Here is a 72,089-nt window from a genome sequence, read left to right as displayed (position 1 = left end):
ATTCCTATGTGTTTCTCTTACTGTATTTGTTCTACTGTAACTCCTATGTGTTTCTACTGTGATTCCTATGTGTTTTCTTCGACTATGTTTCCTCCTAACGTTTCCTTGTAATTTCTTTTACTGTGTTTTCTCCCATTATGTTTTCATGAAACGCTTAAGTTCCTTTGGGTTTGCTGAATTTACTCTTGTCTGATTTGTTTGCTTTCGTCTTTACACTGGATTAATGGTGAAAACCCTAGAATTTGGGGGGTTTTCAGACCACTTGTATGTGACTTGCTTGTTCTCATCTCTGAACTAGTTTGATTTCAAAGCCCTAATTTCTGAATTCATCTCTGTTTTTCATATGGTTCTTTTTGCCAAAACTCTTCTACACTGGATTTTCCTACTGATTTTTTACAATAACACTACAGTCTTCTTTCATACTTAACACGTTCGTATGCTCCTTATATACTATGAATTTCCCTCTAAATGGTTTTTCAAATTTGCAATCAGTTCAAACTTTTTTCCGAATATAGCCTAATTAATTTCTTTCCATTGTCTATTGATTTTGTCCATGACTCGACCTAAGTAAAACCCTTCTCCATCTTTTCGGACTTGGTTCATTCATGCAAAATCTCAGACCCTTTTGATTTACTGGTTGTTAATTGATCTTCTTTCCTTATTTGCGCAATCCGTGTATTTCAAAACCTTGTCCTTAAATAACTTTTATGTATTTTCCCTTAATTGCATGTTTTGCACATAGTGTTTATTCAATTTCTTTCCTTAAATAGTTTTACCCTTTTCAAATCTGAATCCCTTAATTAAGGGAAGCCTTGTGTAATTGATTGACAATCAGCTCTTTAACTATTTTCTTACCTTATTTCTGCCTGATTTCTACACTATAAAAGGCACGACCTTTTGACACATTCGACACACACAGACACCTCTATCTTAAAAAAAAGTATACTACTTTCTCTACTCCTGCTTTTCTCTACCACTGCTTTCTCTACTGAGCACCCTGCTCCTCTTCTCATTACTGCAAAAATATTCTGGGGTTCCTCTGAACTCTTAAGTGCTTACTGAAGTTTTTGAGTAGCTCATGTTAACTTTCTGGTTGTTTACTTGCTGTTGTTTGTCTTGTTGTACTAAGATTGCAACTGGTATGTCCTTCTGGTTTAAATAATACCCTCCAACTATGTGTTTACTTCTCCTCTTCTACACATCCTTCACTATGTGTTTATGTTCTGTAACTGTATCATAGCATGTTCTACTCTTTCTTTTATGTCCTTGCATCTTCGGTCTGTTATGCTCTCTTGTCTTTCCCTAATGGTTCTGTATATGCTTTTCTATGTAAGTCCCTTTCCCTCTAGCCCCCTCTTATGTGTGAGTAATTCTGAGTCATGTTGGTATTCTATTATTGTCACTCATGACTTAGAATCAGATTCTCTTGAACCTCTACTCAAGTCAGTTCCCCATTCCCTTTACCCCTTATATGTTGAGCCTTAACTTAGGTCTGGTGGTGTCCTAATCACCATCCAGACCCAAGTTTGACTTCTAAAGTCTGCTCTTTATTTGCTTGGACCAAGCAGAGGGTCAGGGGTGTGCCAGTCTATACCCATGGCTGGGTATGACCACCCTCTGCTATGGCTCATTAATCCCTCTCTCACTTTGCACTTATTCCTAGTTTCTAAGTTCTGCCCCCATTTGGTAAGCCATGCTTTGGGACCCTCGAGCTCCCTCTGAACTTGGATGCCTGAGGGCTCGCTATTCCACACTGCACCATTCTGTTACAATAATTGTTATCCAGAGTGTAAGCACTACCTGGAGTTCTCGAGGCTCCTTGGAACTTTGAAACACTTTGGGTAAGAGAAGGCCTTGGAAATCTGGAATCCGGGTTGGTGAAACACATGTTATTGGATATTAAGATTGAATTAGGCTGCTCGGATCTGGCTGTAGGTTGTGATGTATTTTTAATTATTTTCCTTTCTTTCTTCTGGTTCTGTAATATTTTTGTAAAAAGAACTTGGGGAGTATTAGTAAAGGGTATGGGAGGGGTTTACTTTATCACACAAAAGGGTAGATACCATGCCTATAGGCTTAATGTTGTTATTCAGTCACTTAGAAATCATGCTTATTGGTTTAATGCTTTAATCACTTAGAGATCATGTCTATAGGTTTACGTCTTAACTCAATCATCTCGACACCATGCCTATAAGATTTCATGTTCAGTCATATTGCAAATCATTAGAAATCCTGCCTATAGGCCCTAATATTCATGTAACCAATTGCATATAGAAATCATGACTATAGGAAATGCATAAACGCTAGGCAAACTGTAGGGTGATCAAATACTCATTCCTTTACCGGTTTAATAACAATAAAAAGCCTTAAAAAATCAAGACGTAGATACCATGCCTATAGGAGCTCAAACCCGCCTAATGTGTTTAAGTAAGAATAATCTGTCAATTGGCTTCAAACTTTGTCAACAAAAACTCTTCCAAATCTGTTTGCTTTTGAAACTCTTACAAATCTGCAATGCTCTTAAATTTTCTAAACTTGCATTTTTCTTTTTTCTGAAACGGTTCCTTTAACCCTCTGCCTGAATTTATTCATCTCATGAAGCTACTATTTCAAAACAGCCTTTAACTCACTATTCCTTTAAGGTCTTTTCACTTTCCAAAACTTTTCTTCATAACTCTACTGTAGTTTCACTTAAACAATTTTGCTGATTTTCAAGTCATCTCTGAACCTCTGCAAATTTTCAACCTTCTGTCCTAAACTATTTTGCGTTAGGTCCTTTTTGAAAAACAGTGCTTTTTCTAAATGACTTGCTTAAAATACTTCAATTTCTGACAATTGGATCCGGGTTGCCTAATGAAGACTTTTTATCCGACTCTATGTGTTAAACTAGTCCGCTCGCCGCCTAACTTTTAACTTAAGACCAAATCAGTATATGCTAAGACATGCTAGACTAAGTGTTGTCTGATTTAAGGGGTTTATTTGAGCCTTGTTTGCTTGTTTACTCATCCCTTTATTTGATATTTGTTTTGAATGTCGAAACTAGAATTTTATCCTTTAAACTTCATAAAGGCCCCATCCCTTTCTTCCCTCTTAGGATTAGAAGTCCTAATACCTCGGGACTGATAGGTCGGGACGGGTATTAGCATGCAATAAGTAAACTAGACTAAACGCGCTTTAATGCCTTAACGGGGTGGGAAGGGTAGATATGGATATGATGACCGATGCGCTAATATCACGTGCGACCCCTCTTCTGAGAAGTGATCGCTGGGTATTGCATTGAAGTGATCCATATTAATTATAAACTTAGGACTCCTCTCCCTTTACTTGCTTTCATATCTTCTTGTAAAACTGTTCAAATCTCTTTTTCATAAATTTCTGCCTTCTCTACTTATCTTTGAAAATTTTCAACTTGGTCGCAATCTTATGCGCGAATCCTTATTTGAGCCTTGATTGTTTACTTGTAAAGTCACAATTTCAACATGGCCGGGAACTACACTAGTGGATCTTGAGGGGTGCCTAACACCTTCCCCTCGGGATAATTTCTAGCCCTTATCCTAATCTCTGGTCTCTTCATCCCAAACCCTTCTTAAAGTGTCCTAATACACTATAATCATTAGGTGGCGACTCTTCAACTTCCAAACCCAATTCCCGAAACGGAATAGAGTTGTCCTCCCAATGCCGTATACCTGATTTCTGACCCCACGGTTAGAGGAAAAGGGGGCATCGACAGTATGGCGACTCTGCTAGGGAATGTCTTTAGGCTTTTACCATTGCATGTTGCTTGTGACTTTATTATCTCATTAATTGCTTTATTTACTGTCTTTTATTCTTTCACTACGAAACTGACTTGGCTCTTCATGTCTTTTCTTTCCTTTAGCTGCTTTCCTTTACTACTTTATTTCAATGTTGTTGTAATTACTACAATTATTGTAGTTATTTATCTTATGAACGTGAAAATACATGTCAATTTGTTTCATTCTTGTAAACTACATCTTCAACATCATATCCCACTCGTGCCAAACAAGCACCATAGCAACACTTATAATGAGTGGTTGCGCTCTTCCAATATTATCACCCTTTAAATTCGGCAAAGGCGTATTTGCGGTAAAACCAGTCGATCAGCGGTGCAGTCGACGGTTTCGTGCCTTTTCCTCTTGAGTTGTCCGCTCAAGGGTATCTGTCTAATACCCCAATAGAAACCTTACTCTGTCTAACTGTGCATGCATCATGGTCAAACATAGCCGAGTCAGTCATGTTGTCCACATAATGACTCATTAAGATAGCCTTGTCCAAAGTCCATCGGGTTTCCCTGAAACCCAAACGGACACCTACATGTTCTGTGCATTTATTTGGAGAACTAAATGCTTTTTATGCTGATTATTGGTATTAAATAGTCGAGTCCGGTGGGGGTGAGGTCTTAACCCTTTTGTTTTGCAGAAAATGAATGACAAAGTTCCTGACTTCGGTATGGTAAACATGCCTTCACTCTTGCAGACTTGGTGGAGAAACCTCCCATCGAGCAACCAAATCAACGAGTGGAAAAAGATAGTCACCAAGGCTAGTGAGAAGATAGAATACCTGGAGTACAACTTGCTGGAATTGGAAGGGAAAGTGAGGAAAAGAGTCATCGACTGTCAAAATGTTGAGGAAGGCAAAGGAGAACGTCTGGCGATAGCATTTTTACTGGAAAATCTGCGCGAGCTGGAGGACTTGATCAACAAGAACATTCAACCTGAAGAAGGTCCTTCTGGGACCAAGTAGTTAGGAGTCTTTCTTTTCGCGTTTAATGTAATAAGTCCAATAGCCATTAGTGGCATTTTTACTTTCCGCTATTTTAGTGTCGTTTTGGGATTCGTCTTATTTTTTATCAATAAAATGAGGCATTTAGCATTATAAGTTCTCCAAGTTAATTTGTCGCTAGGCCTACCTCAGGCACAACGAGGCACCCAGATTAGGACGCGATTTATATTCTTGCACAACGTGTTTAAATATTGCAACATTTTCTTCTCATAACCCGCACTAACTTGTTACCTTTTTTGTCTTTCTTTATTTTTATTCCCCTCCCTAAAGGTTAGTTCGTGCATTCTGGCACCATCATCATACAGTAAGAGATCCAATGCTCAGTCAGCAATTGGTCAATCAGAACCACCAGGGCCCGGAAAGCTTCGGGGTAGCAAGGCTAAACAAAAGCACCATGCATCACATTTTTACTTTTACTAGCTGATTTTATTTCTGCACTGTCTTTAATTCTGAAAAGAGCTCTGATATTCAAAACAATTATGAATCTAATCGAAGCATTTCAGTTTATTATATATCTCGCTCTTATTATTTTCCTATCATTCACTTTATTTTACATAGCATTACTATTACTTGCCCTGATGATGAACCAACGATTGTGACTTGCAACGAGACAACGCAACAAACGGATACGGACTCCGAAGAGGATGATATACCAGAAGAGGTCATTAGAGGAGTTGAGAATTTTGAAAATAGGCCTAAGTCTAATTTGGATAAAACTGAGGTCGTTAATCTGGGAGATGCAGAGAATGTCAAAGAAACGCGCATCAGTGTTCACTTGTCACCATCAGAAAAGAAAGAGTACACGGAGTTCCTAAAGGAATATGAAGACATATTCGCGTGGTCATATGATGATATGACTGGTTTCAGCACATCCATTGTAGCTCACAAACTGCCAACAGATCCAACATGTCTGCCGGTAAAGCAGAAGCTTGGGAAATTCAAACCCGGCATGAGTTTGAAAATCAAAGAAGAGGTTACCAAGCAAGTCAAAGCCAAGGTTCTCAGGGTAGTAGAGTATCCGACATGGTTAGCCAACATCGTGCCAGTGCCAAAAAAGGATGGGAAAGTTAGAGTTTGTGTTGACTACCGGGATCTTAATCGGGCCAGCCCCAAAGACGACTTCCCCTTGCCTAACATACACATTCTTATCGACAACTGCGCCAAGCATGAGTTGCAGTCTTTTGTTGATTGTTTCACTGGGTATCATCAGATATGGATGGATGAGGAAGATGCAGAGAAAATAGCTTTCATCACGCCGTGGGGAATGTACTGTTACAAAATGATGCCATTCGGTTTGAAGAACGCTAGTGCCACCTACATGAGAGCCATGACTACCATCTTTCATGACATGATACACAAGGAGATCGAGGTATATGTGGATGATGTCATCATCAAATCCAAGAAAGCCAGGGATCACATGGCAGATCTAAGAAAGTTCTTCAACAAACTGAGGAGGTACAATCTGAAACTGAATCCTGCCAAGTGTGCATTCGGGGTTCCTGTTGGAAAATTATTGGGTTTCATCGTGAGCCATCGAGGAATAGAATTGGATCCATCGAAGGTCAAAGCTATCCAAGAATTGCCACCGCCAAAGAACAAGAAGGACGTGATGAGTTTCTTGGGAAGACTCAACTATATCAGCCGGTTCATAGCTCAATCCACGGTCATTTGTGAACCTATCTTCAAAATGTTGAAAAAGGACGCTGCTACCAAATGGACTGATGATTGTCAAAAAGCTTTTGATAGAATCAAGGAATACCTATCAACGCCGCCGGTCTTGGTTCCACCTGAGCTAGGAAGACCCCGATTGCTTTACCTTGCGGTATCGGATAGAGCATTCGGTTGTGTTTTAGGACAACATGATGAAACAGGGAGAAAGGAGCAAGCCATCTACTATCTTAGTAAGAAGTTCACACCGTACGAGGCCCGGTATTCTCTTTTAGAACTCACTTGTTGTGCTCTGACTTGGGTCGCGCAGAAGTTGAGGAATTACTTATATGCTTACACTACTTATCTCATATCCAGAATGGACCCTCTGAAGTATATCTTCCAGAAGCCCATGCCCACTGGCAAGCTCGCCAAGTGGAAGATCCTGCTAAGTGAATTCGACATTGTTTACGTAACCTAGAAAGCAATCAAAGGGCAAGCCTTGGCGGACCATCTCGCCGAGAATCCCATAGACGGAGAATACGAGCCCTTAAAAACGTATTTTCCCGATGAAGAGGTATCTTTCATAGGAGAAGATATTGTAGAATCCTATGATGGTTGGAGGTTGTTTTTTGACGGAGCTGCAAATTTCAAAGGAGTTGGCATAGGAGCAGTCCTGGTATCAGAAACCGGTCAGCATTACCCGGTATCCGCCAAGCTCAGGTTCCCATGCACCAATAACATGGCCGAATATGAAGCCTGCATTTTAGGGATTAAACTGGCCATTGATATGAACATTTAGGAGTTACTAGTAATCGGAGACTCGAACCTACTCATACATCAGGTTCGAGAAGAATGGGCAACCAAGAATCCCAAGATACTCCCTTATCTGCATCACATACAGGAATTGAGAAAGAGGTTCAGAAAGACAGAATTCCAGCATGTTCCCAGGGTACAGAATGAGTTCGTCGATGCACTTGCCACTTTGTCATCTATGATTCAGCATCCAGATACAAATTTCATTGACCCCATCCAGGTCAAAATTCATGACCAACCAGCTTATTGTGCTCATGTTGAGGAAGAAGCCGACGGGATACCATGGTTCCACGACATCAAAGAGTATTTGACCACATGAGAATATCCAGAGCTTGCCAATGCTACCCAGAAATGCACGCTTCGGAGACTATCCAATAATTTCTTTCACAGCGGAGGAATCCTGTACAGGAGGACTCCTGATTTGGGTTTACTAAGGTGTGTCGATGCAAGGGAAGCAACCAAGTTATTGGAGGAAGTACATTCAGGGACCTGCGGACCGCACATGAATGGTTTTGTTTTAGCAAAGAAGATACTCCGAGCAGGATATTTCTGGATGACTATGGAAACAGACTGCATCCAGTATGTCCGAAAGTGCCATCGCTGTCAGATACATGCAGATATGATAAAAGTGCCTCCAAATGAGCTTAATGCAACAAGCTCACCATGGCCGTTCGCCGCTTGGGGAATGGATGTTATCGGTCCAATCGAGCCTACCGCGTCAAACGGGCACAGGTTCATCTTGGTAGCAATTGATTATTTTACTAAATGGGTTGAAGCAACATCATACAAAGCAGTTACCAAGAAGGTGGTAGCAAATTTCGTCCGCGACCGTATTGTTTGTCGGTTCGGAATTCCAGAGTCAATCATCACCGACAACGGTTCCAATCTTAACAGTGACCTGATGAAAACAATGTGTGAGACTTTCAAGATCATACACAAGAACTCTATGGCTTATAGACCGCAGATGAATGGAGTCGTAGAAGCGGTTAACAAAAACATCAAGAAGATACTAAGGAAGATGATCGAGAGGCACAAACAATGGCATGAGAAGTTGTCATTCGCCTTATTGGGTTATCGTACCATAGTCCGCACATCAACCGGGGCAACTCCCTACATGCTGGTTTATGGTACAGAGGCGGTCATTCCCGCTGAGGTAGAACTTCCATCATTAAGGATCATACAAGAAGCCGAGTTAGATGACGCAGAATGGGTAAAAGGTCGCTACGAGCAGTTAGCCCTCATAGATGGAAAGAGGATGAATGCAGTCTGTCATGGTCTGTTATACCAGAACAGAATGTCCAGAGCCTTCAACAAGAGAGTTAAACCAAGGATGTTTACACCAGGACAGCTGGTGTTGAAGAAGATATTTCCACATCAAGACGAAGCCAAAGGGAAATTCTCTCCCAATTGGCAGGGTCCATACATGGTTCACCGAGTTCTAACCGGAGGAGCCCTTATTCTTGAAGAAATGGACGGAGAAGTCTGGCCGAAGCCGATCAACTCAGACGTAGTAAAGAGATACTACATTTGATCATATGCTTTTCTTTATGATGTAATTTGAACTACGCCTGACCTGATTCCCGTTTAAGAGGGATACATAGGCAGCCCTATGGGTTCAGTCACATTTTAATAAAAATTCCATTTTCCCCGCTATTGGAACTGGGGTAGAATTTTGAGGAGGATCCTCAAAATTCCGAAGTCAGTTTGTCGGCTTTCACATCAACATCAACCCAGTAAACTGGGGCAGAATTTTGAGGAGGACCCTCAAAATTCTGGAATCGATCCGCTTTCAGTTATTCAGCACAGCCATCAGCAGCGCCAGCCCAGTGAACTAGGGCAGAATTTTGAGGAGGACCCTCAAAATTCTAGAATCGATCCGCTTTCAGTTATTCAGCACAGCCGTCAGCAGCGCCAGCCCAGTGAACTGGGGCAGAATTTTGAGGAGGACCCTCAAAATTTCGGAGCAAGCAAGGTTGTCGTGTCTTGAACCACGTTGCAGTTGTTGGTTCATCCAAAATAAAATCATCCACGTTGCAGTTGTTGGTTCATCCAAAATAAAATCATTTTTTTTCAAAATATATATACTTACATTACATTTACTGAATCATGCATAAACATCATTTGCATCACCGTCGTTTAGCAATGCTACCCCAATGATACGTAACGTCAGGAGCCAAGGGATACGAACTAACCTTCCCCCTCTACAGAACTCACGATTTTTCTTTGGATGCAGGAACTCAGATCGCAATGCAAAACGCATTCACTCTTCAAAGTCGAAACCCTTGAAACAATCACTCAACTCACAAAGGTCTACTATCTACACCCAACATTCCCCAGTAGTCATGATATCGCAACCGCCTATCAGCTAAGAAAATTACTACTATTTGCTCATTTACATTCCTGCACTACATAAGGCTACTTTCTGGCTTTCGAGACTAAGCTCTGTCTCCATTTGCATTCTTGCATAAGGCTACTTATCTGCCTTTCGAGGTTAAGCTCTACCTCCATCCTGCATAAGGCTACTTATCTGCCTTTCGAGACTAAGCTCTGTCTCCATCTGCATTCTTGCATAAGGCTACTTATCTGCCTTTCGAGGTTAAGCTCTACCTCCATCCTGCATAAGGCTACTTATCTGCCTTTCGAGACTAAGCTCTACCTCCATCTGCATTTTGCATAAGGCTACTTTTCTGCCTTTCGAGGTTAAGCTCTACTTCCATTTGCATTTTGCATAAGGCTACTTTTATGCCTTCCGAGGTTAAGCTCTACCTCCATCATCACCTGCATAAGGCTACTTATCTGCCTTTCGAGACTAAGCTCTGTCTCTATTTGCATTTCCTGCATTGCATAAGGCTATCTTCTGCCTTCCGAGGTTAAGCTCTACCGCCATCCTACATAAGGCTACCTTTCTGCCTTTCGAGACTAAGCTCTGTCTCCATCTGCATTCTTGCATAAGGCTACTTATCTGCCTTTCGAGGTTAAGCTCTACCTCTATCCTGCATAAGGCTACTTATCTGCCTTTCGAGACTAAGCTCTGTCTCCATCTGCATTCTTGCATAAGGCTACTTATCTGCCTTTCGAGGTTAAGCTCTACCTCTATCCTACATGAGGCTACTTATCTGCCTTTCGAGACTAAGCTCTGTCTCCATCTGCATTCTTGCATAAGGCTACTTATCTGCCTTTCGAGACTAAGCTCTGTCTCCATATGCATTCTTGCATAAGGCTACTTTTCTGCCTTCCGAGGTTAAGCTCTACCTCCATCATCACCTGCATAAGGCTACCTTATCTGCCTTTCGAGACTAAGCATTGTCTCCATCCGCACTTCCCTGCATTGCATAAGGCTACCTTTCTGCCTTTCGAGGTTAAGCTCTACCTCCATCTGCATTTTGCATAAGGCTACTTTTCTGCCTTTCGAGGTTAAGCTCTACCTCCATCTGCATTTTGCATAAGGCTACTTTTCTGCCTTCCGAGGTTAAGCTCTACCTCCATCATCACCTGCATAAGGCTACTTATCTGCCTTCTGAGACTAAGCTCTATCTCCATTTGCATTTCCTGCATTGCATAAGGCTATCTTCTGCCTTCCGAGGTTAAGCTCTACCTCCATCCTGCATAAGGCTACCTATCTGCCTTCCGAGACTAAGCATTATCTCCATCGCGCTTGGGATGAAATATCGCCACTTTATTCGTTCGAACGGCTGAAATATCGCCACCTACATTCAATCTCTCACTTCGGCTGAAATATCGCCACCTGCATTTAAATTCTCGCTTTGGCTGAAAGGTCGCCACCCTTTGCATTCATTTGGCTGAAAGATGGCCACCTTTTCATGGGCTGAAAGATCGCCAACTTATTCAAAGGCGTCATAATTCGGAGGCACCACTTGCATAGCCCGAGAACACCATTTCATGGCCTGCGAATCTTTATTTTTATGCTCTTCATGACCCAGGACGTCATAGTCTGAGGACGTCATCCTAACCGTCCGAAGAAAACATTCATGGTCCAATGGGAACTTGCATCATGTTTTAATTATGCACAATATACGCCGCATTGCTCATTTGCAGGTACACCGGCTGGCCCACGACCGCCTTAACAGGAGCGATCCCGCTGCGGTTCTCCGTAATTTATTCGACTCCAAACACTTTTTTCAAACCTAATCATTTCATCCATCTTTTCAAGTCACCATCAACACGCTCCGTCAATGGTTCCTGAACTACATATGGCCTGATTCCTGTAAAACCAGGGATATGTAGGCAGCTCAGAAGCCAGGGCTCGGTCAAAACTCTCTTCAATCACCGATCCGGTCAAAATTGGCCATCTTGTCTTTACCCGACAACTCTTTCATCCTCCTCGGGTAAAGAGGGGCAGCTGTTGATACCCAATTTTTCCCGATATATTTTCAAAGTGACATATATGCGCATATATAAGCACCCCGAAGGGTTTTGGCATTTTTAATGATTTTTAAACCAATTTATTGCCTATTTTTAGTAGTACAAAATCCAATAATTATTTCTAAAATTATCATTTTGGTGAGTAATTTATTTACATCCTCATATTTACACCAAAATATAATTTACATGATTTTTTGCATAATTTTACAAGTCCATTTGATATTTTTAAACTAAATTGCAATTATGCAATTTTAGCCCACTTTCAGATTTGATAGCATTTTTATTACAAAATCAATCCCAATATTTTTAAAATTAAAATTAAATATTATTTATTAACTCAGTGTTTTTAATTTGATTTTAAACATCTTTCACTATTTTTATAAAATCAAAAGGGAAAAACTGGTTATTTCAATTATGGCCTCAATTACTTTCAATCATAGCCTATTTGGGCATCCCAATTTTGACGCCAAGTCCAGCCCAAATCGACAACCCAATTCCATTTTTTACCCGGCCCCTAACCCATTACTTAAACCCGGCCGGATTTCTTTTAATCCAGGCCGTTGATCTCTATGATCAACGGGAACAAACTATCCTTACCTTTTTAAATTTCACAACACCCCTAACCCTAGTTCATTCTCTCAAAAATGGCCGCCCTAAAATCCCTTCATCTCCTAAATCCTCTCTAACCCTCTCCGAAACCCTAGCCCCCATCCCGCCGGTTTCCACCTTGTTTCCCCGGAATCAATGGCACCCCAAGCCCCGAGTAACCTATACTCACCTCCATGTGTCCTTATACCCCTGTTACTTGAAGATTCAAGGTCTGACCTTGAAGTCTCATGCTCAGACCTCCGCCGATTTGAGTTCTACGGCCATTTCCGATTTGGCTCCAGCGTATCCTAGCCCTATGAGTCCATCCTCGACTCATTCGACTCAAAGCAGACCCTTTTCCAGGCCTTTCTCACTTCTAGGGTTCTTCTGAAACCCTAGCCTTTTGAGGTTTTCCTATTTTCTCTAGATTTGCTCCAGATCCGTGTTTATTTTAGGGTTTTCAAACGATTTCTTAAGTCCCTCTCAAAGCCTTGCTTTCAAAAACTGTTCATCTTCTCTGACTTAGGTTTTCTTTGAATTTACTTGTTCTATTGTGATTCCTATGTGTTACTCTTACTATATTTGTTCTACTGTAACTCCTATGTGTTTCTACTATGATTCCTATGTGTTTTCTTCTACTATGTTTCCTCCTAACGTTTCCTTGTAATTTCTTTTACTGTGTTTTCTCCCATTATGTTTTCATGAAATGCTTAAGTTCCTTTGGGTTTGCTGAATTTACTCTTGTCTGATTTGTTTGCTTTCGTCTCTACACTGGATTAATGGTGAAAACCCTAGAATTTGGGGGGGGGGGGTTTCAGACCACTTGTATGTGACTCGCTTGTTCTCATCTCTGAACTAGTTTGATTTCAAAGCCCTAATTTCTGAATTCATCTCTGTTTTTCATATGGTTCTTTTTGCCAAAACTCTTTTACACTGGATTTTCCTACTGATTTTTTACAATAACACTACAGTCTTCTTTCATGCTTAACATGTTCGTATACTCCTTATATACTATGAATTTCCCTCTAAATGGTTTTTCAAATTTGCAATTAGTTCAAACTTCTTTCCGAATATAGCCTAATTAATTTCTTTCCATTGTCTACTGATTTTGTCCATGACTCGACCTAAGTAAAACCCTTCTCCATCTTTTCGGACTTGGTTCATTCATGCAAAATCTCAGACCCTTTTGATTTACTGGTTGTTAATTGATCTTCTTTCCTTATTTGCACAATCCGTGTATTTCAAAACCTTGTCCTTAAATAACTTTTATGTATTTGCCCTCAATTGCATGCTTTGCATATAATGTTTATTCAATTTCTTTCCTTAAATAGTTTTACCCTTTTCAAATATGAATCCCTTAATTAAGGGAAGCCTTGTGTAATTGATTGACAATCAGCTCTTTAACTATTTTCTTACCTTATTTCTGCCTGATTTCTACACTATAAAAGGCACGACCTTTTGACACATTCGACACACACAGACACCTCTATCTTAAAAAAAAGTATACTACTTTCTCTATTACTGCTTTTCTCTACTACTGCTTTCTCTACTGAGCACCCTGCTCCTCTTCTCATTACTGCGAAAATATTCTGGGGTTCCTCTGAACTTTTAAGTGCTTACTGAAGTTTTTGAGTTGCTCCTGTTAACTTTCTGGCTGTTTACTTGCTGTTGTTTGTCTTGCTGTACTGAGATTGCAACTGGTATGTCCTTCTGGTTTAAATAATACCCTCCAACTATGTCTTTACTTCTCCTCTTCTACACATCCTTCACTATGTGTTTATGTTCTGTAACTGTATCATAGCATGTTCTACTCTTTCTTTTATGTCCTTGCATCTTCAGTCTGTTATGCTCTCTTGTATTTCCCTAATGGTTCTGTATATGCTTTTCTATGTAAGTCCCTTTCCCTCTAGCCCCCTCTTATGTGTGAGTAATTCTGAGTCATGTTGGTATTCTATTATTGTCACTCATGACTTAGAATCAGATTCTCTTGAACCTCTACTCAAGTCAGTTCCCCATTCCCTTTACCCCTTATGTGCTGAGCCTTAACTTAGGTCTGGTGGTGTCCTAATCACCATCCAGACCCAAGTTTGACTTCTAAAGTCTGCTCTTTATTTGCATGGACCAAGCAGAGGGTCAGGGGTGTGCCAGTCTATACCCATGGCTGGGTATGACCACCCTCTGTTATGGCTCCTTAATCCCTCTCTCACTTTGCACTTATTCCTAGTTTCTAAGTTCTGCCCCCTTTGGTAAGCCATGCTTTGGGACCCTCGAGCTCCCTATGAACTTGGATGCCTGAGGGCTCGCTATTCCACACTGCACCATTCTGTTACAATAATTGTTATCCAGAGTGTAAGCACTGCCTGGAGTCCTCGAGGCTCCTTGGAACTTTGAAACACTTTGGGTAAGAGAAGGCCTTGGAAATCTGGAATCCGGGTTGGTGAAACACATATTATTGGATATTAAGATTGAATTAGGCTGCTCGGATCTGGCTGTAGGCTGTGATGTATTTTTAATTATTTTCCTTTCTTTCTTCTGGTTCTGTAATATTTTTGTAAAAAGAACTTGGGGAGTATTAGTAAAGGGTGTGGGAGGGGTTTACCTTATCACACAAAAGGGTAGATACCATTCCTATAGGCTTAATGTTGTTATTCAGTCACTTAGAAATCATGCTTATAGGTTTAATGCTTTAATCACCTAGAGATCATGTCTATAGGTTTGCGTCTTAACTTAATCATCTCGATACCATGCCTATAAGATTTCATGTTCAGTCATATTGCAAATCATTAGAAATCCTGCCTATAGGCCCTAATATTCATGTAACCAATTGCATATAGAAATCATGACTATAGGAAATGCATAAACGCTAGGCAAATTGTAGGGTAATCAAATACTCATTCCTTTACCGGTTTGATAACAATAACAAGCCTTAAAAATCAAGACATAGATACCATGCCTATAGGAGCTCAAACCCGCCTAATGTGTTTAAGTAAGAATAATCTGTCAATTGGCTTCAAACTTTGTCAACAAAAACTCTTCCAAATCTGTTTGCTTTTGAAACTCTTACAAATCTGCAATGCTCTTAAATTTTCTAAACTTGCATTTTTCTTTTTTCTGAAACGGTTCCTTAAACCCTCTGCCTGAATTTATTCATCTCATGAAGCTACTATTTCAAAACAGCCTTTAACTCACTATTCCTTTAAGGTCTTTTCACTTTCCAAAACTTTTCTTCATAACTCTACTGTAGTTTCACTTAAACATTTCTGCTGATTTTCAAGTCATCTCTGAACCTCTGCAAATTTTCAACCTTCTGTCTTAAACTATTTTGCGTTAGGTCCTTTTTGAAAAACAGTGCTTTTTCTAAATGACTCGCTTAAAATACTTCAATTTCTGACAATTGGATCCGGGTTGCCTAATGAAGACTTTTTATCCGACTCTATGTGTTAAACTAGTCCGCTCGCCGCCTAATTTTTAACTTAAGACCAAATCAGTATATGCTAAGACATGCTAGACTAAGTGTTGTCTGATTTAAGGGGTTTATTTGAGTCTTGTTTGCTTGTTTACTCATCCCTTTATTTGATATTTGTTTTGAATGTCGAAACTAGAATTTTATCCTTTAAACTTCATAAAGGCCCCATCCCTTTCTTCCCTCTTAGGATTAGAAGTCCTAATACCCCGGGACTGATAGGTCGGGACGGGTATTAGCATGCAATAAGTAAACGAGACTAAATACGCTTTAATGCCTTAACGGGGTGGGAAGGGTATATATGGATATGATGACTGATGCGCTAATATCACGTGCGACCCCTCTTCTGAGGAGTGATCGCTGAGTATTGCATTGAAGTGATCCATATTAATTATAAACTTAGGACTCCTCTCCCTTTACTTGCTTTCATCTCTTCTTGTAAAACTGTTCAAATCTCTTTTTTATGAATTTCTGCCTTCTCTACTTATCTTTGAAAATTTTCAACTTGGTCGTAATCTTATGCGCGAATCCTTATTTGAGCCTTGATTGTTTACTTGTAAAGTCACAATTGCAACATGGCCGGGAACCACACTAGTGGATCTTGAGGAGTGCCTAACACCTTCCCCTCGGGATAATTTCTAGCCCTTACCCTAATCTCTGGTCTCTTCATCTCAAACCCTTCTTAAAGTGTCCTAATGTACTATAATCATTAGGTGGCGACTCTTCAACTTCCAAACCCAATTCTCGAAAGTGAATAGAGTTGTCCTCCTAATGTCGTATACCTGATTTCTGACCCCTACGGTTAGAGGAAAAGGGGGCGTCGACAGCATGGCGACTCTGCTGGGGATTTTCCATTTCTAACATGTCTTTGCTTCGACCGCATGCGTCATTCCGGCTTACTTTGTTCGTGCCTCGTTTAAGTGTTTCTGAAGCTTTCTTTATCTCTCTTTTTATTTCTTTTTTTTTCCTTTCTTTTATTCACTTTGCCTTTTCCTCTTTTTCTTCTGGCGTAGTTCTGCCACTAATAAAGACACCGATTTTTTGGAAAATTTATTTCATTACTAAAACTTCTATTACAAACTACCCATTTGGAAAAGGAAGACAAAATACAGACTCCGAAGTACTAACATAATTTGATGCAAAAAGGAAACACACGGACAGTCAATAGACTTTTGAAAAATAGAAAAATACAGATTTGAACTAGGAGTACATTAACGCTTTGAATTTTGGTGCCCACGGGGCATCGTTCGGCCTTTCCACGGGCTTTGGTGCAAGGCCCCTTTGCAAGCTTTTCAATTCTTCCATGATTCGGTGGATGTAACCCATGACTGAAGCAAAAAGGGTATCACATGCTAGGCACCTCATGGTGATGTAATGCCCAATCTTCTCAATTGTATCCCTGATTCTATCCCTTTCCATGAACAGTTACTCTATTTGTTGATTCCGCATCCCCATCACTTGCGCGTTGTAAAGGAGTTGATCCTGAAACACATTCATCTGTTTCTCCATTCGGGCCACTAGATCATAGTAGCGCTTCCTATCTGCTCTGGCATCTCGGGATTGTCTGAAGATCCGCTCTTCGAGAGTGGATATTGTTTCTCTCAATATAGCGATGTTCCTTTCGTAGTACCTCTTCATTTGTTGCATAGACCGTGCTCACTCTTCTGCCTTCTTTATCCATTTCAATTGGATCCTCGCTAGACCAGCTTTAGATTTTTCGAAGTCTTCTAGATACTCGAGGACTTTCTTTTTCAGACCGTTTATGAGCTTTTCATAAGCCCGATTTCTCTTCGGGTTTCTGGTAGCTATTTTCATTTCCCGGATTTGAGCTTTGAGGACCTCGTTTTCCTAATCTAGTTTTCTCTTTTCTCCCTCATCTGCAGCGATATGCAAATCTCTATCAAATTTCAAATCTAAAACTTGCTTCTCCAACTTGCCTATTGTAACCCTGTACTCGTGCTCCTTAGCCAGCCAATCCCACTGTTCTTGCGATGCCTTGACGAATTCCTGGAGATGGGGTCTTTTAGTCGGCCTTTCGTGCTCAAGTTCTCTCATGTACCAAGCAAGGTATCCTGGTGCCACTTCGCCTTTGGCCTGATCCTGCACGCAAGTATCTGGTTTTAAACATTGGCATTCACTCCAGATCTGACGGACTCTTGCTTCAGGAAACTGTCCGTCAGGGCTAATCTCAATTACTTGAGCACTAAGATCTTCCTCCTGTGGCACTGTTTGGCATCTCCCGAGTTGTCTCAAAACTCGATATGGCGCGTAAGGCTGAATGCTCTTGAGCCCCATCAATAGGAAGTGGGTCCTAGCTGTCGGCATACGGATGACCTCATCAACGGGCAATCATCCTAGTGTCCACTGTATTTGACTGGCGGTGAGGGTGTGAAAGAATGATGTCCACGCCGTAACTCCCTCAGGTAGTCTGACCCCCTTGATTCTTGTGTAGAACTCTTCTATGCAAGTTTTCTTCGAGGAGCCATAACTCAAGAGCTGGGAACGGTGGCAGAGATGCTCAGTCATCCATATTTATAGCAACAAGTTACACCTCTCGAAAAAGTTCCCTCTGGCTTTGCAGGCTGTGAGAGCTCGAAAGATATCAGATGCTATCATAGGCGCAAGAGTGCTTTTATCTTGAGTGAGCAAGGTACTGACGACCCCGGCTATTTTCAGATCAATGTTTCCGTCTTTCCTTGGAAATACAAAAAGGCCCAAAAAGGTTATCATAAAAGCCACTCGTCTATGCTCGTCCCATTTCTGACGGTTACTTTTGCTGCATAACTTGTTACCCGGGTTGTTGAATCCTCCGACATGACCGTATCTGTCGTATATGAAGCGCGGATTACAAAAACCTGCGGCCAAATCTGGGTTATGGACCGTCCTGGGTATCTTTAACGAATCTAAAAACCGATGCACAGTGACAGCTCTTGGAGCAACCAGGTATTTTTGCCTCAACAGAACTTCAGTATTTCCGATGTACCCGGCTATTTCCTCCAAAGTCGGGGTGAGTTCAAAATCGGAGAAGTGGAAGACATTGTGTGTCAGGTCCCAGTAGGTGACCAAAGCTCTTATGATATCCCCCCGAGGCTGGATTTCCAATAAACCCGTAAGACCTTTTAGATATTTCTTAACCTCATCTTGCCCTTCACCACCTAAATCATCCCACCATAGTCGCAACTTGAAAGGGATTTTAGTCATTACTGAAAAAGGTTCATTTTGCATCGTGCTTATCCTGCACATTTATTAAGGTGATTTGAGCAAAAAAATAAAATTTATTTGACTCAACCAATTGGCTATTTTTTTTTTATTTTCACAAATTAAAAGAAAGATCCGCTCCGCACACGGCTTTTCAGCATTTCGGGAATGAAGATTTTAAAGTTGGGTGAGTCAACCGGTAAAAAATCCAAAAATGACTAAAAGTGGGCGTTTATGCAAAGTCAGCCTTCCGGCGTCCCTTTCGGGAACATTCTGCTATTCTTGCCAAAAACGGCGTCACCCGACTTATTTATGACGAAACTTAAAATTTTTGACATTTTCTGGGTATTTCGCAAAAAGGGGAAGTTGGACCCGATGAGGGTTGCCTACGTATCTCACATCCGGTGAGAATCAAACCGATATAGTTCGGGTAGATAAAACAAACTTCTTTTAAAAACAAGACTCTTTTCAATGAAAAAACCATTTTTCATAAACAAAACCCTTTTTTTCATTTTCTCAAAAATTCGACAGAGTTTCGACGCTATTTGGACATTGATTTTTATTTATTTTTTTCAAAACAGGCAATTAACTACCTCTATCTCTCTTTCCTCAAAGTATTCAAAAGCCGGTCAGCATGCAAGTCCGAAGCAAACAAATGCACAGGTAGCAAGTAGGATGTATCAGGATGGTCTTTTCTCATTTTGGTACACCTGTCCTAGACAGACCCAACCCCTGTGTTGAGTCTCCAAAGTCAAATGCACGTGATGCAAACAAACGTTCCTACTAGGGATCCGGCATGAAGCTGAGTTATTCTAGGTTTATAACCTGGGTATTTGTTCTAGACTGTGTACCCGAGCGGACAACTCGAATCGAGGAAGGGGCTACGTACCGGGGACCCGCGGGATCGTCCGGCTTTGTAACTTGTCCGGCCTCTATCTTATTCCAAGGTATGACACTAACAGAATAGGGAGTCTCGACCAGCAAGCAACATCCCCGGAGGTAAGAAGAGAAGGGTTTCGGCATAGTTTATATACAATTTAAATAATATCAAAGCGGTAAAAACATCATTTAGCATATTAGGCCCAAACATGTAAAAATCACATAAAACCAAATATAACAATTTATCTAAGCTCGAATTCTTGAACCCTGAACCAGAGATTCTGGGTCTGATCCCCAGCAGAGTCGCCAGAGCTGTCACACCTCCTTTTTACCTCCACCCCGCAAAGGGGCGTAAAAGGGAGTTTTTCCAATTAAAGGACAATCGAAACAGGATTTATTATTTAATTCAGAGTCGCCACTTGGGAGATTTATGGTGTCCCAAGTCACCGGTTGAATCCCGAATCGAGGAAAAGATTAACTCTGTATTACAGTCCGCGAACCAGAAATCCGAGTAAGGAATTCTGTTAACCCGGGAGAAGGTGTTAGGCATTCCCGAGCTCCGTGGTTCTAGCACGGTTGCTCAACTGTCATATTCGGCTTATTTATCTGGTTTTAATACATGTTAAACCTATGTGCAAATTTTAATTATTTACCGCTTTTATTACTATTATTTTTAACGAGAATTGCAACGTCGTGAAAATACACCTCGAACCATGTCTCATCAATGCACCTGTGGTTATTGACACATTTCAACTCTGTTGAGATTTAGATTTGGGTCACATAAATGTGCACCCGAGTTTAAGAAAGTAATTTATTAAAGGCGCGCCTAAGCGACTAGCGTATCATTATATTGGGTAGGGCCGTGAAATTTTGCTAAACGGCCCATCCCGAAGTCTAAGTAATTTTAACAATACGTATAGAGGGCCCCGCAGCTTGTGTATTTTTTGTTTGTCGAGGCTCGTCTCATTCATATTTAAAAAAAAAAGGAATTTACAACATCGTGGAAATGCATCTCGAACCACGTCACAATCAATGTACCCGTGATTAGCGACACAATTCGACTTCATGGAAATTTGGATTTGGGTCACATAAATGCGCACCCGAGTTTAAGAGAGTAAATTATTTAAAGCACGCCGAAAGTGACTTGCACGTTATTATCTTTTGGGGAAGGTCGTGAAATTCGCTAAATGGCCCGTCCCTAAATCTAAGTATTTTAAAACAAATATTTATTGAAGGCCCCGCAATTTTGTATTTTTTTATTCGGCGAGGCTCATCTCATTTTTTTCAAGAGGGCAAACCTAAAAGTAACTATGATTCTCTACTTTATTCGTCTTAAAAAAAAGAAATCCTAATTTATTTACTGAGATTATCCAGATTATTCAAACGTGCTTAACAATTAGAATCAAGGAGAAGCCGTATTTACTTATTAGAAATTAATGAAATAGTGATCCCTAGAATCCTAGTTTAAGACTCAGAATACTTATGTATTAGCTACTGGAAACACGATCATGAAAACCCGGTTATTTTTAGGTTGATCCGAACTAATATTACTAATTGGCATTAATGAACCTGCTATTGAAATAGAGAACACAATTATCATATGGGTTCAACTTAGAGCTACCTAAATCAAATTGACCAACTTATTGACCAAAACTTTAACAGACTTGACCATTGCTTCACTGACTTATACTCAAACACTAATATTAATTTGGGAGGACCATTTGAATTCAAACGCCAATCAAAATAAAAGAAACTTACTCATGAGAAATGGTTTAAGTCCTGAACTAATATTAATCATTATGTCAAAATTCCAACTACTCAAGCACGTTTGGCTTAGAAATGAACTTGATGTGGTCAGTGCCTCCTGCTTTCAACTTGGTTGTAATTTTAAACTGCTTTTGGTTCTTAAATTTTAAACAGCCAAATGCTCAACTAAATAAATACTAACCATACTAAGTCTAAAGCTAGAATAACCATCAATCAACAGTCCAGCAGCCTACATAATTCAACTTAATCAGTCCAGTTATACACCTCAATTAATTACAGCATACAGCAAACCAAACTACATAAGTTATATAAAAAACATAATGAAACTATGAGGACAACATATCTACGACAGAAAACTTCAGTTTCATTTTCGCTATTCCGACAGGAGACAATACATTGAAACAGTCTGAGATGTGTACCTGGAAACCGAATCAAATAGAAAAGGAGAGGTCAACAGCAAGTAGTCAACTGGTATTCAACAATCAACAAGCAGCAGTAACAGGCAGAAATCAACAACAGCCCAGAGCTTAACTTGACCAAACCAGGAATAATATGAACCCAGTAGAAACCAAAAAAAAACACCCAAACACAACCTTGACCAAACCAAACTGGTATTGAATTTTGATTCAAACAAATAGATCCAAACCTATAAACGACTCCAAGTATAGAGCAGAAGTAAAAGGAAGAAATGTTCTAGCTATTTCAGATCCTAAGCGAGGCAATGAAACAATAGCTATTCTTTTTCAACTCCCAAAACTCTCCAAAAAATCAATTTCCTCTTCCTCCTTTCTTTTAGTCCTAATCCTCCCCTCTTATAGCCATCCATACCTGCCCCCTCTTTTAAAACTTAACTACCCAACCCCCTTCCCAACTAAAAATCTGTATCCTTCCACTTAAAACCCACTAAGGAAAGCTTTTTCCTTATTTTCAGCCCTCATTCCCTCTTGTTCCCCATTACCTTATTAATTTAAAGACATTTAATACCCCACTAACAAGTCACTAACACTAAAATATTACCCTAACTGTTCCATTCCCAAATCACACCTGAAACCCCTTAATATTACTGCCCCAATACAATCTATTCATCTGCATTAAAACCTTTAACTCTAAAATCTGTTCAAGCTAACAATTATCTAAAACTAATTCTGATTAACAGCTATAACCAACTTACTTCTGATAACTGAATGACTAAGCTAAATTTCAATTGAAACAAATGAACTGAAATTAAATCAAAACCAAATTAACATAACACAGAACTCAACAGAATCATTAAAATTGAAGCTGAAACTTAATCAAAATCAACATGAATGCAGGATCATTGTCAGCCTATTGACAATGCCCTGAAGCTAATTGCCTAAAGATCAGCATATACAACATTCGACCTCAAACCATTTGACGAAACTACTAATAAAACTGAATTAATCGACGATAACTAATTAACTGATTGCCTACAACAATTGACAGCAATCAATCAGAAATAGATAATCAGGCAATTCAAGTGGTATTGACAAGACCAGGGATTTACAATAAAGCTTAACTAATCGACGAAACTTATTCGAATGGATTAAACAGCCTATAATTATACCCAATAACGAGCAGAAACACATTCAACCAAATACAAAGGTCTGAGGGAGAAGAACAGAACAATCGACAAAAATTAAAAATTAATATAACAATACTAGACAAATAAACAAACGTTTAAAACATCAAAATAGAATAAAAGGAAAGAAGGAAAAATACCTTAAATGGAACAGAGAACAGACGGACTTGAATCGACTCGGACTTGAACTTTTTGAGGTCAAACGGACCTTAATCGAGTGTTCTCAACTGAGAACACTTCGACTAAGGTCAGTTAAACACCCAAATCCCCTTAAACTTCGGACAGAAACCAGTTTTGGTTTTCTAGGGTTCTTACGTTTCGATTTGGGGTTCGAGTGTTTCTAGCCAGATTCGAACCAAACCAACGGTGGTTTGGTCATGAGGGAGGTCAAGGGGTGCCAGGGTGTGAGTTCAGGGCGGATTGGGGTAGGTCCAGGTTTTGCTCGAATCTTCAAATGAAGATTCGAGAAGTTTGAGGATGATTCGAAGCAAACGGGTACTGGATTTGGATTGGGGGTGGTTAGATGTTCTAGGGGTGTTAATTTGGTGACCGACGGCGTTTTTGCCGCCGAATTTTAGGCGAAGGAGTGCCATGGCGGCTAGGGTTTTGGGGGGGAGGGGATTTGGTCTCTGAACTTGGAGACGATACAGAGAGGGGGGGTTTGATGGGTTTAGGGGCATTGAGGGGGGTTTGATATATTAAAAAAGGGTCAATCAATGTGAACCGTTGGATTAAGGGTGATGGAGGGTTCAGATCAACTTGGGAAAGGGAAACAGGGTCATTTGGTTTAGTGTTGGGGTTGGATCGATTATTGGGATGGACGGGTCGGGTTGTGAGGGAAACCTGGGACCGTTAGATCACTGGGAACGGACGGCTTGGATCAATTGGCCTGATACGGCGTCGTTTCGGTTAGTCTGAGGGCAGGCTGGACCGTTTGATCTTGGGAGATCAATGGTTCAGATTTTGCACAACAAAACGACGTCGTTTGGGTGGTTTTGGAGATAGACCATATTGGACCGGGTGAAGGGTGTTGAATTGGGCCTGGTTTTGGGTTGTTTTGGACGACCCAATTCCGATTTTGTAGGTATTTCCACTTGTTTTTGTTTTCTTTTCTTTTAATTTCTAATTAGCAAAAAATTCTACAATAAATTGTAAAACCAAAATTAACCTACAAAAATATTAATTAACACTTAACTACAATTAACACACAATTAACACCCATTAAAAAACAAAAATCACACAATTGTACACTAATTGACAAAAATAGAACAAATACATATTTTTTGTGATTTTCTTTCTTTTAAAACCAAACTATGGTTTAATTAATTCAAAAATTCACAATTAAACCCTAAATATGCATGCAACATGTATTTTTGTATTTTTTAATTAATTAAACAAAATAAACACTCACAAACAAAATAATTACGAAAAATGTCACGCGAAATTCTTAAACGTGTACCCAAATGACATTTGTTTTATTTTTCGATTTCTTTTGGAGTAGTTTTCGTGAAGCAAAAATCCCGTGCTCACAACTTCTACTAAATTTGATTCGAAACATATAAAAGCACTAATTGTACCTTTCTTTTCGAACCAAGCTTTACGTTTCAGGCAATCTTTCTGATAGTGTCCTTCCTTGTTACAGAAATGACACGTATCTGCCTTATGTTCCTTGTTAGCATCCTGTTGAGCTTTAGCAGGTGCTTTCTTCTTCTTGAACTTGTTGGCCTTCACTTTAAGTCCTTTACTAGCTCCTTGAACCATGAGGTTAATTGAATGATTCCCTTGTTTCTTAAGTCTTGACTCCTCCTGAGTAATCATACTGGACAATTCACTAACATTCCACTTATCCTTAATAGTGTTATAGTTAATTTGAAAAGGTCCATACTCATGAGGTAACGAGTTCAGAATAAACTGAACTAGGAAGGAATCATCCACTTTCATCCCTAAGGTCTGAAGTCTTGCTGCAATGTTAGTCATCTCGATGATATGATTTTGCATACTACGCGACCCATAAACTTCATGGTCGTGAGTTCAGCCATTAGTGTACCAGCGAGAGACTTATCTGCAGAACGAAAACGTTCTTCCACAAACTTCAGAAATTCCCTGGCACTTTCTGTTTGTGGAATAGTACTCTTAATGTTGTTGGCAATATTCATTCGCATAAACATAAGGCTTAGCCTGTTAGAGCGTTCCCATGCTTTATAGAAAGACTTCTCATCCGCACTGCTCGAATCAGTAATGGCAGCGGGCTTATCATTCAGCAGAGCCAAGTCAAGATCCATCACACCTAAGTGGAACTGAACTTGTTCACGCCATTCAGAGAAGTTCAATCCATTCAACACAGTAATAGACGAAGCAAGCGAATGAAAAGGAATAGCTGCAAAATAGATAATACATGCTCACAAATCAATATGGATTCAACAAAACAGTTAAAGCATATCGCAATTCTCCTTTGGGTAGATACTACGACACACTATCATAATTTAAATACCATTTAGTCTTAATAAGTAATTAAATATTTTTAACCAAATATATATGTCATCTTTGGACAGACAATATATATTTGACTAAGAATATTAATTTACCTCATCATATTCACTATTCATAGAATAATTGATGCACCTTTGGGTAAATCCTTAAGTTCTAGCAATAGTGAAAATTAATTTATCCACTATTTTTTTAAATTATAGGCATTTCGTTAATTTCATGGATAAACTATAATTTTATGTATGCATATTTCTAAACATACTAGTTTGGTCACTTTGGCGACTAACAAACTATATAAACATAAATACATACATAAAATAAACAATAAATGGCTTTATCAACTGATAGTCCAAAACAAATTATTTTATGGCTCAACAATAAATACAATCAACTTTATGGCTTATGCGGAAGAACCATGAATTAAAACCTTATAAGTATCAAATAAACGACATCCTTAAAGGAATTAGTCATCCATGTTGACCTCAAATTGGACTTCATAATTAATACAGAAATTTCAGGTAAAATAAAGAAGTTAAACTTAACACGCAGAATCGTGTGGGCTTAAATCAGCTTACTGCAGTAGGGCATCTATAATCAACTTTCACGTTTTTATCATATTTTGCATAATTGCCTCTTAAAAACTATTAAACACTCAAATCTGTAACACACACTTTAATTGGTGGTGGTTAGAAGGTTTAAAAAATTGGCTACAGTTGATTATGTCATAGTACAATTTTGACAGCGTCTTTATATTTTGACAGTCTAAGCAGCAAATAAATGAAAAGGAAAGAGGTCTTTTAGGTCGTGAAGCAGTAATAATGTTATAGCGATTTTGACAAACAGAAAACCAACAAGGATGATAAAACATTTAAAAACATGATTTTGTAATTGTCGAATGCACACGCAATTTTTTAACCAGCAACTAATTCATATATATTGTTCTTTTCAACGAAGGTTATCAGTTCAAGTAATTCATGCTCATGATATCACATGTAAGCATAAATTTTAATTGCACCAAAATTTTGAACATGATAGTCTTACATGTAATTGTCATAGAAAACATACCTGAAGCGGAATCCATGATCTTGAAGCGGAAGCGTTAATTCAAAACTGGTTTCTCGCCCCTTTCCCTAACTTTATGTTATCGCCGCCTTTAGAGATGGAAGAGATAATAAAAATTCGGTAACCCTAATGGGTGGGGAGAGGACCAATTTATAGAGGTTCTCACTTAATCTGGTACGTCCATCAAGTAACCAATCGGACGGATGAGATTTGATAATAATTAAATATTAATTATGGGCCTTAGACCTATTGGGCCACACATACATAGGAAAATAATTTACAAACACAGCCCAACAATCCGGTGTCACTAGTCATGAGCCTCTAAATACAACCAAAACACTATCTAGATAGTACAATATGAGTCTGAAATACAAAACACTACGATAAGAAGGAGGAAGGTAGGGCTGCAAACGCCGTGCAGCTACCTTGCGATCCCCGATGAAACTCTGAGAGTGCTGGAAGCTCTCATTCTGATGCTCGGGCACCTGGATCTGCACACAAGGTGCAGGGAGTAACGTGAGTACGCCAACTCGGTAAGTAACTAAAGTAAATAAGGTCCGAGTGTAGTGACGAGCAATTTAAAATCATATAAGAGTTTTCAACAGAAATATCAAGTCAAAACCAGCAGTGCCATGATCAGTTATCTCGTAAAACTTTAGTTTCAATTAAAATACTTCGAAATCATTTATTCAACATTTTTCAATAGAGACTCAGTGTAAAAAGAAGAGTGAAAGCAGCAAAATATCATAAATGGACCCCTCGGGCAAGGTATCACTCATAAGTATAGCCTCTCGAGCAAGCCTTTCTTTCTCTCGTGAATCAGCTCTCGTCAAACAGTACTCACACTCAGTACTCCGGCTTAATAATATCTCATAATAATAATAATCATAATAACCGCTGCAGCATGCAGCCCGATCCATAGCTTATAGTCGACTACGCTCATTGAGGATGTACAGACTCCGGAGGGGCTCCTACAACCCAATCGTCATATTGCTGCGGCGTACAGCCCTATCCAATATATATATCACTGCGGTGTGCAACCCGATCCATAATATACATATAATCCTCACCATTAGGTCCGCAACCTCTCTCAGTCATTAACCTCACAACCACTCGGGTATGTCAGTGGAAATCAGGGAACTCAGCCCAAACAGTTTTCATATATTAAGAAGTAGAGTGATGAAACCGGATTTAAACAATAAACAGGTAAAACATGACTAAGGATTTGACGCGAGTTGAGGCCGAGTCGAGAGGCAAAGGCATCGCGGAGTAGTATTTCATCAGGTTTGAGGTAAGTAACCATAGTAAATCTGGACCTGAGGGTATGAAACCCCGGTATTTCATATTGTTTTGATAAATGAGGTGGCGCACATGCTAGGTGATGAGCGTGTGGGCGTGCACCGGTAGGAATTTGTGACTTGGTCCATCCTGTAGCGGCTATTAATCCTTATCCTCCCACGAGTCCATACATACTAAGAACATCAAAATCCGACCACAAACAACCTCTCAAATCCTCAAATCAAAGTTTCCAATTTCAAGCCCTAACTCCCCAATTTTAGGCTTCAAATCCCACTAATTTCATGTTTAAACAAGTAAGAATCAACATAGGATCGAGTTTTAGGTTCAATAATCTTATCTCAAAGAAGTTCTCTTGAATTCCCTCTTCAATCTCCCCCGAGAAGCTCCAAAACCGACTCAAAAATGGTGAACTATGGCCAAAATCGCGAAAAATGTCCTTTTAAACATTCTACCTAGCGATTTAAAATTCCTTAATCGCGATCGCGGAAAATGCCTAGCAATCGCGAAGCATAAAACTGACTGCCCTCATTTTAACCCTACGCGATTGCATACAAACTCCACGCGATCGCATGGCACTGCCTTAGCTACCTTCCGCGATCGCGGCCTCGCCCACGCGATTGCATAGAACAATCATATACCCCCCTCACCAGCTCATCCCTTTTACACGAAAGTGACCCTGACCATGCGTTCGCGAACAACAATTTCACAGCCTACCGCGATCGCGCCCTGACCTTTGAGATCGCATAGAATAATTTTCACCTCTACCCCACAAAGCCTACGCGATCGCGGACCCTTCTACGCGATTGCAAAGAACAAATGTCTGCAAAGACCTAAAGGAAAATCTGCAACTTTTCAAATATGAATTTGATCCGTTTAACCATCCGAAACTCACCCGAGGCCCTCAACCCCAACCAAACATGCCAACATATCCCATAACATCATTCAAACTTGTTCCAATCTTCGGAACAATCAAAACAACATCAAAACACCAAATCATCATCGGATTCAAGCCTAAGAAATTCCAAATCTTCCATATTCCGTTTTCGATCAAAAAGCCTATCAAACCTCGTCTGAATGACCTGAAATTTTTCACACACGTCACAAATGACACGATAGACCTACTCCAACGTCCGGAATTTCATTCCGACCCCTATATCAAAATCTCCCCTATCAACCGGAAAACGCCAAAATTCCAATTTCGCCAATTCAAGCCTAAATCTACTCCGGACCTCCAAAACCCATTCCGATCACGCTCCTAAGTCCCAAATTACCTTTCGAAGCTATCTGAACCATCAAAATTTACATCCAAGACCTTTTTCACATAAGTCAACATCCGGTTGATTTTTCCAACCTAAGCTTCCTCAAAAGAGACTAAGTGTCTCATTCCTTTCCAAAACCTCTCCGAACCCGAACCAACCAATCCGATATCACATAATACAGCTGAACAAGATAATAAGAAGCAAAAACGGAGAAAATGGAGCGGTAACTCATGAAACGACCAATCGGGTCCTTACAGGAATACAATTGGGAGACTGGTAAGATTGATGTGTGTACTTCAACAACACTAAGAGGACGGTATGCAAGATTGTGTGTGAAATTACCTCTTAATGAACCTATTAAGTCTTTTATATTTATAGGGTATCATAAACAGAGCACATTATACGAGGGAGATCACTTTTTATGCAAGTCCTACGACAGATTAGGCCACTTAGCAGGACAATGCTCTTACATTTCAATAGCTAATGCTAAAGGTGCTTCTTGCCAACCAGTAGCCATTTCTAAAGATTCAAATGGGCAAGAGCAAGAATGGCACAATTTGACCTTCACGAAGAGGAACCAAAGAGATGCATCGAAAGCAAAGAGTAGAAGTCCATCTAATACATCGGAAAAAGTATCAACGTCAAATTTTTTGAAGTAGAAACATGTAAGTACCTTAATACTCAACTGCTAAAGTACAAAAGTCGTGATCCTTCTGACACGGATAAAGGAAAAAGTTCATTAAGATCGGATAATAGTAACTCAAAAGAATAGAAATGTTCCATTAGCCAAAACCACTTGCCGAGGAAAAACCAGTTTTCTGTATTAGATCCCTATCAAATGGTTTTAGAAAATACCACCCAAACAATAAATCTAAAAGAAACTATTATTTCTAACGTGGCTATTGTTCAAGATAGTAAGGACACGTTGTAGGAAAATGTGTCCATTAACAACACTGCCAGAAAGGATAACTTGCATGCTTCTAATAATGTCCAAATTCTAAGTAATAATTTTATTACTAGAGATAATTATGTTACTTCTTCTAATCCTCACACTGTTAATGGGGAAGAAGATTGTATAAATCCCACTACTTATCCTAACACTACCTATCCTATGGATTATTCTAAAAATATATCCCATCAGACAACTACTGGCCATTCACACTTGGGCTTTGCAAAATCCTCTCACAACCAAGAGACAAAGGATAACAACCATAAAACAGTAACCAATTTCGAAGATAATCTTGTCATAATCCCAATGCTATGCCATTCCCGTGACATTCAAAAAGGCCCAATCACTATTGAGCTACCTATTCCCACTATCGCGCCCCCTTTTTCTCGTGAAATCGAGTTTCGATATTCTTGGGACAACTCCTTTCCTTTTGGGATTGGGTAAGGGATATGAAGATTCGCCACCTAACGAATTAAGGTGCGTTAGGGCACTTATAGCCTGTTTGGCCAAGCTGGAAAAATCAACTTATTTTGAGAAGTGCTTTTGAAAAAAGTACTTTTGGAGATAATCAGTTTGTGTTTGGCTAATCAGTCTGAAAAGCACTTTTGGGAAATAATTTGTGTTTGACCAAGCTTTTTAGAAAGTGCTTTTAAATGTCAAATTACGAATAAGGGCATGAATAGATTTACTTAATAATTAATATTATAAGTAAATAAATAATATCAAAATTTTGTTATTACATGCAATAATTTAAAAAATTTATTTTATTTAAGTAAAATATGAAAATAAAATTAAAAAGTACTTAATTCTTTTAATATAAGTTAAATATATTAAAATTTCTTCAACAAATATAAAAGCAATCACCCCTAAAGTCACTATATATTAGAAAGTTTCCTAAAAATAAGAAGAAATATTTATAAATTAATATCCTAAGTATTAGGTTTAAGGGTTATTTTGGTATATACTATATTTTGTTAAGGGTATTTTAGGTAAGAAAAAAAGCCAGAACTGCTTCTGCTTCTGCTTTTGGAAAGAAACTATTTTTTTCTGCTTCTCTGAAACTTCTTCTGCTTCTTCCCAAAAGCACTTTTTCCCCCAAATAAGCTTGGCCAAACACCTCAAATTAGGAAAAAAAGTACTTTTGGGAAAAAAGCACTTTTTTGTCTTGAGAAGCTTGGCTAAATAGGCTATTAGAGCAGTTAACTCATGAAATCAGTTTACATCACCAGAGATCGGGTAAGGGCTCAAAATTACCTTGAGGGAAAGGTGTTAGACACCCCTCGAGGTCCTCAATGGTGGGTTCCGGCTGAACTTAAATAAGCGAATTAGTCTTATGAAAAATAAACAATTTAGACAAATAGACATTACTTTAAACAAGAATTAAAGGGGCCCTAGGTTTTTTAGACTATAGAATCATTTCCATGCAATACTTGGTAACTACACATAGCATTAGCGCACGGGTCATCATTTCCTTTACTACCCAATTACTATCTTTCAGTTATTACCTAAGCGTTCTAGTAGCTTCTAATGCGTGCCTTATGCCTGCACTACTCGTCCATTACTCATGATCCTGGAGGTATTTAGGATCTCCATTTTGGGATTGTTTTAAACTGGCCTATATTGTTTAAAATGAGAAAAGCTAGGCGACAAACAAAATTCAGATAGGACTATCATGTACGGAGCAAATAAGGGCTCATATTAACCTCCACAAGTAGACAACAAATGCACGCAGTTAAATCAACAAGTTTCGTTAATTAGGGACCTTATAGGTAGGATATCTAGATGAGCAGAAACAGAATATTAGTACTGATTAACAGTTTGCCTACTGATTTTATTAAGCCTTGAATCTGGGCATTTTTAGGTGATAAAATATTAGTACTTTTAGGCCCAGAATCATTAGTAACCCTACAGGTTTGCCTAAGTGATTAACAGAATCCTATAGACATGGTATCTACAATTGTTAATTATAAACCTATAGCATGGTTTCTAAGCAAATAACAGATTTTAACTCGTAAAGACAGGTTTTAACTCTTTAGATCCTAGAGGCATGCTTTCTAATTGCTATATATATTTAAACTCCTATAGGCAGGATCTCTAAGTGTTGACTTGATTTGAATTTCTATTAGTAGGATTCCTAAGTTTACAAACTCATTTCACCCTATAGGCATGATATCTATTAGATTAAATCCTATAGACATGATTTCTAGGTTTGAAACTGATTCCTTTATTTCTTATAGACATAGTATTTAACTGATTTTTAGTTCCTATAGGCATGATATCTATTAATAACATATGGGCAGAATTCTTTAAGCACATTTCCAGGAAAATTATTATTCAAACAGATAGGATCATATAGACATGGTTACTAATGCATGTAAAAAGATGCATGGATCCTATAGACAGGATTTCTAACGCAAAGAATATATGAACATGATTTCTAGCATGCGAGTGAAGTACAAAACAAAGCAATCAGAAAGTCCTATAGACATGCTCTCTCTAAACAAGTAGTAACACTCACATAATCACCAATAAACCTATAGGCAGGATTTCTATCCGAGTTTCAAGCAAAGATATAGGATAAACCTCCCAGCTTTTACTAACAAACCCCAGATCTATTTATTACAGAAATTATTACAGCTCAGAATGAATAAACTATATAACAGTATCGATTACACTATAGGAAGCCTTAGCAGGCCCAATATAAACTGTCACGACCCCAAATGCTCGGTCGTGATGGTGCCTATCACAATACTAAGCAAGCCAACCCAATCAAGTACCCACAATCAATTTCTTTTAATAAAAATATTTTTCTAGCATTTAATTAAGTCTCAATTTTTCATAAGAATATCTACATCACTGAAATATGCAAAAAAATAGTAAGACATCAAACCAACACAACCCAACTATCTGGTGTCATGAGTCTAGAGACTCTAAATACAACAAGTCCGACTGTCTATTAAATAACAAGTCAAAAAATGCGGAAAACAAGGATAGGAAGGAGGAAAGCAGGGTTGCGGACGCCGTGCAGTTACCTTGCAATCTCCGGTAAGCTCCGACAAAAGTAGGGACCCTCACTCTGCCACTCGGGCACCTAGATTTGCACACAAGGTGCAGAGATTAACGTGAGTACGCCAACACAGTAAGTAACGAAAGCTAATAAGGTCTGAGTGCAGTGATGAGCAATTAAAAATCATATGTAAGAGTATATAACAGAGTATCAAATCCACTCAACAGTCCAACAAGCCAAATTCTTCGTAAAACTTCAGTTTCAGTTGAAATACTTTGAAATCACTTACTTAGTAGTTTTCAACAGAGGCTTATTATAAAAAGAAAAGTGGAATCAGCAAAATGTCATAAATGGGCCCCTTCAGCAAGGTATCACTCATATATATAGCCCATCGGGCAAGCCTCTCAGTCACTCATGACTCAGCTCTCGTCACTCAATACTCACACTCACCACTCAGGCTCAATAATATCTCATAATAGTAATAATCATAATAATCGTTGCGGCGTGCAGCCCGATCCATAGTTTATAGTCGGCTACGCTCACTAGGGGTGTAAAGACTCTGGAGGGGATCCTACAGCCCAAGTGTCATATCGCTGCGACGCGCAGCCCGATCCAATATATATATCGTTGCGGCGTGCAGCTTGATCCATATAAGTATCGCTGTGGCATGCAACTCGATCCATAATATATACATATACTATTGCTGTGACGTGCAGCAGTCCGATCCATAATATATATAAAATCCTCACCATTAGGTCCTCAACCTCTCTCAGTCATTATCCTCACAGCCCCTCAGGAATAACAGTGGAAATCAGGGGAAACTCAACACAAACAGTTTTCACATTTTTAAGAAGTAGAGTGATAAAACCCAAGTTTAAACAATAAACAAGTAAAACATGACTGAGGATATGCTTTCAAACAAATAGAGTGAGGAAAACAGTAAAAATTGCTCCTAAGGGTTTCAACAGGTCGACACAAGGCCCCAAACATGGCATACAGCCCAAAATTGTGTATCAATCTCTAAAATACGGGATATCATAAGATTTCAAATTTAGTATGCGGCTTAATAGTCGCTACGGAATGGAACAAGTTACAATTCCTACTGGTGCATGCCCACACGCTTGTCACCTAGCATGTGCGTCACCTCATTTATCAAAATAATACGAAATATCGGGGTTTTGTACCCTCAGTTCCAGATTTACAATGGCTATTTACCTCAAACCGGATGAAATACTACTCCGTGACGCCTTTGCCTCTCGCCTCAGCCTCAACTCACGCCGAATCTACCCAAAATCAGAAGCATAACATTAGAATATGCTAAGGGAACGAAGCCCGTGCAAAAATAATCAAATTATACCAAAAATCCCGAAATTGGTCCAACCTAACCCCCGGGCCCACGTCTTGAAATTCTATAAAAATTACATCAACGAAATCCTTATCCTCCCAAGAGTTCATACATACCAAGAATACCAAAATTCCGACCACAAATGGCCCCTCAAATCCCTAGATTAAGGTCTCAAGTTTCCAAGCCCTAACTCCCCAATTTAGGCTTCAAATCCCCCAAATTTCATGTTTAATTAGGTGGAAATCACAATAGAATCGAGTATTAAGTCCATAATTCTTACCTCCAAGAAGTTCTCTTTTATTCCCTCTTCAATCTCTCTCAAAAAGGTCCAAAACCGAGTAAAAATGGTGAACTTAGGCCAAAAATCGTGAAAATGGACTTTTAAACATTCTGCCCAGTGATTTAAAATCCTTCTTCGCGAACGCGGTCAAAAACCTCATGTTCGCGAAGCACAAAATACCATTGACCAAAATATCTCTTACGCGAATGCGACCACCCTTCGCGAACGCGATGCCTCAGCCACTCGAACCTTCGCGAACGCGATATCCCCATCGCGAACGTGGTGAACAATAACCCAGCCCTTCGCGAATGCGGGACCCTCATCACGAACGTGAAGGCCAATGCTCCTTCCTCACACCCCAACCCTTCACGAACGCGAGGGTCCACTCGCGAACGTGAAGCACAATCGTCTGCAACACTAATAGTAGAATTTCTGCAATCGTTTTCAACTAAAAATGATCTGTTCAACCACCCGAAACTCACCTGAGGCCCTCGGGACCTCAACCAAACCTGCCAACATGTCCCATAACTTCATTCAAATTTGTTCCAACCTTCGGGATGCTTAAAACAGCATCAAAATACCAAAATCACATCGGATTCAAGCCAAAAATTCCAAAAACTTCCAAATTCCGCTTTCGATCAAAAAGTCTATCAAACCACGTCCGAAAGACCTGAAATTTTGCACACACATACCAAATGACACAACGGACCTACAACAATTCCCGAAATTTCATTCCGACCCCTATATCAAAATCTCACCTATCAACCGGGAAACGCCAAAATTTCAATTTCGCCAATTCAAGCCTAAATCTACTCCAGACATCCAAAACACATTCCGATCACGCTCTTAAGTCCCAAATCATCTCCTGAATCTATCCAAACTATCGGAATTCACATCTGAGCCCTTGTTCACATAAGTCAACATCCGATTGACTTTTCCAACTTAAGCTTACTCAAAAGAGACTAAGTGTCTCAAACCTTACCAAAACCTCTCCGAACCCGAACCAATCAATCCAATAACATATAATACAGCTGAACAAAATAATAAAAAGCATAAATGGGAAAAACGGAGCGGTAACTCATAAAAAGACTGGTCGGGTCATTACATCTTCCCCCTCTTAAAAAAACGTTCGTCCTCGAACGAGTCAAGAAACATACCTGAAGCCTCAAATAGGTGAGGATATCTGCTCCGCATCTCCCGCTCGATCTCCCAGGTAGCCTCCTGTCGACCTCTCCACTGCACTTTCACTGAAGCTATATTCTTCGATCTCAACTTTCGAACCTGACGCTCCAAAATAGCCACTGGCTCCACATTATAAGTCAAATAATCATCTAACTGAACCGTTCTGAAGTCCAAAACATGAGATGGATCGCCAATATACTTCCGGAGCATAGAAACATGAAATACCGGATGCACACTCGATAAGCTGGGTGGAAAGAAAGCTCATAAGCCACCTCCCCAATCCTCCGAAGCACCTCAAAAGGCCCAATGAACCAAGGACTCAATTTACCTTTCTTCCCAAATCTCATAACACCCTTCATGGGTGAAACCTTTAGCAGAACCTTCTCACCCACCATGTAGGACACATCCCGAACCTTCCTGTCAGCATAACTCTTTTGCCTCGAGTGTGCTGTACGAAGCCTCTCCTGAATCACCTTCACCTTGTCTAAAGCATCCTGCACCAAGTCTGTACCCAATAGCCTAGCCTCACCCAGCTCAAACAAACCAACCGGAGATCTACACCGCCTCTCATACAAAGCCTCATATGGAGCCATCTGAATACTCGACTGGTAACTGTTCTTATAAGCAAACTCTGCGAGCGGTAGAAACTGATCCCATGACACTCCAAAATCAATGACACAAGCGCACAACATGTTCTCCAATATCTAAATAGTGCGCTCAGACTGCCCGTCCGTTTGAGGATGAAAAGTTGTGCTCAACTCAACCTGAGTACCCAACTCTCACTGCACCGACCTCCAAAACTATGAAGTAAACTGAGTGCCCCTATCTGAAATGATGGAAACTGGGACACCATGCAAACGAACAATCTCTTGGATATAGATCTCTGCCAACCGCTCCGAAGAATAGGTAGTATACACAGGAATGAAGTGCGCGGACTTGGTCAGCCGATCCACAATCACCCAGATAGCATCGAACTTCTTCAAAGTCCATGGGAGCCCAACTACAAAGTCCATGGTGATCCGCTCCCACTTCCACTCTAGAATATCCATCCGCTGAAGTAAGTCACCCGATCTTTGATGCTCATATTTCACCTGCTGACAATTGAGACACCGAGCCACAAATCCCACAATGTCTTACTTCATTCTCCTCCACAAATAATGCTATCTCAGATCCTGATACATCTTCGCGGCACTCGGATGAATGGAATACCGCGAGCTATGGGCCTCCTCTAGAATCAACTCCCAAATCCCATCTACATTGGGCACACATATCCGGCCCTGCATCCTCAATACTCTGTCATCACCAATAGTCATATCTCTAGCATCATCATGCTGAACTCTGTCCTTCAGGACAAGCAAATAAGGATCATCATACTAGCGTTCTTTGATGCGATCAAATAAGGAAGACCGAGAAATCACGCAAGCAAATACCCGACTAGGCTCCGAAATATCCAACCTCACGAACCAATTGGACAAGGCCTGAACATCAACTGTAAGAGGTCTCTGTCCAACTAGAATATACGCCAAAATCCCCATGCTCACTGCCTTCCTACCCAAGGTATCAGCCACCACATTGGCCTTCCCCGAATGGTACAAAATAGTAATATCATAGTCCTTTAGCAGCTCCACCCATCTCCGCTGCCTCAAATTGAGATCCTTCTATTTGAACAAGTGCCGGAGGCTACGATGATTAGTAAACACCTCACAAGACACACCATACAAATAATGCCTCCAAATCTTCAACGCGTGAACAATGGCAGCCAACTCCAAATCATGAATAGGGTAGTTCTTCTCATAGGGCTTCAACTAACGAGAAGCATAAGCAATAACTCTACACTCCTGCATCAATACACACCTAATACCAACTCTCAAAGCTTCACAATACATGGTATAGGAACCTAAAGCTAATGGCAACAATTATACTAGAGTTGTGGTCAAGGCAGTCTTGAGCTTCTGAAATCTCTCCTCGCACTCATCGAACCACCTGAATAAAGCACCCTTCTGAGTCATCTTGGTCAAGGGTGATGCGATAGATGAAAATCCCTGAACAAACCGGTGGTAATAACCCGCCAACCCAAGAAAGCTGCGAATCTCTGTGGCTGAGGACGGTCTGGGCCAACTCTAAACTACCTCTATCTTCTTTGGACAACCTGAATACACTCGTTGGACACCACGTGCCCTAAGAATGCCACTGAACTGAGCCAAAACTCACACTTGGAGAACTTTGCATAAAGTTTCTCCTCCCTTAATCCCTGCAACACAACTCTCACATGCTCCACGTGCTCCTCCTGACTACGCGAATACACCAAAATATCATCAATGAAAACTATGATAAATGAGTCGAGATACGGCCAGAAACGTTGTTCATCAAGTGCATGAATGTTGCTGGGGTATTGGTCAGCCCAAAAGACATCACCAGGAACTCATAATGACCATATCGGGTCCTAAAAGCTGTCTTAAGAATATTTGAGTCTCTGATCTTCAACTGGTGATAACCTGAACAGAGATCAATCTTGGAGAACACTCTCGCTCCCTGAAGCTGGCCAAATAAATCATCAATGAGAGGCAAGGGATACTTGTTCTTAATTGTAACCTTGTTCAACTGCCTGTAATCAATGCGCATCCTCATCGTGTCATCCTTCTTCTTCACAAATAGGACAGGCGCACCCCAAGGAGACACACTAGGCCGAATAAACCCCTTATCAAGGAGTTCCTGAAGCTACTCCTTTAACTCCTTCAACTCTGCTGGTGCCATACGATACGATGGAATAGAAATGGGCTGAGTGCCCGGCACCAGATCAATACCAAACTCAATATCCCTGTCTGGTGGCATACCCGGTAGGTCTGCAAGAAATACATCTGGAAAATCCCTCACTACAGGAACAAAATCAATATTGGGAGTCTCTGCACCGACATCCCTCACGAAGGCTAAGTAGGAAAGACAACCCTTCCCAACCATACGCTGAGCCTTCAAGAATGAAATTACCCTACAGGGAACATAATTGGTCAAACCTCGCCACTCAATCTGTGGCACACGCAGCATAGCCAAAAGCACCGTCTTAGCATGACAATCCAAAATAGCACGACACGGAGATAGCCAATCCATGCCCAATATAACAACGAAATCCACCATACATAACAACAAAAGATCCACTCGGGTCTCCAGACCCCCAATAGTCACCACACACGATCGATACATACGGTCCACAATAATAGTATCACCCACTGGAGTAGATACACGAACAGATGAAACAAGAGACTCATAGGGCATATCTAAATAACGAGCAAAGTATGATGACACATATGAAAAAGTGGAACCGTGATCAAATAACAGAGGCATCTTTGTGGCAGACTGAGACAATACCTATAATCATAACATTTGAAGCAATAACATCTGGTCTACTTGGAAGTGCATAGAAACGAGCCTGACCACCACCTGATCTACCTCCCCCTCTGGGGTGACCCATAGCTGACTGACCCCCACCCCTAGCTACCTAAGTGGGTGGTGAAGTAACTGGAGCTGAAGTCGAGGGCTGACCTCTCTGCTAGGACGGACCCTCAAGAAGACGAGGACACTGCCTCCTCATATGCCCAAACTCTCCACACTCATAACAACTCCCTAGTGTTGGAGATGGGGACTGAAGGGAACCCGTAGAACCGGAATGACCAGTAGAAGAACCTAGCATGGAAGAACCCTGAACTGATGGAGCATGGGACGAACTCTGGGCTGGAAGGGCACTAAGGGATGAAAGGCCCTAATGAGAACTGTGAGAAACATGACCCGATGATGCCCCATGATAACCTGAGCGAGCTGACTAAGTCTGCCTGAATAGATGGCCTCTGTCGTGCTGAAACTAACCCCTCGAAGGAGCACCCCCAAAGCTACCAGGTCCCCGAGGCCTCTTGGCCTCCCTCTCCTCTCGCTCCTGGCGACGAACTGACTCAATCTCATGGGCGATGTCAAAAACCTCCTCAAAAGTAGCACCTAACACCCTCTCCCTAGTCATAAGAATCTGAAGCTGATATGTGAGGCCATCAACGAACCTCCTGATCCTCTCTCGATCCTGGGAACCAACTAGACCGCATGACAAGCTAACTCAGAGAACTGCATCTCATACTGTGTCACAGTCATATCTCCTTGGTGCAACTGCTCGAACTACCTGTGTAGCTCCTCTCTGCGAGACTGTGACACATACTTCTCCAGAAAGAGAATGAAGAATTGCTGTCAGGTAAGGGACGCTGCACCAATAGGCTTACGCCTCTCATAAGCCTCCCACCAAGTAAAGGCAGCTCCAGAAAACTGAAAAGTAGTAAATGCTACACTACTGGTCTCCAGAATACCCGTTGTGCAAAGAATCCTCTGACAATTGTCCAAGAAACCCTGGGTATCCTCGCTCTCGGTACTACCAAAAGTCGGAGGCTGAAGTCTACCAAACCTTTCCAATCGACACTACTCATCATCCGGCATAACTGGTACAACATACTCCTAAGCTGGTGCAACCGGCTGGGCTGGAGGTGCCCCTGGTGTCTGAAGTCCCTACACAACCTGCTCAGGTGTGTGAGCAATGGGAGTCTGAGTACCTCCCCCAACCTGAGAAGTAGATGCGGCCGTAGTAACAGAGACTGCCTGAGCCAACCCATGCATACTGATAGAATCTGAGCTAAAGCCTCCTGAAGGCCTAGAATCACAATAGGCACAGCTGGTGCCTGAGCTGCTACTGAAGTGTCTGCAACTGGGACCTAATCCTGAATTGGGGCGGCTGGTGGATCTGTAGGTGCTGCCCTAGCTGATGTGCGGGCTACACCCCTTCTCCTACCACGGCCTCGACCGCATCTTCGGCCTCTAGTAGCCCCAACTAGTGGTACTGGTGGTCGTCCATCCTAGTCGGTAGCACGTGTCCTCACCATCTGTGAGAGAATAGAATAATAGAAATTTAGTACTAGAATTCAATAGATTCGCACGACATGAATTCAAGAATGAGAAGTTTTCCTAAAGGTTCTGTAGCCTCTCGAGGATAAATACAGACGTCTACATACCGATCTACGAGACTCTACTAAACTGGCTCATGACTCGTGAGACCTATGTAACCTAGGTTCTGATACCAACTTGTCATGACCCCAAATGCCCGGTCGTGATGACGCCTATCACAAACTAGGCAATCCAACCCAATCACTTACCCACAGTCAATTTCTTTTAATAAAAACATTTTTCTAGCATTTAATTAAGTCTCAGTTTTTCATAAGAATATCTACATCACTGAAATGTGCGGAAAAACAGTAAGACATCAAACAAACATAGCCCAACTATCTGGTGTCACGAGTCTAGAGCCTCTAAATACAACAAGTCCGACTGTCTATTACATAACAAGTCAAAAAATGCGGAAAACAAGGATAGGAAGGAGGAAAGCAGGGCTGCGGACGCTGTGCAACTACCTTGCAATCTCCGGTAAGTTCCAACAAAAGCTGGGGACCTCACTCTGCTGCTCGGTCACCTGGATCTGCACACAAGGTGCAGGGAGTAACGTGAGTACACCAACTCAATAAGTAACTAAAGTAAATAAGGTCTGAGTGCAGTGACGAGCAATTAAAAATCATATGTAAGAGTATACAACAGAGTATCAAATCAATTCAACAGTTCAAAAAGCCAAATACTTCGTAAAAACTTCAGTTTTAGTTGAAATACTTTGAAATCATTTACTTAGCAGTTTTCAACAGAGGCTTATTATAAAAAGAAGAGTGGAATCAGCAAAATGTCATAAATGGGCCCCTCGGGCAAGGTATCGCTCATATATATAGCCTCTCGGGCAAGCCTCTCAGTCACTCGTGACTCAGCTCTTGTCACTCAATACTCACACTCAGCACTCAGGCTCAATAATATCTCATAGTAGTAATAATCATAATAACTGATGCGGCATGCAGCCTGATCCATAGTTTATAGTAGACTCCGCTCACTGGGGGTTTACAGACTCCGGAGGGGCTCCTACAACCTAAGAGTCATATCGTTGCGGCGCGCAGCCCGATCCATAATATATACATATACTATTGATGTGGTGTGCAACCCAATCCGTAATATATATAAAATCCTCACCATTAGGTCCTCAACCTCTCTCATTCATTATCCTCACAGCCCTTCAGGCATAACAGTGGAAATTAGGGGAAACTCAATCCTAACAGTTTTCACATTTTTAAGAAGTAGAGTGATAAAAGCCCAGGTTTAAACAATAAACAGGTAAAACATGACTGAGGATATGCTTTCAAACAAATAGAGTGAGGAAAACAGTAAAAATTACTCCTAAGGGTTTCAACAGGTCGGCACAAGGCCCCAAACATGGCATACAACCCAAAATAGTGTATCAATCTCTAAATATGGGATATCATAAGATTTCAAATCAGGTACGCGGCTTAATAGTTGCTACGGGACGGACCAAGTCACAATCCCTACCGATGCACGCCCACACGCTTGTCACCTAGCATGTGCGTCACCTCATTTATCAAAACAATACGAAATACCGAGGTTTTGTACCCTCAGTTCTATATTTACAATGGTTACTTACCTCAAACCAGATGAAATACTACTCCGCGATGCCTTTGTCTCTCGCCTCGGCCTCAACTCGTGCCGAATCTACCCAAAATCAGAATCATAACATTAGAATATGCTAAGAGAACGAAGTTCATGCGAAAATAATCAAATTATACCAAAAATCCCAAAATTGGTCCAACACCACGTCTCAAAATTTGATAAAAATCACATCAACGGAATTCTTATCCTCCCACAAGTTCATACATACCAAGAATACCAAAAATCCGACCACAAATGGCCCCTCAAATCCCTAGATTAAGGTCTCAAGTTTCCAAGCCCTAACTCCCTAATTTAGGCTTCAAATCCCTCAAATTTCATATTTAATTAGGTGGAAATCACAATAGGATCGAGTATTAAGTCCATAATTCTTACCTCCAAGAAGTTCTCTTTGATTCCCTCTTCAATCTCTCTCAAAAAGCTCCAAAACCGAGTCAAAAATGGTGAACTTAGGCCATAAATCGCGAAAATGGCCTTTTAAACATTCTGCCCAGCGATTTGAAATCCTTCTTCGCGAACGCGGTCAAAGCCTCAAGTTTGCGAAGAACAAAATACCATTGACCAAAATTTCTCTTACGCGAACGTGACTACCCCTCGCGAACGCGATGTCTCAGCCACTCGAACCTTCGCGAACGTAATGTCCCCATCGCGAACGCAATGTCCCCATCGCGAACGCCGTGAACTATTACCCATACCTTCGCGAATACGGGACCCTTATCACGAACATGAAGGCCAACGCTCCTGCCTCACACCCTAACCCTTCGCGAACGCGAGGGTCCACTCGCGAACGCGAAGCACAATCGTCTGCAACACTAATAGCAGATTTTTTGCAATTCTTTTCAACTAGAAATGGTCTGTTCAATGACCCGAGGCCCTCAGAACCTCAACCAGACCTGCCAACATGTCCCATAACTTCATTCAAAGTTCTTCCAACCTTCGGGTTGCTCAAAACAACTTCAAAACACCAAAATCACATCAAATTCAAGCCAAAAATTCCAAAAACTTCCAAATTCCGCTTTCGATCAAAAAGTCTATCAAGCACGTCTGAATGACTTGAAATTTTGCACATATATCCCAAATGACACAACGGACCTACTGCAATTCCTGAAATTCCATTCCGACCCCTATATGAAAATCTCACATATCAACCGGGAAATGCCAAAATTCCAATTTCGTCAATTCAAGCACAAATCTACTCCGGACCTCCAAAACACATTTCGATCATGCTACTAAGTCCCAAATCATCTCCCGAAGCTATTAGAACAATCGGAATTCACATCCGAGCCCTTATTCACATAAGTTAACATCTAGTTGACTTTTCCAACTTAAGCTTACTCAAAAGAGACTATGTGTCTCAGACCTTACCAAAACCTCTCTGAACCCGAACCAATCAACCCCATAACATATAATACAGCTGAACAAAACAATAAGAAGTAGAAATGGAGAAAATGGAGTGGTAACTCATGAAACGACCGGCCGGGTCATTATATAAACCTGAGAGCCAGGCCTTCAACACAATAGTCTTGAAATAGTAGCTGGGATCCATAACACCTTAAGCTAGGCTTCCAGTATGTCAAAGTTCCCAAAGAGCCTCAAGGACATCGGGTAATGCTCACATTGGATCCACACATTCAACACAGAATTATTCATAAGAGATTGGAAAACCGGCTCCAATGTGTCAGAGTTCAAAAGTGTCTCAGGGACCCTAGGCAGTGCTCACACTGGAGGTGGTAGGAACCTAGATAGCTAAGAGTAGAAGTTTGAAAAATTGTATATATAAGGGATAGGGGACAGTTTTAGAAAACAGTTTGATTTTTTTAGGAACAAACAGGTTCAAATTACAAGACTACAAACAGAACAAAGCCCATATTTAGCAGATTGGTATTAGTTCAGACATAGATGATATACCAGTAATTAAAGTAACCACAACAAGAGCAGAGATACTTGAATTACAGACAGAACTGACCATACATATTGGCAATACTTAAACATGTTCTGAATAGGGAGTATACAACTGAATCCATCAAGGTTTCACATTACTAAAGATTACTTATTTTATTAATTATCACTAGGTGGGACCATATAGGTGTGTATTAAACAAAAACATGCTGAAGTTTGAAATAACTAACCAAACAAACACATAGCACAGGGTAGCAGGAACAAAGCATACTAGTCTAGAAAGAAGTAAACAGAAATCATTGGCCAGACATGCTAAGGTAAACTAAACACACAAGCACATAGAATAGAGTAGGTTAACAGGAATTAAGTGTCACGACCCGGCTTTTCCACCCTTGGGAAACGTGATGGCGCCTACTCGTGAAAGCTAGGCAAGCCGAGTATTATAGATTCACTAACTCTTTTATTTAGCCCTTTTTAACAATTTAGGACAATATACGATCAACATTGAAATATTAACAATAAATAAAGACATGCGGAAGACGTAATCTGATAACTTAGCCAAAAAAATAAGTACGACAATACCAAGTACATCTCTACCCGGAACTGGTGTCACAATATCACGGATCATCTATGAATACTACAAACAATTGTCTAGAAAGAAAGATACAATGTGCCTCTGAAGTAAATGAAAACAGAATATAAAGATGGAAGAGAACGTCGGGGCCGTCGGGGCCTGTGGACGCCTGCAGGACTACTTCGGAATCTCCGACTGGAATGAAGGCAACCACCCAAAGCTATGGTCCAAAAGCTGTCACTCCGGGATCTGCACACAATACAGAGTATAGTATCAACACAACCGACCCCATGTGATGGTAAGGGCCTGGCCTAACCCCGACAAAGTATTGACGAGGCTGGCACCAGACTACCAAATGAACCTGTGCAGTTATATCATATATAGTGGAAAATAAAATAGAAATAAATAATTAAATATGGGAGGGGTACATGCTGCGGGGGAATATCATTTACCAACAGTAATCTAAGAGAAAGCATAAATAACAATTTAGAATTCACAGCAAAAGAATAAGGAAATCGTAACCAATCAATAAACACTTTTATTACTTATTGTTGCGGCGCGCAACCCGATCCAATTCATAGAAACATTATTGTGGTGTGCAACCCGATCCATATCATTTATTAATGTTGCGACGTGCAACCCGATCCGATTATATTATTGTTGCGGCGTGCAACCCGATCCATATCATGCAATTCAACACCAATCACAAAAGAGTCCCGGCAAGGGAACGATAAGGAAATAAAACTATCCCGGCAAGGGAATCGATAGTATAAATAAATACGTCCCGGCAAGGGAATAACCAAACTTGTTCCAGCATCTAACTTCACAAAGAAATCTCAACTAACACCAATACCCAACCATAAGCAATTTCTACGAGAATAATCATAATTCTTGCTCAACACAGAGAATCAACAACTTAGACATTCGTAGTACTTATTAAGAAAACAACGGTTTCAATTTAAGACTCACGGTTATGCTTGACACCAACGTATAGATACTCATCACCATGCCTATACATCGTACTCAACAAGTAACACATAGCAAATAGGACACAACTCCTAATCCCTCAATCTAAGGTAAGACCAAACACTTACCTTGAACTTCCACGGCCAACTCAAGCCTCAAACACCGCTTTTCTTTTAGAATTTGCCTCCAAACAACTCGTATCTAGTCCAAATTGATTTATCAACATCAATAAACGCTAAAGAATTCATACCCAATGCTTAATTATAGGTTTTCTATCATTTTACCCAAAAAGTCAAAAATTGACCCCGGGCCTGCTTAGTCAAAACTCGAGGTTCAGACCAAAACACGATCACCCATTCACCCACGAGCCCGAATATGTAATTAGCTTCGAAATCCGACCCCAAAACGAGGTCTAAATTTCAATTATTCAAAAAGCTCTAACTCTATCCAGATCCCCAATTTTCTACCATTAAAACCCTACGATTTTAGATAAAAGTTGGTGAAAAACATTAGAGAAATGAAAGAAATGAGTTAATGAATACTTACTTATGAATTGGGAAGAAAATCTCTTGAGAAAATTGCCCTAGGCTTTCTATCTTTATGAAATTTTGAAAGTGAAAACACTGAAGTTTTGTTTTAAAAGACTCCACTGCCCGACTCTCGCACTTGCAGTCCTTGGGTCGCACCTGCGAAATCGCACGTGCGGAAAACAGACCACTTCTGTGGAAATGATTTGGCCCGCTGGGGCCGCATCTACGAGGGGAGACCCGCTCCTGCAGGAACGCTTTTGCGGGAGCTTGTCCGCATCTGCGAGAGGCTGGACCACACCTGCGACCCACTATTTACACCTGCGAGCTCGCACCTGCGGTGCTTGACTCGCAGGTGCGGTTACACCAGAACTGATGCAACAGCAGTGATTTCCTAAGCCTAAACACCACGGAACCTACTCGAAACTCACCCGAGCCCTCGGGGCTCCAAACCAAACATGCATACTAACTCAAAAATATCATATGAACTTACTCATGCGATCAAATCACCAAAATAACATCAACAACTATGAATTTAATATCAAAATCATGAAATCACTTAAGAACCTCAAATTTCCCAATTTTCTCAAATACGGTCCGATTCACGTCAAACGACTTCCGTTTCTTACCAAATTTTACATACTCAACTTAAATAACTTATAAGACCTGTACCGGGCTCCGGAACCAGAATACGAGCCCGATACCATCAAATTTTAAGCACATTTCATTTCCAAAAACTCATAAATATTCCAGAAAATAATTTTGTTTAAAAATTTATTTCTCGGGCTTGGGACCTCGAAATTTGATTCCAGGCATATGCCTAAGTCCCATATTTTCCTACGGACCCTTCGGGACCGTCAATTCATGGGTTAGGGTCCGTTTACCCAAAATATTGACCGAAGTCAACTAAACTCATTTTAAAGGCAAAATTCATCATTTTTCACAGATTTCACATAATGGCTTTCTGGCTACGTGCCCGGATTATGCACGCAAATCGAGGTGAGACAAAAAGAGGTTTTTTTAAGGCCTCAGATCACAGAATTTATTTTTAAAACAAGTGATGACCTTTTAGGTCATTACATTCTCCACCTATAAAACAACTGTTCCTCCTCAAACGGACATAAGAAGGAAGTACCTGAGTCTGGGAAAAGATAGGGATATCGGCTCCGCATATCGGACTCCCAGGTCAATGCCTCAGCAGGCTGACCTCTCCACTGAACACGAACAGAAGGAAAACTCTTCGATCTCAACTGACGAACCTGCCGGTCTAGAATAGCTATTGGCTCATCCTCATAAGACAAGTCCTTGTCCAACTGGACAGTGCTGAAATCTAACACATGGGATGAATCGCCGTGATACTTTCAAAGCATGGACACATGAAACACTGGATGCACGGCTGATAAGCTCGGTGGCAATGCAAGTCTGTAAGCCACCTCTCCCACTCGATCAAGGATCTCAAACGGGCCAATGAACCTAGGGCTAAGCTTACTCTTCTTCCCAAATCTCATCACGCCCTTCATAGGCGACACTCGAAGCAATACCCACTCACCGACAATGAAATATAGATCACGAACCTTGCGGTCAGCGTAAATTTTTTGCCTGGACTGAGCTGTACGAAGCCTATCCTTAATAATCCTGACCTTGTCCAAGGCATCCTGTACTAGATCCGTACCCAACAACTGAGCCTCTCCCGGCTCAAACCACCCAACCGGCGATCGACACCGCCTACCATACATAGCCTCGTAAGGAGCCATCTAGATACTCGACTGGTAGCTGTTGTTGTAGGCAAACTCTGCTAAAGGCAAAAACTGATCCCACGAGCCTCCAAAGTCAATGACATAAGCTTGGAGCATATCCTCCAAAATTTGGATGGTCCGCTCGGACTGCCCGTCCGTCTGAGGATGCAACATTGTGCTCAACTCAACCTTGTGCCCAACTCTCGCTAAACTGCTCTCCAAAAATGTGAGGTAAACTACGTACCTCGATCCAAAATGATAGACGCGGGCATACCATGAAGACAAACAATCTCCCGGATATAGATCTCAGCTAACCTCTCGGAAGAATAGGAGATTGCCACAGGAATGAAACGTGCTGACTTGGTCAGCCTATCAACAATAACCCACACTCCATCGAACTTCCTCTGAGTCTGTGGGAGTCCAAAATGTCCATAGTGATACGCTCCCACTTCCACTCAGGAATCTCAATCTTCTGGAATCTCAATCTTCTGGAACAACCCACCAAGCCTCTGATGCTCGTACTTAACCTGCTGACAGTTCAAACACCGAGCCACATATGCAATAATGTCCTTCTTCATTCTCCTCCACCAATAATGCTGCCCCAAATCCTGATACATCTTAGCGGCACCCGAATGAATAGAGTACCGGGAACTATAGGCCTCCTCTAAAATCAACTCTCGGAGTCCATCCACATTAGGCACACAAACTCGACCCTGCAATCTTAAAACTCCATCATCTCCTAAGGTAACCTGCTTGGCACCTCCGTGTTGCACCGTGTCTCTAAGGACACACAAATGAGGATCATCATATTGCCAATCTTGGATACGCTCCAATAAAGAAGAACGAGCGATTGTGCAAGCTAACACACGGCTGGGCTCAGAAACATCCAATCTCACGAACTGATTGGCCAAAGCCTGAACATCCAAAGCAAGCGGTCTCTCACCAACCAGAATATAAGCAAGACTACCCATACTGGCTGACTTCCTACTACAAAGCATCGACCACCACATTGGCCTTTCCCGGATGATATAAGATGGTGATATCATAGTCTTTCAACAGCTCCAACCACCTTCTCTGCCTCAAATTTAGCTCCTTCTGCTTGAACAAGTACTGCAGACTCTTGTGATTCGTGAACACCTCACATGCCACGCCATACAGATAATGCCTCTAAATCTTTAACGCGTGAACAATGGCTGCTAACTCCAAATCATGAATAGGATACTTCTTCTCATGAATCTTCAACTGCCGCGAAGCATAGGCAATGACTTTGCCATCCTGCATCAACACCGCACCAAGTCCAATACGAGATGCATCACAATAAACTGTATATGGCCCTGAACCTGTGGGAAAAACCAACACTGGTGCCGTAGTCAAAGTTGTCTTGAGCTTGTGAAAGCTCGCCTCACACTTGTCCGACCACCTGAACTGGGCACCCTTCTAGGTCAACCTGGTCATCGGGGTTGCGATAGACGAAAACCCCTCCACAAAACAATGATAGTAGCCTGTTAGACCCAAGAAACTCCGGATCTTTGTAGCTGATGCTGGTCTAGGCCAGTTCTTGACTGCCTCTATCTTCTTCGGATCCACCTAAATACCCTCTACTAATACAACATGACCCAAGAATGCAATTGAACTCAACCAGAACTCACACTTCGAAAACTTGGCATACAACTGACTATCCCTCAAAGTCTGAAGAACCACTCTCAGATGTTGCTCATGCTCCTCCCGGCTGTGGGAATAGATCAAAATATCATCAATGAAGACTATCATGAACAAATCCAAGTAAGGCCTGAACATTCGGTTCATCAAATCCATAAAAGCTACTAGGGCATTTGTCAACCCGAATGATATCACCAAGAACTCATAATGTCGTACCGAGTGCGGAAAGCTATCTTTAGGACATCGGATGCCCTAATCCTCAATTGATGGTAGCCAGATCTCAAGTCAATCTTTGAAAATACCTTGGCACCTTGAAGCTGATCAAACAAATCATCAATCCTCGACAATGGATACTTATTCTTGATTGTAACCTTGTTCAATTGCCGGTAATTTATGCACATCCTCATCGATCCGTCCTTCTTCTTAACAAACAACACAGGTGCACCCCAAGGCAAAACACTAGGTCTAATGAAACCTTTTTCAAGCAAGTCTTGCAAATACTCCTTCAACTCCTTCAACTCTGGCGGGGCCATACGATACGGCAGAATAGAAATGGGCTGGGTTCCCAGAGCCAAATCAATACAAAAATCGATATCCCTGTCGGGTGGCATACCCGGCAGGTCTGACAAAAATACCTCAGGGGACTCATGGACAATATGCACAAAATTAATAGAAGGAACCTTGGTACTAGAATCACAAACGTATGCCAAATAGGCCAAAGACCCCTTCTCGACTATACGTCGAGCCTTCACATAAGAGATAACACTACGGGTAGAATGCCCAGGAGTCCCTCTCTACTCTAAACGAGGTAAACCCAGTAAGGCTAAGGTCATACTCTTGGCATGACAGTCCAAGATAGCGTGGTAAGGTGATAACCAGTCCATCCCCAATATGACATCGAAATCAACCATGTCCAGAAGTAACAAATCTACACGAGTCTCAAGACCCCCAATCACAACTATACATGAACGATGGACTCGATCCACCACAATAGAATCAACCACCGGTGTAGACACATATACAGGGGCAATCAAGGAATCACTAGGCATGACCAGATACAACGCAAAATAAGATGACACATAGGAGTATGTAGACCCTGGATCAAATAGAACTGAAGCATCTCTACTACAAACCAGAATAGTACCTATGATAACTGCATCGGAAGCCTCAACCTCAGGCCTGGCTGGAAGAGCATAACATCAGGGATGGGCCCCACCACCCTGAACTACATCTTTGGGATGGCCTGCTGCTGGCTGGACTCCACCTCTAGCTGCCTGACCTCCACCTCTAATACCTCTACCTCTACCTCTAGCACCTCTACCCCTACCCCTAGCTAGCGAAGCGGGCGGTGGAACACTTGGCACCTGAACCATAGCACGGGAACCCTGCTGCTACGACTGAGTACCCACCAATCTCGGAGAAGCCCTCCGGATATGACCATACTCACCGCACTCAAAGCACCTACATGAATGTTGTGGCTGAGGAAACTGAGACTGACCCTGGCGATCTGAATGACCACCCCGAAAACTCTAGAGCAGCGGTACACTGATAGGAGCTGGTGGTGCACTGTAGGGCTGTTAATTAGAATACTGCATATGAGAACCACGGCCACCTAAAGCGCTGTGAGAAACCTGAAGAGCTGACTGAAAAGGCCTAGGAGGATGGCCCCTACCATACGAATCCCTGCCTCCAAATGAAGCACCAATGAATCTGCTTGAATGACGAGGTCTCTTGTCAGACCCCTAACCACCTCCCTACGATAGAACCATCTCAACTCTCCTGGCCACATTGGCCGCCTCCTAAAAAGAAATATCACTCCCTGTCTCCTTACATATCTGAAGTTAAATAGGCTGGATAAGTCCCTCAATGAACCTCCTCACCCTCTCTCTCTCTCTCGGCGGGGAGTATGATAAGAGCATGACGGGCCAAGTCGATGAATCTGGTCTTATACTGAGTAAAGGTCACAGAACCCTGTTGGAGACGCTCAAACTGCCTCCGATAGATCTCTCTCTGAGTGATAGGGAGAAACTTCTCCAGAAATAGCTAAGTAAACTGCTCCCAAGTCAAAGTTGGTGATCCGGCTGGTCTAGCCAAACAATAATCTCTCCACCAAGTCTTGGCAAATCCAGACAAGCAGAAAGTAGCAAAGTCGACCCCATTAGTCTCCAATATCCCCATGTTCCTGAGAACCTCATGACAGCTGTCTAGATAATCCTGGGGATCCTCAGAAGATGCACCGTTGAAAGTGGTAGTGAAGATCTTGGTGAACATGTCCAATCTCCACAAAGCATCGGCAGACATAATTGCTCCATCACCGGTCTAAGCTACCACACCCGGCTAAACTATCCCAACTGGCTGAGCTGTTGGAGTCTGAAACTGGGGAGCCATCTGCTCTAGAGTGCGAGTAGTAGGAGTCTGGGCTCCTCCTCCAGCATGAGAGACGGCTGGTGCTACAGGAAGCAAGCCTACTTGGGTGACACTTTCCATAAGGCCCACTAGACGGACCAGAGCATCCTAGAGTACTAGGGTAGCAATAAACCCCTTTGGGACCTGAACTAGGCCCACCGAAACTGTCTAGGCTGGAACCTCATCATCAAAGTCAAATTGAGGCTACGCCGCTGGTGCTGCTATTCTAGGCTGAGCTCTGCCCCGACCTCGGCCTCTAGCACGGCCTCGGCCTCGCCCTCTACCCCTTATGGGAGCTGTTGTTGGGGGCTCAGGCTGTTGATCGGCGGATGAGAAAGTGCGTGTTCTCGCCATCTGCGAAAGAACAGTGTAGAAATTCATTTAGCATTGAGAAACCAAACCGCACGACAGGAAAGAATAAATGTGAAAATCTTCCTAACTCTGTATCCTCTAGGGATAAATACAGACGTCTCCGTACCGATCCCTCAGACTCTACTAAGCTTGTCCGTGAATTGTGAAACCTATGTAACCTAGAGCTCTGATACCAACTTGTCACGACCCGGATTTCCCACCCTCGGGAGTCGTGATGGCGCCTACTCGTGAAAGCTAGGCAAGCCGAGTATTAAAGATTCACTAACTCTTTTATTTAGCCCTTTTTAATAGTTTAGAACAACATACGATCAACAGTGAAATATTAACAATAATTAAAGACATGCGGAAGACAATACCAAGTACATCTCTACCCGGATCTGGTGTCACAATATCATGGACCATCTACAAATACTACAAACAATTGTCTGGAAAGAAAGATACAATCTATCTCCGAAGCAAATGAAAACAGAATATAAAGATGGGAGAGAACTCCGGGGCCTGCGGACGCCTGCAGGACTACCTCGAAATCTCCAACTAGACTAAAGGCAGCCACCCAAAGCTATGGGCCAAAAGCTGCCTCTCCAGGATCTGCACACAGTGCAAAGTGTAGTATCAGCACAACCGACCCCATGTGATGGTAAGTGTCTGGCCTAACCCCGGCAAAGTAGTGACGAGGCTAGGACCAGACTACCAAATGAACCTGTGTAGTTATATCATATATAGCGGAAAATAAAATAGAAATAAACAATTAAAGATGGGAGGGGGACATGCTGCGGGGAATATCATTTACCAACAGTAATTTAGGAGAAAAGCATAAAGAACAATTTAGAATTCACAGCAAAAGAATAAGGAAATTGTAACCAATCAATAAACACTTTTATTGCTTATTGTTGTGGCATGCAACCCGATCCAAATCATAAAAACACTGTTGCGGCGTGCAACCCGATCCATATCATTTATCACTGTTGCGGCATGCAACCCAATCCGATTATATTATTGTTGCGGCGTGCAACCCGATCCAAATATAATATTGTTGCGGCATGCAACCCGATCCAAATATAATATTGTTGCGGCGTGCAACCCGATCCATATCATGCAATTCATCACCAATCACAAAAGAGTCCCGACAAGGGAACGATAAGGAAACAACACTATCCCGGCAAGGGAATCGATAGTATAAATAAATACGTCCTAGCAGGGGAATCAGCTATAACCAAACTTGTTCCAGCATATAACTTCACAAAGAAATCTCAACTAACACCAATACCAAACCATAAGCAATTTCGACGAGAATAATCATAATTCTTGTTCAACACAGTGAATCAACAACTTAGGCATTCGTAGTACTTATTAAGAACACAACGGTTTCAATTTAAGGCTCAAGGTCATGCTTTGACACCAACGTATAGATACTCGTCACCATGCCTATACGTCGTACTCAACAAGTAACACATAGCAAATAGGACACAACTCCTAATCCCTCAAGCTAAGGTTAGACCAAACACTTACTTTGAACTTCCACGGCCAACTCAAGCCTCAAACACCTCTTTTCCTTTAGAATTTGCCTCCAAACAACTCGTATCTAGTCCAAATTGATTTAACAACATCAATAAATGCTAAAGAATTTATACCCAATGCTTAATTATAGGTTTTATATCATTTTCCCCAAAAAGTCAAAAATTGACCCAAAGCTTGCTTGGCCAAAACTCGAGGTTCGAACCAAAACCCGACCACCCATTCACACACAAGCCCGAATATGTAATTAGTTTCGAAATCCGACCCCAAAACGAGGTCTAAATTCCAATTATTCAAAAAGCCCTAACTCTATCCAAATTTCCAATTTTCTACCATTAAAACGCTAGGATTTTAGATAAAAGTTGGTGAAAAACATTAGAGAATTGAAAGAAATCAGTTAATGAATACTTACTTATAAATTGGGAAGAAAATCTCTTGAGAAAATCGCCCTAGGCCTTCTATCTTTATGAAATTTTGAAAGAGAAAACGCTGAAGTTCTGTTTTAAAAGGCTCCACTGCCCGACTCTCGCACCTGCAGTCCTTGGGTCGCACCTACGAAATCGCACGTACGGAAAATAGACCGCTTCTGCGGAAATGATTAAGCCCGCTGGGGCCGCATCTGCGAGGGGAGACCCGCTCCTGCGGGACCGCTTCTGCGAGAGCTTGTCTGCATCTGTGAGAGGCTGGACCACACCTGCGACCCACTATTTGCACCTGCGAGCTCGCACCTATGGCGCTTGACTCACAGGTGCGGTTACACCGGAACCTACCCGAAACTCACCCGAGCCCTCGGAGCTCCAAACCAAACATGCATACTAACTCAAAAATATCATATGAACTTACTCGTGTGATCAAATCGCCAAAATAACATCAACAATTATGAATTTAGCATCAAAATCATGAAATCATTTAAGAACCTCAAATTTTCCAATTTTCTCAAATACGGTCTGATTCACGTCAAACGACTTCTGTTTCTTACCAAATTTTATAAACTCAACTTAAATCATATATAAGACTTGTACCGGGCTCCGGAACCAGAGTATGAGCCGGATACCATCTAATTTTAAGCACATTTCATTTCCAAAAACTCATAAATATTCCAGAAAATAATTTTCTTTAAAAATTCATTTCTTGGGCTGGGACCTCAGAATTTGATTCCAGGCATACAACCAAGTCCCATATTTTCCTACGGAGCCTTCGGGGCCGTCAATTCACGGGTCTGGGTCTGTTTACCTAAAATGTTGACCGAAGTCAACTTAAACTCATTTTAAAGGCAAAATTCATCATTTTTCACAGATTTTCACATAATTGCTTTCCAGCTACGCACCCGGACTGTGCACGCAAATTGAGGTGAGATAAAAAGAGGTTTTTTAAGGCCTCGGAACACAGCATTTGTTTTTAAAACAAGTGATGACCTTTTGGGTCATCACATTAAGACATATTAGTTAGGAAGAAAGCAAACAGAAAACATATGGCAAACAGAAGCATATCGAGGTTTGAAGTAAACTAATCATATAATCACATGGAACATAACAAGATAACAAGAACTAAGGCATAACAGTTGAGAAAGAGATGGTCGGGAATTGTGTATCAAACAGAAGCATGTTGAGGTCTGTAATAAAAGTGACTACATAAACGTATAGAATAGAACAAGATAACAAGAATTAAGGCATACCAGTCAGGGAGAAAGTAAACAGGAAGGTGAAGGCAATTAGAATCCAAGAGTCTATTCTTGGATTTCAGCCGGCTAGACAATGCAACAAATCAGAGTGATAGAAAGAACTCAAGTTGTGTGAGTGTAAGTGTGTAAGTGTAGGTTTGTAGGTGTGAGCTTGTGTGTCTCAGCGTTGTTTGAAACTCAAAACAATAAAGTGTTTTATAGCATATAGTAGAGTAAAACCAAATAAGGTAGGAGAATCAATGGTACACAAATAAGGCAGAGAAATCAGTTAATCAGTCAATTAGGGTTAGACACAAATCACTTAATAGGACAATATTATAGAATTATTACTTAGATTAAGGAGAATCTTATACGAAATCAATTAGCAGACAAGATTGAGGTTTAATAAGGTAAGTAATAAGTCCAAAAATCACTCAAAGGTTGGTCATAACAATCAAGGCCCAAAAATCAGGTCAGTGATATAATTAAGGAAAGTAGTACCAATTATGAATCATATATATAAGGAAAGAATGGATAAAAGAAGATATAATTTTAAACCCTAATTAGGCAAATAAATCAATTACTCAGTTTAATTGACAGCCAAAGTAAACGGGCAAATATTATAGCAAGCAGTAGAATATTTAGAAACCCTAGGGCATAAAGACATAGGGATGAAAATCAATCGAAAAGTAAAGGAAGAAAACCGAAGTTAAACACTTAAATATTTTTGCAAAAACTTCTTTAAAAAAATTGAAACCCTAGCTTTTAGGGAAAAAATAAAAATCAGTTAACAATAATAGGGAAAATAGTAGAATCTTAAAGGAAAAGTAACAAACAAACTCAAACTGTTTCAGATCTAAAGAGATCTGAACGGATTTAGCCAGAAATGATTAGGTTATAAAAAAAATAGAGGTGAGAAAAATTTGGTTTGAACCACATATTTGAAACCATAAATACGAAGATATTAGTACTCACAGACGGATTCATCGATAACATGAGGGATTTGAACCAAATCTGGTTCGAATCTCTTTGAGATTCCATCAAGCAATACAAAAATCATAACACCGGTAGAGATAGGATGCCAGATAAGGCCTGGAATCGAAAAAGAAACCCATGGATCGAAGGGATTTTGGTGACGGCAGGCTAGCGTTAGGAGGAGGGTGAGAGAGAAGAGAGGAGGAAGGGTTTCAGTGACGGCGGATCTGAAAAAATGAATAGGGTTTGGGGGTTGTTTGATTAATTAAAATGGAAGGTAAATCCTGGACCGTTGATCTTTTAAGATCGACGGCCAGGATTGAACATGGGATAGGGCGGGTATGGATCAGGGTTATGGGTTATGGGTTGATGGGTTAATTATTGGGCTGGGGTGGAAATTGGGCTAAGGTCCAAAAATCAAATTAAAAGAGGCTATATGTTAAATACCTAATTAATTTGATAAAATAATTTATAAAAATAGCTAATAGATGATAAAAAATGCTATTTATGCATGAAAATAATTTAAAATAATTAATTAATATTATAAAAATATAAAAGGTCATTTTCCGTGTAAATAATATAATTATGCAGATAAGGGCTATTATTGCAAAGTTATTGCAATTATAGCCTAAAGATATAAATATATTTATGCACAAAATGATTAAAGCTTAATATAAATATAAATGATAAAAATCAAGTAATAAATTATTATAAAATTATTTGTGATGCAATTAGTAATTATTTAGATAATAAAATGCTGGAATAAATCAATTAAAATCCTTTTAAAATTGCAGAAAATTATGGAAAAATACTGGTGGCTGCTCATGCACTATTTTAGAAGTATATATCCATTTTAAAGTATATGAGGGATAAATTAGGTATCAACAACTGCCCCTCTTTACCTGGGAAGGATGAAAGAGTTGTCGGATAAAGAAATGATGACTAATTTTGACCGAATGGGATGTTTGAAATATTTAGGCCGCACTATGGTCTCTGAGCTACCTACATATCCTGGTTTTACAGGAGTCAGGCCATGTGTAGTTCTGGATCCACTGGCGAATGAAACTGATGGAATTGTTATAGGAGTGGTAGTATGTTTCGGAAAAGGTTCTTTTGTAAAGGGTAGTATCGGATGGGTTTGTGTGGAGTTATGAAGGCGAATCTGAATTGTAACAGATGTATCATAGGGCAAGCATCTGAACGATCATAGAGTAAAGGCGGGTAATTGGTGGGAGTCGGTTACGTTAGAAATAATGGCAAGGTATAAATGGTATGAGCGGAAACCGGAGCGAAGGTTGCTCCTGTTTGAAGAACGGTTAACTCCTGGATTACCTGCAAAACTTAAAACACGATGCATGCAAGTATATAGATTACTATGAGAATTTAAACATAATGCAAATTCCCTTTGGACCATTAAAGGTTGTCTTTAGACAGCGAAGATGACGTCCTTAGACCATGATGTCCTGGGCCATGAATCATGAGATAAGGGATTCGCAGGCCATGAAATGATGTTCTTGGGCCATGAGAATGGTGCCTCTGAACCATGACGCCTTTGAATAATGATGTGCAGTATTGAAAGATCCTCGGGCCATGACATGGTGTCTCCAGGCTATGAGGATGATGCCTTCGGACTATGATGCCTTCGGATAGAGACATGATGATGGATCATATAAGCAAACAAGACAGAGCTTAGTCTTGCATAGAATTGGGACAGAGCTTAGCCCCGGAAAAGGCAAAATAGTGCTAGGTTTCAGATAGTGTAACATTCATCATTAGACAGGGAAAGGCAGAGCTTAGCCTTGTGCAATTAGGGAGGCATGGCTTAGCCTCATGCAAGAAAGGGAGACGATGCTTAGTCTCATGGAAAGAGAAGGAAATGTTTAGCCATATGAAAATATGGAGGCAGGGTTTAGCCTCATGCAAGATTAAGACAGGGCTTAGTCTCATGCAAAGAGAAGGCGATGCTTAGACTTATACAAATATGGAGGCAAGGCTTAGCCTCACACAAGATTTGAGACAGGGCTTAGTCTCATGCAAAGATAAGGCAATGCTTAGCCTTATGCAAGATTGGAGACAGAGTTTAGTCTCGTGCAAAGAGAAGGCAATGCTTAGCCTTATGCAAATATGGAGGCAGGGCTTAGCCTCATGCAAGATTTGAGATAGGACTTAGTCTTATGCAAAGAGAAGGCAACCTTATGCAAATAAGGAGGCAGGGCTTAGCCTCATACAAGATTTGAGACAGGGCTTAGTCTCATGCGAAGAGAAGGCAATGCTTAGCCTTATGCAAATATGGAGGCAGGGCTTAGCGTCATGCAAGATTTGAGACAGGGATTAGTCTCATGCAAAGATAAGGCAATGCTTAGCCTATTGCAATAGACAAATAGCAAATAAGAACAGAATATTTCTTAGCTGGAGATATATTTGCGCTCGGCGGTCCGATTTATAAGAATGGTGATTTTGATATGTGTATATTTGCGAGTACTCCTGTGTTCCAAGGCCTTAAAACCTCCTTTTTACCTCACCTCAATTTGTGTGCGTGGTCCGGACCTATATTCGGATAGCCTTTTATGTGAAAATATGAGAAATAGAAATTTCTAGAGTTAAAATTTGATTATGATTGACTTTGGTCAACATTTTGAGCAAACGGACCCGGATCTATATTTCGACAATTCCGGGAGGTCTATAGTGAAATATGGGACTTTATGCTCGAAAATTAATTCCGAGATCCCAAGCCTTAGAAATCAATTTTTGAAAGAAATTGTTTTGTTGAGTTATTTATGAAACAAAGAAAAGAATTAATATTTGAAACCATTGGTATCGGGCCCGTATTTTGGTTCTGGACCCCGGTACAAACTTGTTAAAGCATTTAAATGATAACTGTGAAATTTGGTGAAAATGGAGTTTATTTGACGTGATTTGGACCTCCGGTCGAAGAGTTATGAATTTTAAAGTGTTCTTGATGAAAATGATGAGTTTTGAGGTCTAATTCATAGTTTTACATGTTATTTTCATGATTTGGTTGCACGAGCAAGTCTGTATGAGTTTCTTAGGTTGGTATGCATGTTTGGTTTGGAGCCCCGAGGGCTTGGGTGAGTTTTGGATAGGCCACGGAGCGGAATTTAACTTAGGATGTTGCAGGTTTTTAGTTGGTATGTTGCAGGTCTGCAGGCTTCGCATTTGCGAAGCCTGGCTCACAAATGTGAAATCACAAATGCGAGTAGACCATCGCAAATGCGAGAGAAGGCCTGGGCAGGCCTGATCGAAAATGCGAAGAGGCCCAGAAATTCCCTTCGTCGCAAATCCGACAACCCCATCGCAAAAGCGACTTCGCAATTACGATCATTAGTCACAAATGCGACAAGAGCAAACTTCTGAAGGGTTCGCAATTGCAATGTCTGTGACCAGCAAATTCATAACTTAGCCAAAAATCTTTCATTTTTCAAACCCTTTCAAAACCAAAACACTCTTGGGCAATTTTTCAATGACAAGTACTCTTCCAAATCGATTGTAAGTCATTTCTAACTTGTTTTTATTAATCTTTAACATCTTTTATCATGATTTCAACTCTAAATCAAAGGTTTTTATGGGGAAATTGGGTGTTTTGGGTAGGACCTAGGTTTTTCAAATTTGGGGATTTGGACCTCAATTTGAAGTCCGATTTCAAAACAAATTATATTATCCACTCTGCATCACTGAGTTCGACCTTTTGTATGATCCATAAAAAGGGAATTTCTACCTCGGCTGGAATGACAGCTTTGGTACCATAAACCAGTAAATAGAGAGTTGCCCCAATTGATGTACGGACCGTAGTGCGGTACCCCAATAGGGCAAAGGGTAACTTCTCGTGCCATTATTTGTGATTTTTTATCATCTTCCTTAGTATCTTCTCGATGTTCTTGTTGGCAGCTTCCACAGCTCCGTTCATTTGAGGCATGTATGTTGTAGAGTTTTTGTGCTTGATTTTGAAGGTTTCTCACATGGCTTTCATCAGATCACTGTTGAGATTGGTGGCATCATCAGTGATAATGAACTCGAAACCCCGAATCAACAAACAATACGATCCCTGACAAAATCTGCAATGAATTTCTTGGTTACAACTTTATAAGATGTATCGTCTACCCATTTTGTGAAGTAATCAATGGATACTAAAATAAACCGGTGTCCGTTTGAAGCAATGGGATCGATTGGATCGATGACATCCATTCCCCAAGCAGCAAAAGGCCAAGGTGCACTTGTTGCATTGAGCTCGTTTTGTGATACCTTTATCATGTCTGCATGTACCTGGCATTGGTGGCATTTTTGAACGTACCGGATGTAATTTGTTTCCATGGTCATCCAAAAATATCCTGCTCTGAGTATGTTTTAGGCTAGAACAAACCCGTTCATATGTGTACCAGAAGATCTGAATCACCAATTACCAGCAACTCTTGTATATTCATATCTATGGACAAATTGAGCCCTATGATGCAAGCCTCATATTCTGTCATATTGTTGGTGCACGAAAACCTAAGCTTTACGGATATCAGGTAATGTTGACCTGTTTCTGATACCAAAACTGCTCCAATACCCACTCCTTTGAAGTTTACATCCCCATCGAAGAACATTCTCCATCCGTCATAGGCTTCAGCAATGTCCTCTCCTACGAATGATACTTCTTCATCAGGAAAATACGTTTTTAGTGGCTCGTATGCTCCTCCCACAGGATTTTCAGAAAGATGGTCTGTCAATGCTTGTCCTTTGACTGCCTTCTGAGTTACATAGATGATATAGAACTCACTTAACAATATCTTCCACTTGGCTAACTTCCCGGTTGGCATGGGCTTCTGAAAGATGTACTTCAGAGGGTCCATCCTGGATATGAGGTATGTGGTATAGGCACAGAAGTAATGCCTCAATTTCTGAGTTGTCCATGTCAAAGCACAGTAAGTGCGTTCTACTAGAGAATACCATGCTTCGTAATGTGTGAACTTCTTACTCAAGTAATATATGGCTTGCTCCTTTCTTCCAGTCTCGTCATGTTGTCCCAAAACACATCCGAAAGCCCCATCTAGTACGGACAAATAGAGTAGCAAAGGTCTCCTAGGTTCTGGCGAGACTAGGACTGGTGGCGTGGACAAGTATTCCTTAATTTTGTCAAAAGCCTTTTGACAATCTTTAGTCCAACTAGTTTCAGCATCCTTTCTCAACATTTTGAAGATGGGTTCACATATTACTGTGGACTGTGCTATGAAGCGGCTGATGTAGTTGAGGCATCCCAGGAAGATCATCACGTCCTTTTTGCTCTTTGGTGGTGGTAACTCTTGCATAGCTTTAACTTTTGATGGGTCCAACTCGATTCCTCGACGGCTGACAATGAATCCCAACAATTTTCCTGTAGGAAACCCGAATGCACATTTTGCGGGGTTCATTTTTAAATTGTACCTTCTTATCATGTCAAAGAACTTCCTCAAGTCTGCTATGTGATCTACGGCCCTCTTGGATTTGATGATGACGTCATCAACATATACCTCTATTTCCTTGTGTATCATATCATTGAAGATGGTCGTCATGGCTCTCATGTAGGTAGCCCTAGCATTCTTTAGACCGAATGGCATCATTTTGTAGCAGTACACTCCCCACAGTGTAATGAAGGTTTTTTCTCTACGTCTTCTTCGTCCATCCAGATCTAATGATAACCCGCGAAACAATCTACAAAGGATTAGAGTTCATGCTCGGTGCAATTGTCGATCAGGATGTGTATATTTGGTAGTGGGAAATTGTCCTTGGGACTTGCTCTGTTTAAATCCCAATAGTTGACGCATACCCTAACTTTCCCATCTTTCTTTGGAACTGGTACGATATTGGCTAACCAAGTTGGATACTCAACTACCCTGAGGACTTTGGCTTTGATCTACTTAATGACTTCTTCCTTGATTTTTAGGCTCATGTCTGGTTTGAACTTTCTGAGTTTCTGCTTCACCAGCGGACACATTGGATTTGTAGGCAACTTATGAGCCACTATGGATGTTCTCAAGCCAATCATGTCATCGTATGACCATGCAAAAATATCCTCATATTCTTTCAGGAAATGAGTATATTCTTTCTTTTCTGACAGTGATAGGTGAATGGTTATGCGAGTCTCCTTGACGGTTTCGGAATCTCCCAAATTAATTGCCTCGGTTTCGTCCAGGTTGTACTTAGGTTTGTTCTCCAAATTCTTAACTTCTCTGACAACTTCCTCAGGTATTTCATCCTCTTCTTCTGAGTCACTATCCTTATATTGCGTTGTCTCATTACATGTCACAATCATTGGTTCATCAGGAAAAGTAATAATAATGTTGTAGAAGAAAATTGTGAAAGATAATAATGAATACCTAATAACAATGCATTAATTAAATTTGAAAATATCCAAAACAGGTACGGCTCGATGACTCGAGCAATTATTTTGAAACAAAATACATCTTTAAAACAAAATTACGGAAAATATCTTAAATGCCTAGCATGGCTATTAAAACAAGTCAGACTAATTGCCAAGCTACCTAGGAACTTGGGGGCCCGGGATGGTGTGGCAGTCCAATCCTTGAAAACAACTCCCTTCTCCATAGTCTGAATGGTAAGGCCTTCTTCCTCCTCCTCCTCCTCAACTATCACATTGCAATCCATATTCTCGTCTTCTAGAAATAAGTTCCTCAACCCAACCAAAGCTTCCTCCTCTGCGGAGCTGCTCGAGAGGGTAATAAGGGCCACACCATGGTGGCGACCAATCATTATATTCTTGCCAGGTGTATGGATATCCCAACCTAAAAGTTATGCCATGACATTTCAACTATATCAGTTTGGTAATGCCCTGGAGTTTCTTCCCAAGCCCTTTGTCGGGTTCATACCCAGACAATGCTAGTATGCTTTCTATTTTGTTACTCCATCACTTGTCCTTTCAATTGCGTTGACATGCTTAATGCGGTGATAAGTCTCTCCACCCAGCATTCTTCTATTCTCAACAATTGGAACAGTTTGACTGGTGTAAATGGGGTTACTTCCTTCCCCGTGAATTATTACCTCCTAATGGTTCCATTCGAATTTAACAGCCTAGTGTAGCGTGGAAGCCACAGCCCAGCGGCATGTATCCAAGGTCGTCCTAATAGAAGATTGTATGTAGCTAATATGTCTAGTACTTGGAACTCAATATCAAACCAAGTTGGTACCATCTGCAGACGAAAGTTGATCTCCCCGATTGTGGCCCTTTGAGACCCATCAAATGCTTTTACGTTCATACTTCCTGCTTGTATTTCATGGAAATCTTTGCCCAACCTTTTCAGAGTAGTCAATGGACAAATGTTGAGGCTTGAACCCCCATCTATTAAGACCCTGGCGATGAAGTTGTCCTAAAAAGGTACTGTGATATGTAATGCCCTGTTGTGACTTAATCCTTCAGGTGGTAGTTCATCCTCGTGGAAGGTGATCTTGTGACTCTCCAGTTCTTTCCCTACCATGTTGTCCATCTCTCCACTTGTGATGTTGTTGGGTACGTAAGCTTCATTTAACACCTTCATCAGAGCACTTTTATGCGCCTCAGAATTTTGCAATAGCGATATGATGGATATCTAGGTGGGAGTCTTGTTCAAATGATCGACGATAGAGTATTCTCTTGCCTGTACTTTCCTCCAAAGATCATCTGGACCAGTTTCAATGACGGGTTATTTGGTAGCAGCTTTCTTGCACGTTCCTCCCAAATTTTCGGGTGTATAGATCCTTCTAATTCTGGTCATCCCCTGTGCGGTACCAAATTCTTCCATCTTTGTTTTTCCCTTTCTCCTAGCTTCAGCAACGTAATCCTAAGGTATGGTGTTGGACTTGAAAGGGGGTGTGGGTGCTACTGTCACAGTGAAGGGTGTGGATACTTCTACTTCAAATGGAGTTGGTGTAGTTGCAGGTGTTGTTACTTCAATTTTGAACGGGACTGATGCGGCTACTTCAACTTTGACTGGCGGATGTATCTATACCACAATAGGAGTGAGTGTGACTGCAGGTTTAGGGTCATCACCTTCCCCAATAAGCCTGATTGACCCCTCAGGATCTCATTCTTCATCAGTTTCTATCACATTTAACCCTTCACCCCTATGATCTGGGAGGGGATTGTTTCAGACATTTGGCGCGACTTCCTTTGCTTGTATGACTTTTATATCAATCAGGGTTTGAATCTTATATTTCAGGGTGCGGCATTCATCGATAGTATGCCATTTCATGCCAGAATGATATGTACAGGTTTTGTTTGGGTTGACCCACTGGGAGGAGTTTTCCATTGCAACATCAGGAATAGGGGTAACATATCTAGCAGACTTCAATCTTTCATATAGTTGTTCAATGGGTTTAGCAATAGGGGCATATTGTCTGGGCGGCCTGCGATCAAAATTAAGTCTGGGTTTTTGATAGTTTTGACGGGTTGGAGGTTAATGATAATAGGTTGGCTGGGTGTTATAAGTGTGATAGGTGGTGGCGGGTTGAGAATATCTGGGAGGTGAGGGTTGGTATGTAGGTGGAGGTTTTTGGTATGTGAGTGGAGATTTTGGGCCTTAGGCCACCATTACTGCCCCTACTTCTTTCTTCTTTGATATACACCCTGACTGCATTGCTTTGTTCGTAGCTTGCAATGCCTCAAAATTGGTCACCATCCCACTCTTGATCCCTTCTTTAATCCTTTCTCCGAGTTTGATGATATTGGAGAACTTGTGATTTTTGATGACCATTAACCTTTCATAGTATTGGGGATCCTGGGCCCTGACTAAAAATTTGTTCATCTGCTCTTCTTCTAATGCTGTCCTGACTTTTGCAGCTTCTGACCTCCATCGAGTAGCATACTAACTGAAAGTCTCTATTGGTTTCTTCTTTAGATTTTATATGTAGAAGATATCTGGTGCATTCTCTGTGTTAAACTTGAATCGATCCATGAAGTCAGATGTCATGCTTACCCAATTAACCCACTTCTTAGGATTCTAACTGATATACCAAGATAGGGCATCTCTAGTGAAATTCCTCATGAACAGCTTCATGCGAATACTTTCATCTTTCCAACACCCACGAGCTTATCACAGTATGTTCTCAAATGTACTTTCGGGTCACCTATTCCGTCAAACATTTCGAACTTAGGAGGTTTGTAACCCTCCGGCAATTCCATGTCTGGATGAATGCACAGATCCTCATAATTTAGACCTTTGATTCCTTTGCCTTCTTCATCACCCTGGACTCAGCTCGTGAGCTTCTTGAGCTCTTCGGCCATGTTCTTAATGAGTAGGTCCTTCTTGGTAAATTCTGGAGCATATGATGTTGGTTGAGTAGACTGAGGTATGGGTTCTACGTATATGGGATTATTTTGGTAGGTGTAGGGGGTTGGAGTGTAGTGGTGATGGTTAGTGGGGTTTTGTGAATTAGGGATAGGTTGGGGATATTCTGGGGAGTATAGTAGGTGGTTTATGGGTACTGAGTAGGAAGATGTTGGTGTTGAAGAGGAGTGAATACTGGTGGAGGATTAGGATTTTGGGGAGGAGTTGCATATTGATGGGGTGCGGGAGGATTTTGTGGATGTTGGTTTGGCATGTTTTGAGGAGGTGCTGGGTTTTGAGCATTTTGTTGGTTAATGTCTGGGACGTTTAGGGTGAGGGAGAGGTTTGCCAAGTTGCGGACCTGCTCAAGTTCTCCTTGCAACTCTAATATTTTTTGTTCCAATTGTAGGACCAAATAATTTTGGGCCGGAGTACTCCAACCGTCTAAAGTTTCAATATTCTCAGCATTTGCTTTTCAGATACCACTCAAATCATCCATCTTAGCTTTTCCTCTACTTTCTGGATTACTCGGAGGAGGAAGGGGTGGAGGGCCTCTAGATCTGGTGTGATATGTTGACGATGTCAGTATGTGCAAACCAACCTTAGGGGATGGGAACAATAAAAAAAAAGGTAAACAAGTCAGTAAGGATTCTAAAAAGCATTTGCAGGATTTAAACATGTATTGCGGAAACGTAAATACGCGTCCTAATTTGGGGAACCTCGTTGTGCCCGAGGTAGGCCACAACAAATAGATTTGGAGAGATTTAATGTTGATAAATGCCTCATTTCATTAATATAATAAATAGGACGAATCTAAAACGATGATAAATAAATGAGTTACTAATGACATCTGTCTTATTACATTTGAATTCTAAAATGACTCAAAATAGATAAACCTAATCTGCTTGGTCCCGGAAGGACCTTCTCCATATTTGGCCTTCTTGGCTCCATCAATCAAGTTCCCCAGGTCGTGCATGTCTAGCAGCAGGTATGCCCTTGCTAGATGTCCTCCCTCATTGCCTTCTGCATTCTGACAATCTACGACCCTTTTCCTTATCTTCCCTTCTAGTTCCATTAGACCATGCTCCAAGTACTCCAACCTTTCTGCCGACCTTGTAGACATTTCTTTCCGCTTGTTGATTGATTCCATGTCGAACTTGTGTTGCTCCAGATGCTTGCCTTCGTATTCAAGGACCCTCTTGCATAGCCTTACATATTTCACTTGTGCTTCAGCGACTTCATCTATGACCATGTTTCCTTGACCAACCCTTGGCTCGAATATTCCTACTATGTTATCTTCTAACCATGATGGTTAGAAGTACAACATGACCGGCGTGATATCAATCTGGCTCGATGGTATCCTTTTCCATGATAATCTTCAAATGCCACATGTGCTGGGCCTCACATTTGTATGGAATGGCATCATCCTAAAAATCGGCTCTGTAGTGACTCATTTTGGAGACTCGTGGTATGACTTGTTTTCTACCAGCTTGTCTCATAACCCTAATAGGAACATAGGGGTGTACTCCCCTTAACCCAATCAGCACCAAATGCAGAACATCCCTGGATCTGATGGTGAATTCATCGGTAGGGAATCACTCAAACATCCAATGAACCTGATCCTCGGTCAAATTGTTGAAAATTTCCGCCCACTCTGTAGCGTTCTCTGGCTGTGCAAATCTATCTGGGATAAAGGTCATTCTTTTAGGATGGTGGAAAGCGATGTGATCGTTCCATGGTCTCCATGGAAACTCTTGGCGGTATTGACCCCTCTAAAGATGCTCTAACAACCAAATCTATAGTAGCAAGTTACAACCCTCAAAGTGTATGAACCCCTTCTTGCAACGGTTCAGAGCCCGGTATATGTCTGCTACAATCATCGGGACAATAGTATAGGTTTGTCCCTCGATTCCCTCCATTAAAGCTTTGGTTACCATGGCCAACCTGGTGTGAATTCTGTCCCCTTGGCTTGGGAACACAATCATACCCATAAAGCAGACGATGAACACAAAAACCTTGCGATGAGTCCAACCTAGGGAAGTGATGGAGAATTCATCATGAAAGATACGGTAAGATTTGATGTGTCTGTATCGTTCATAGAGGAAGTCAAAGCGTTACGACCCTAAACCGGACTCGGTCGTGATGGCGCCTATCGTGAAAAAAGGCCAGCTAACACAAACCCCCAAACCAATTAAAAAGTTATAATAATTCATTTTTAAGTCATTAGTAAGCCATAAATCCCAAAATATAGAGTATAATAGAACAATACGGAAACAAACACAGCCCGACATCAGGGTGTCACCAGTCATGAGCATCTAAACATCCGTCTAAGAGTATAAAAAGACTACATAATCTAATACAAGGCTAGTACAAAGGAAAATAAGGATAGGAAGGAGAAGCACTAGGCTGCGAACATCGAGCAACTAGCTAGTCAACTCTAAACAACCGGTGGTGGAAGCAAATAAGCCCTCGCTAGCATGGCCCGAGACTCTTGAATCTGCATACAGGGTGCAGGAAGTAATGTGAGTACGCCAACTCAATAAGTAATAAAAGTAAAGGCAGTTGTGCGATAAGAAAACACGTAAAACACAGCAAAATGCTACAACGAGGCAGTATAAAACCAGGACAATGCAATAAAACAGTAAAAGCTCGTAGAAACACCTTAGTTCAGTAAAAACCTCTTTAAAATGTCTTTTAGCAATTTAAGCGAGTGAATGAAAATAGGGAGAAACGATAGATACATAAATCAACCCCTCGGGCAAAATACCAACAGAATCAGCCCCCCGGGCTATCTCACAATCACTCGTAGCAGCCCCTCGAGCAATAACATGGAACAACATCAGCCCCTCGGGCTATATCAAATCTCACACTGGGTACCCGCGCTCACTAGGGGTGTACAGACTCAGGGAGGGGCCCCTTACGACCCAAGCGCAATAATAAGTCATCTCGTGGCATAATCAAACAGGCCCTCGGCCTCATATCAAGCCATCTTGTGGCGTAACAACTTAGGCCCTCGGCCTCATAATCATGAATCAGTACAATACTGCTATGGCACGCAGCCCGATCCTATAATATCCTCATAACACAGGCCCTCGGCCTTACTCAGTCAGAATCTCACAAGTCACTCAGGAAATAGTAAAACATGATGTTCAGCCTAAAAATATCATTTAAAATATCAAAAACGAGTAAAGATGGCTGAGTTATGAAAATAGTAGAATATAGCATGACTGAGTACAAATGCGAAGTCAAAACCGTGAGGAATAGTAGTAAAAATCCCCTAAGGGTCCAAAACAGTTGGCACGAGGCCCAAATATAGCATTCATCCCAAAACATGATGATAGCAAACAGTTTTCAATCAAATACGCAGTTAAACAGTCATACAGGATAGACTAAGTCACAATCCCCAATAGTGTACGACCTCACACTTGTCATCTAGTGTGTGTGTCACCTCAAAGCAGCACAACGATGTAAAATCCGGGGTTTCATACCCTCAGGACAACATTTACACTCATTACTTACCTCTATCCAGTCCAAACTCTAGCCTGTGATGCCTTTGCCTAATGCCTCAGCCTCAACTCGCGTCAAATCTATCCAAAATCAGAATCATGACATCATAATATGCTAAGGGAACGAAACCCATGCGAAAATAATCAAATTACAACACAAATCCCGAAATTAACCAAACCCGACCCCCGGGCCCATGTCTTGGAATCCGATAAAAACTACATCAATAAACTCCTTATCCTCCCATGAGTCCATACATACGAAGAATTTCAAAATCGAACAACAAATGACCCCTCAAATCCTTAATCAAAAGTCTCCAATCTCAAGCCCTAGTTTCTTCAATATTTACCCACAAATTTCCATAAATTTCAAGTCTATTCAATGAAATAAAACCATAGGAATGAGTTTTTATGTTCAAAAATCTTATCTCAATGAAGTTCCCTTGGATTCCCTCTTCAAAATCCCCCAAAAAGCTCCAAAATCGATTTAAAATGGGGAAGAAAGGTTGAAAATCGCAAAGGAGGGTTTATATACTTTCTGGCCCAGGAATTCCGCACCTACGGTCCATGGGTCGCACCTGCGGAAATCACTTATCTGCCCAAAACCGCACCTGCGCCATTGCAAGTGCGCTCAGCTCTACGCTTCTGCGGCTCTTTCCCTCCTCACTCTTGGTCGCATCTGCGGTCCCCAAATCCACAGGTGCGGAAACAACAGGAGCAGAAAAATTCTACAACTTCTCCAAAAATCCAAACTCTTCGTCAACCATACGAAACCATCCCAAGGCTCTCGAGACCTCAACCAAACATGCCAACAAGTCTTATAACACAATTCAAACTCGTTCCAACACTCAGAACGCTCTCAACAATGTCAAAACACCAAATTAACATCGGATTCAAGCCTAAGAATTCCAAAAACTTCCAAAATCCACTTTCGACCAAAAAGTCTATCAAACCTCGTCCGAATGACATGAAATTTTGCACACATGTCACAAATGACACAACGGACCTATTCCAACTTTCGGAATTCCATTCCGACCCCTATATCAAAATCTCACCTATCAACCGGAAAACGCCAAAATTTCATTTTCGCCAATTCAAGCCTAAATCTACTCCGGACCTCCAAAATACATTCCGATCACGCTCATATGTCCCAAATCACCTCCCAAAGCTATCCGAATCATCGAAATTCACATTCGAGCCCTTTTTCACATAAGTCAACATCCAATTGACTTTTCCAACTTAAGCTTACTCAAAAGACACTAAATATCTCAAACCTTACCAAAACCTCTCCGAACCCAAGCCAACCAACCCGATAACACATAATACAGCTGAAAAAGGCAATAAGAAGCAAAAATGGGGGAAACAGAGCGGTAACACATAAAACGACTGGTCGGGTCGTTACATCCTCCCCCTCTTAAACAAACGTCCGTCCTCGAACGAGTCAAGAAATATACCTGAAGCCTCAAACAGGTGAGGATATCTGCTCTGCATCTCCCGCTCGGTCTCTTAGGTAGCCTCCTCCATGGGCCGACCTCTCCACTGCACTTTCATTGAAGCTATATCCTTTGACCTCAACTTTCAAACCTGACGCTCCAAAATAGCTACTGGCTCCACATCATAAGTCAAATCATCATCCAACTGAACCATGCTGAAATCCAAAACATGAGACGGATCGCCAATATACTTCCAAAGCATAGAAACATGAAATACCGGATGCATGCTTGACAAGCTGGGTGGCAAAGCAAGCTCATAAGCTACCTCCCCAATCCTCCTAAGCACCTCAAAAGTCCCAATGAACCGAGGACTCAATTTACCCTTCTTCCAAAAACTCATAACACCATTCATAGGCAAAACCTTCAATAGAACCTTCTCGTCAACCATGTAGGACACATCCCGAACCTTCCTGTCAGCATAACTCTTTTGTCTCGACTTCACTGTACGAAGCCTCTCCTAAATCACCTTCACCTTGCCTAAAGCATCCTGCACCAAGTCTGTACCCAATAGCCTAGCCTCACCCGCCCAAACCAACCAACTAGAGATATACACCGCCTCTCATACAAAGCCTCATATGGAACCATCTAAATACTCGACTGGTAACTATTGTTATAAGCAAACTCTACGAGCGATAGAAACTGATCTCATGACCCTCCAAAATCAATGACACAAGTGCGCAACTTGTCCTCTAATATCTGAATAGTGCGCTCGGACTTCACGTCCGTCTGAGGGTGAAAAGTCGTGCTCAACTTAACTTGAGTACCCAACTCTCGCTGCACAGACCTCCAAAACTGCGAAGTAAACTAAGTGCCCCTATCTGAAATGATGCAAATGGGGACACCATGCAAACAAACAATCTCCCGGATATAGATTTCTGCCAACCGCTCTGAAGAATAGGTAATACACACAGGAATGAAGTA

Source organism: Nicotiana tabacum, chromosome 22, assembly GCF_000715075.1.
Source record: "Nicotiana tabacum cultivar K326 chromosome 22, ASM71507v2, whole genome shotgun sequence".
In the NCBI taxonomy this organism is placed as follows: Eukaryota; Viridiplantae; Streptophyta; class Magnoliopsida; order Solanales; family Solanaceae; genus Nicotiana; species Nicotiana tabacum.
Note: the sequence above shows the minus strand (reverse complement) of the source record.